Here is a 58,799-nt window from a genome sequence, read left to right as displayed (position 1 = left end):
GTCAGGAGTATTGTAATGATTTTATCATTACAGGGGGTAAATCCCTCCTTGAATACCCTTGGAAAGACCACACTGGTTATGAAGTGCAAGGCTAAAGGACCCATCCCAAGAACTATAGACCTATCACATGTCTATCTATAATCTGAAAACTATTCTCAAGTATTGATATGATTCAATGTCACCTACAAGCTCATGGTTTGCTTTGTTATGAGCAAAAGGGCTATACTTATGGGAGCAGAGGATCAAAGGATCAGTTTGATTGACTGTTTAATCCTAGCACATACTAAGAAATGTTACAAGAATTTATTCGTGAGTTGGATTGAATTCCGCAAAGCTTACAATTCAGTCTCCCATGACTGGATTTTGAAGTGCTTTGATTTGTATGGATTGGGAACAATGGCGGATCCAAGATGGAGCATTTGGGGCAAATGCCCTCCCCCCTCCTTTCCTTTGTGAAGGAACCAAAGCCAACTTCTTTTGATTGAAATAGTAAACCTTGTCAGGTCAAAATCAATTGAAAAATATGCATATTTATTGCAAACTCAACTGAAATCAAAGTCAAAGCAGCTTTTGAAACTGTCATCCAGCACCTTCATGCGTACTAAGTGCCTCTAAAAATAACCATTGTGTTTTTGGTTTTAAAGATATTCATAGCCTTTTAAACAGCTTTTAAGATTTCAAAACCATCCGCAAAGGCCAAAATGGCAAAAATCAACAGTGAGACTCTACTAAGAGGTGATTATCTGCTGCTTCAAAAATATAGTAACTAACTGCTCTCCCCAACCACCTACAACTTAGCCTGTCTGTGCCCCTCCCCTTGCCAACTCCTGGATCCGCCCCTGTGGAACATGTTAGAAGTTGATTTCAGTTGTTAATAGCTCAATGAGTATGTGGAGGACTACTAGTGAGCAAGTACTTGGGAATGTTAACATCTACTGTGGGGGTGATTTGCTACCACCATTGTTGTTTGTACTTTCCTTACTTCCATTGTCTGTTATCCTGAAAGATACTAACAAAGGTTATAATTATGCTGAAGAGGGATCTGCTAATGTTGAATTATTTGTTCTACTTAGATGATGTCAAGTTGTGTGCTAGATCACATGCTGAACTGGAATCCCTGATAACCACAATAGAAAATTTTAGTACCAATATCTGCATGTATTTTGAGTTTGACAAGTGCAGGTCTATGTCTGTTATATGAGGGAAGATGTTTACAGGGCTTGACACTGTTTTGCCAACTGGTATATAACTTGATTTTGAATAAGCTTACAGATATTTAGGGAATCTTGAAGCTGATGGAGTGAAACATGATGCTATGAAAGCTTATTGACTACTGCTTATAAGCCAACAAGTACGTAAGATCCTCCATAGCCATTTAAACAACAAGAATATAATGCAAGCTATAAATTCTTATATGCAATACCTTTGTTGAGAAATTAGATTCAGGCAGAGATATACAAGCTGGATAAAGCTCTTAACTATGTGCAGAGCATTCATTATAGATAGTGACATTGATAGACTTTATGTCCACAGGACCTATGGAGGTAGGGGACTCCTTTCTGTTTCAGACTAAATGGTGGAGAAGTGTACCAACTTGGGATATTATGTGAGCAAGTCAGTGGAGCCACACCTTCAACAGGTTTCATCATGAGAGTGGTTTTCCACTGAGAAACCTCAGTTGCTTAAGTCTCAGTCTGAAGACCGCCACCTGTCTGCATGGAACTGGAAGTTATTATTGTTATTATCAGATTCTATCTGCATCACATGGGAAGCGTGATATATCTGAAATACAAATACTACTGTAAATAGTCGTGTTACATTAAATAATATTGATTATTTTTAGAATGGTAATGGAGTAGTAGCTGGACTAGCCTGGCACTAAGCAGACACTCGCTGGTGGCCCGAAAGTTGCTTGGGAGTGATGGCACTGTCTGGTTAGTTGTGGCTGTTACAGTTGTTACTGTTGTACTTGTAGTAGATGTTTTAAACCTAGAGGAGTTAAATTGTGAGGTAGATCAGTGCGGGCCAGTACATTCGGGACTGCAATGAACAGTGGCGATTCTAGTTAAACGTCACATACCTACAGGGGAGGCCAACCCAGCCAAGTAGGGAACAACATGACTATTGTTGTTTGGCTGTAATATAAAATAGAATTTCAGGATGGTCTGGGGTGCAACCCCCAAAAGCTGCAGAATTCATTTTTGCAATTTGAAGGCTTGAAAACAGCCTAACTAAAATTAAAAAAACAATGCCAATCTATACTGCAATTTTTCCCCAAGATTTAAAAAAAAAAGTCATTTTTCAGCAGGGTGGCCATGGCCCACTTTGTTCCCACACCCCCTCCCCTTAGGATCACCTATGAACTGCAAGACTGCATGGCCCTACATATACCCTGTGAAAGGCTAGACCACTTTTAATGTACGTATTATGCTGGAAGCTTCCACTTGGCTTTTACCACTGGTGACCAGGTTAATCTGCAACTACAGTCAAACTCAAGGTCAAGATAAACTGTCACAGGTCAGTTGGTTAAGATTTTAAGCCACAGGTCACAATAAAACGTCATTCGCTCAAGACTTCGACCATACTCACTGATTCACACTGTGTGTGCCTACGACAACCCCATACTAAAACTGTAAATAGTCTAATTTTCCTCACCAGGGTTGGGTAAAGTAAAGATCTGTAAAACCTGTGTATTATATGGGTATAACAGGATCTACATACATACACTGATTGTGAAGGTGTCTTGATTTTTAGGGTCACATACTGTATGATACTTTGGGACCATTAAGACAGTCCAGTGTTGTAGGCTGGGTGTCCTCATTTTCAAGTGGGGTCAACTTCGCACAACTAAAAATCCTGGATCAATGCATGCCTGTAAATTATCTAGGCAATCATTTCTCTGACTTCGTATGATAAATATCCTTACTGTATACAATTGATGTCAATACCTAAGTGTGAAACGGTAGTCTGGGACCAGTCTAGGGAGAGTGTTTTTCTCAAGCATGTCATGTGAACACTTGGCATCAAAGTTATTGTGCTGGCTGTATTATTGGACCAGCTATTGGCAGAAGAGGTTCCAGGTTTTAAATTTTAGTTTTACTGTGTTTGTACTTTACACTATATAAATTTTGTGAAGAAAAACCAAACCTTTAATTTGTAAAGAACGAAATAGTGACATGCGGCAGTCACCACACCATGCACCTTGCTGCTGACAGTCCTTGTAACCATACGTACGTATAATTGTGGATATTCCTGCAGAGAGGTAGAAGAATCAATTTCTATAGAATATACATTTAGTAGCACTAAAGACCTTATGCAATTCATTCACCAGTTATGTGGGCTCATCCTACATGGTTCACCTACACCTCCTCATTATTGAGTGGCTGTGTCTGCCCTGTGAATAATTAAATAAAGCTACTAGTATTTCACCACTGATACTCTGATTCACATTACTTCACCCACTTTAATGTGTGTATATATAGAGTATGTGAAACATTCTAGTGCGTGCGTGTATGCGTGCTGTGTACACGACACCCTTTTTTCTCTGTTGTGTGCTTGTGTGTTGTGGTAGTGTCACAGTATGTATCGTGTGTGTGGTGGGTGTATATGTGAAATATAGCTAATTAAAAGGCTACACATAATAGCTAGCTGCAGTACTGTTATAGTTTCTGTAACTTCATCTGATATGCTGTGCTAATAGGGATTTGGTAATACCATTGATGATCTTAAGGGCATCACCAAGTACTACATGGAAGTTACTTTCCAAGGTGGGTATAATACATGGTCTGTAGCTTTAGTAATTGCTGTATGTTGATGATGGACATGTAGTCTGATATCGTCCTTGCTTTATACACTGGCAATGGTGGTATGTACATATATATAAGGGAAGATTCAGACTATCATACTGTACGGTGTGGTTCAGTAATTGTTGGCTGAACTTTTACTGGAGCATTTGTATGAACTAAATAAAATTCACATTTGCACTTTATTGAAACTCTCAATATTGAATTCTATGACTGCTAATACTTATACATGTCTGCATTCACTGGTCCGATACAATTATGCTTGTTTGCTTAACTTTGCATAACATTGGCACATTCTAAACAATGGCTATTTTTGTGACGAATATCATGTTTCAATCATGTTTCATATCAGAATGTGCACAGTTACTGATTAATGTCTGTGGATACTTGCATACGTTTTCGTAATGTGTAAACTTTTAGTAGTGCAGGATATCACAGTATGTAGTGTAATAAATATGACTTTCGAACAAGAATCCATAACAGCAAGGCTCTATTACCCAGTGCAATTACTATTAGTTGTTATACAATAAACAGTTTGTTCTCAGCAAGGAGCTTTAATCTGATATGGAGCAAACTTTGGTACCTATTGCGTCAAGCATGTATATGCATGTGCTTGTATATGAAGCATACCCTCCAAACTACGTACATACTGTTAAAGGCATTCTAGTAAGTGCATGGACATACAGCTATAGCATACGTACACTAACACTGTTAAGCTTTTCTCAATATAATTATGTGCTTTTTCATCTTATGTGCAATTGAATTGGGATTTTTTTGAGCCACTGTCCTCTTAAAGCCCTGTACCTTAATGTGTTGCACACCATCCCCCTGAGGCATATGTGGGGCTATTGTTGAGGATTCGACATACCCAAAAGTTGAATGCCCCATAATAGGATTGCCATTACTTTCAAAAAGACTTACCCATTAATGCCGCTGCATTACAATTATATATTACTTCACTTTAAAGGCAACTAGTATTATGTTATAATACATATTAACAAGAATTCATAATATATGTATATATATATACTGAGGAGAGTATCCTACTCTCATATGTCCCTGTAGAAGGGCGTATCATGAAGTTATGACATAACACTTCTGAGTTTGCCAGTTTTTCTTTGTATAATTAATGATGTCATTAGTTTAACATCGATTGAACGCGTGCCTGGCCTGACAACATTGATAGCAACCAAATTAACTCCAACTCCAAGCGTTTCTCACCGAACTACAATCGTTGCTTCATGGGTTAAGACTGCTTCATAGGCATTTCTTGCTAGGTCATTCATGAATATTGCTATCCTGAGTGTTGTGAGTGTGAAATGGTGCTTACGATTCTTGCACTTTTACGGCTACTCATACATCACAAACCGCAACATTCTGTCATTACATCATAACTTCGCGATACAGCCTTCTACAGGGGGTATAAGAGAGTAGGATACTCTCCTCAGTATATATATATCTCCTCAGTATATATATATATTATGAACACTTGATATTAAACAATGTATAAAGGTACTTCATTACATAATAATATTACAGTAACACCCTAGTTTGTTAGTGGTTCATTACAAATATTATTACAGTACATGCCAGTTAAATAACATATTAGTACTTCGTTAGGTAATAATAATTGTTACAGTATCGAGTAGTAATGCCCTAACTTCAGTAACACACATTACATATAACTATCTGTTAGCCTAAAATATCTCTTTAAAAATGTAGCACACTGTATTACTTTGTTACTGCATTAATGCAATGCACCTAACACTGAATAGGGTAAACCTACCCCACCCAGTTGCAACACAAGGATTTGACACAAAAAATATATATTTTGGCGTTTAATAAACAGTTATAAAATGCCTCATGTTGGGGCAACCATTTTGTGCCAGTTCCCATGTAAAGCCCCACTTATTCCCAAGGAGAACTAAGTGAGGCAATAAATCATAGTGACTTGTGCATTGGGCATGGGATAATTTATGTTACAGTATGGTACAATCTTTAGGTGGATTGGAGCAGAATTCAGCATTACCAAGTCATGTGTATACAAGTAAGTCCTGTCTTAATTAGTTTTTAAGATATCTGGTGATCTTCATTTTGTTCAGCCTGGCACTATTTTTGTTAGACTGCATGACCTTTTCTAACCATCACAATCTATCTGCTACCTCTCAGATTGCATAGATATGTAAAAGGGAAACAAGCAAATATATTTTTACATCCCTTCACAAAAATGTGAGTGGCCATATTTTAGGCAACAGTAGGAACAGTTACCAGACATTATCATGAAGAGACTGCAACTTCAAAAGATCCTGGTTGTACAGAATTTAATATGTGCATAAACCGTTTAGCAATTAATTTGTATATACAGAAAATTTGGCAAGGAATTATTTCTCTTATATCATCAATTTGCTAAATAGCTGGTGTAGCTTGTAAACCCAATTTCAGGAGTGGCACTTACTTTGTAGCATGCATTTCAGTCAGTGGCAGAATACATTGTTCTTGGAAGTACTTGAAGAAAAATAAAGAATAATGGGCTACCACCTGGCAAACCTGAGGAGAATTAAGTTGGAAATGACATCAGAAATGTGGGGAAACCAAGGGAAGATCTGTAGTAGTTTATTTTGACAAAGATGGAGTTAATATTGAAAGCTATTATGTTGCTGAGGATAGTCCCACAGACATTTTTTAGTGAAAAATGTTAGGATTTTTTGTGCCAGCAGCATTTGCAAGGTGCTTCACACAATTTCTTATACTGATGCATCACATGTATCTGTCTGGGGTTGTAGCGTGATTCGAAGGGTCCGTGACGTTGGAGCACCGGACTAGAGACTCGCCTCGTGGCACCACATACACGCCATATTGAATTATTGCATCAACCTACATGCGTGCACATGACAAAACCTAAATACACACAAAGTAGCCTAAATAATATCCTAAATACAATTATGCTATAGTGTCTAGTTCTCGACATCCTCTGGGGGGCAGCCTAATCTAGCTGTCCATTCCAACAGACGGGTTCTTGCCTTCCTTGCCGTTGCTCGTTGTGGGCGATCTCTTACTGTATCTTGACTATTTTGGGTTATTGGTTCTGTTGGACTGCTGTGTTTTGATTGATCATCAGGAGGGAGCGAGACTTCCAGAGGATATAGTCTGCTGATTGGTCTGGATGTTACACGGTTACTAGTTCGTACGTTCACTGCTCGAACCAAACCATCATTTCCTTGTATGAAGCTGTCTATAATGCCGAGTCTCCAGTGTAGTCTAGGTCCATCATCATGAATCAAAACTACTTCTCCAACTTTCACATTCTGCATGTTCAGGCCTGATGCCTTGTGGAACTCTCTTAAACTAGTAAGATATTCCTTCTTCCACCTTGTCTGGAAATGTTGTAGCAATCTGGCATGATTGGTTAGCCGTTTCCTCACTCGTGACTCTGATACAACATAGTCTGGGTCCTCTAGATCATCCTCATATGAATGGGGCAAAGATGTCATACGTTTGCCATACAACAAGTGCACTGGGGTTAGAGGCTCAACATCGGTAACATCTGAGGACACATAAGTTAAGGGGCGATCATTAAAGGTGGCCTCTACTTCCACAACAATGGTTTCAAGAATCTGCAAGGTGACAAAGCTTCTGCCCAAGGTCTTCTTAAGTGCCTGTTTGGTTAATCCCACTAATCGTTCCCAAAATCCACCATGCCAGGGTGCTCTTTTAGGAATAAACTGCCAGGTAACACCGTGGCCTTCTAGAGCTTGCTTGAGAGAGGTGGAATTGAGAAGCTGTTCCAACTCGTCAGCTGCTGCCAAGTATGTCGAGGCGTTGTCAGACATCATAGTTCTAGGTAATGATCTTCTACCCACAAACTTCCGAAAGGCCAACATAAAGCTCTCCACTGTCATATCCAGTACCACTTCAAGATGTACTGCTCTCGTGGTGGCACATGTAAAGAGGCAAATATACACTTTTCTCTCACCCTCTCCTTCATGAACGTACATGGCTCCAGTGAAGTCTACACCACAAACAGAGAACGGGGTCGGATCTTCTATTCGAGTCTTCGGAAGTGGTGGTGGATCAGGTAGCCTGTAGGGTTTCCCTGTCAATCTTGCACATGTTACACATCTCCTCAATAACTTCCTCACATATACTCTAATGGCTGGAATCCAGTACAATTGACGGATTGCTGTTACTGTTCTGCTAACTCCTGAATGATGAATTCTCTCATGAGTGGCATACACAATAAGCTTAGTGATGTGGTGTCTGGGCGACAGCAAATAGGGGAACTTTTCCAGCTCACTAACAGGCGCATTATGGATCCTCCCCCCACAGCGTAGATATCCTCTGCTATCTAAAAACAATCTGAGTTGCCGTACAAGTAGAGTACGCTTGCGAGAATTTGATGTCAGATTGGTGATCTCTTCAAAGTATTCCAGTTCTTGGGAGGTTTTGATCCAAATCATGGTGGCATCTGAAAGTTCTTTAGCAGTTATGGGACCAGTCAGCTTATCTTGGGAATGCTTTAGATTGTGACCAAAATGAAGGACAAGTACAGTAACAGATAGCAATTTCGTAAGTCGGCTGTAACGGGAGGCATCAATCACTAGATGAATTCCACAAGTCTCAGCAGGGTTAGTAGGTTTGTTGTTAACTTCTTGAGTGTCATCCATATCAATGTTCTGTAAGTGAAGTACATTGACTGGTGACCATGTGGGCCACTGATCTGCAGAGGTTAACCAGGAAGGGTCGTGAAGCCAGAGTTGAGATGACTTCAGCTGCTTTGCTGAAATACCCCTTGTCAAGAGATCCACTGGATTGTCATCGGTGGGTACATAGGTCCAAACAGAAGCAGGGAATGACTGTGTGATCTCTGCTACACGGTTAGCAATAAATGGCTTGGTTGCAGATGTCTCTTTGATGTCATAGATCCAGTGTAGAGTGATCTGGCTATCACTCCACAAATGTACAGTGGTATCAGGTGCCAGGTATAGAGACTGAATGAGGAACTGGGTTAGTCGGGTGGCAATGACAGCTGCTATTAATTCCAGTTTAGGGAGTGTAATAGACCTTACTGGTGCAACTCGGGATCTGGACATCACCAATGCAGCTTGGTCATTGTGCTGGAGGTAGGCCACTGCACCATATGCACATAAACTAGCATCTGCAAAAACATGGATTTGCTTGGAAGAAACAGGGTAGATGTGTTGTGTGAAATAGCATCTTGGATACACACTAGTTGTTACCTCTTGAATGTCAGTGGCTATGTGCTGCCATTTGTCATGAGTTCCTTGATCAACCGGTTCATCCCAGTCCACTTTCTTTTTCCATAGTGCTTGTAGTAACAGTTTGGCCTTGACTGTGATCGGAGTGATAAGACCCAGTGGATCATAAATCTAGGCTGAATCACGTAGTATCTGTCTTTTGGTTACTAGTGGTGAGGATGTGAGTGAAGAGAATGACTTAGTTATAAATCCGATTGTATCATGTAATGTGTTCCAACGTAAGCCTAGTAGACTAACACATGTGTTGGAGTCGTTGGTTTTCTCACTTTCAGTTGTAGCTCTGAGTTTGTGGCTGTTTGATGACCATGAGCGTAGGTTGAAGTTTGCCTGGTTCATTATAGATCTAGATTGGGCATAGTAGTCCATGAGTTGTTGTTCTGAATCACATCCTGAAATGAGGTTATCAACGTAGAGATTGGATTGCATATCCTTAGCCACTGATGAGGAGAACTTCCTCAGATGTAAGTCAAGCGTAGTGTTCAACATAAACGGTGAGCTGGATGTTCCGAATGGCACCACCTTGAAACGGTAGGTAGTCAGAGTCCCAAATGGATTACTGATATCTGAAACCCACAGAAAACGGGTTGAATCTCTGTCTGAATCGTGGAGTCGGACATGTAAGAATGCCTTCTCTATATCAGTGGCAAAGGCAAATTTGTGATGACGGAATCTTATTATGATGGAACACAGATCATTAAGGAATGGTGGACCTACCAGTAAACAATCGTTCAGACTTGCATGTTCCTTACTCTGACGAGAGCTACAGTCGTAGACTATCCTTATTGGTGTGGTCGTCGACTCTTTCTTAACTGGGTGGTGTGGGAGATAGTGAACATTAGCTGGTTGGTCAGTGGATTGCACCTTCTCTATGAAACCACGTGCTTCCTGTTCAGTGATGATACTGTGGTACAGTTGTAGGAGAGATGGAGTCTGTGTTAGACGAGATATTAACTGCCTGGTTCTTCTCTCACAGGTTGTAAAATTGGAGGGAAGCAGTTGATGAACTGATTTCCATGGAAACTGAGCTGTGTAAGTGCCATCAGTTGCTTGGCTGATACAAGTGGTCTGATAACGGTGAATAAAGGTGGTGTCTATCTGTTCAGATTTAGTTGGAGTAGTGCCAGCTTCTTCTATAGACCAAAATCTTTCAAGGTTAGGTTCTTCACAGGTGGCTACGTGCAGGGTGGCAACATTTAATTGTAAAGTTGGGAAAGACATGGGACCAGAAAGGAGGTATCCCAGTTTGGACTGTTGGGTGGTAGGGCCATTACCTCGAATGATCTTATCTTCCACAAATGTCCAATAGTAGTCCGCTCCTATCAAAATCGATACCTGAAAGTTGTGCTCATTAGTGATGGGATGTGCCAGCATTAATCCACGCAAGTGAGGAAAGTTCTCAACAGATTGCCGTAGAGAGTTCTTCAATGGTGCAGCGATAAATGGTACTATTAGCACAGATACCGGCACTCTGTCTCCTGTGTTGGTTTCAATAAGGACTTGTCCCACTGATGTTGGTTGGGGTGGGGAGTATTCAGCACCAAAGGGTGCTATGGCAATATTCTTAGTCTTAACTCGTGTTAATTTGAGTTGGGCTGCTGTCTTCTCAGTGATAAAAGAACGTTGTGAGCCCTCATCAAAGAGAATGTTACCATGTATCCGTATTCCTTTGCCAACAACAGGGGCAATAGCCGTCTTCAGCAGACTAACAGTCACAAGGGAAGAGGAAGAATTGCTCTTGTTACTATGAGCGTCATGAAGAATTGAAGCGGCATTAGCAGCTACTTGTGAAGACTGAGTAGTTGGTGCAACCTGTAAAGATTGACTAGCTGGTTGTACTTGTGTAAGAGTGCCTTGAGTACTAGGTTTGGGGAGTCACTGTCAATTGGTTTACACAAGCTGGTATGGTGTTTGTGTCTGCAATGTTTGCATCGAAACTTGGAGTTACACTGTGATATTTTGTGATTCCCCAAACAGTTGAAGCATAGGTTGGACTTACGAACTATTTCTAGTCGTTTCTGGTGGTCGGTAACTTCTGAGCAGATAGTAGGTGAATGTTCACCTTTGCAATACACACATTGTGCCTTCTTCTTGGCAGCACCAATTGGTTGGCGTCCTCCCTTAATAGCAGCATGGAAAGATGCTGTAGCATGTGTTCTAGCTGTCGATAGACTGGGTGGGGTGTCAGTGGAATATAATCCACACTCTAATACTCTGATCTCCTTCAGCATGGCAGCCTGTAAATCATCAAGTGTCCATCTAGTTTGATCATGGTCCCTTACTAAATTTTTCCGTACAGGTACAGGAAGCTTTCCAAGGATTATTGGAACCAGTAGTGTGCTGTATGATTCCTTGGATACCCCAAGTGATGCAAGACCTCTGATGTGATTTTCTGTGATGTCGTGGAACAGTTGTAAACTCGATAGGTCATTAGTTGGTCCAGGTAATTCTATAAGTGAATGGGTGTGAGCATTAATAAGTTTCTCCGGCTGACCAAAACGCTGTTTCAGGAGAGTTATTGACTGTGTATAATTCAGCTCGGTCAAAGGAAGACCAGATATCGCTCGTGCTGCATCACCTTGTAACTGAGCTTTGAGGTAATTGAACTTGTGTATGGGGCTCAAGGTTGGATTGGAGTTAACTGCAGCCTCAAAGGAGTCCCAAAATGACTGCCAGTTAAGAGGGTCTCCTGAAAATGTTGGTAACTCTAGCTTGGGGAGACGACTGGAGTTGTATAGTTGAGGACTCACTATTGGTGTGGTAGTATGTGTGGTGACTGTCGTAGATTCTGTCACACTAGAAATCGTTGTAGTGTCATGTGATAGAGGTTCAACCGCAGTTGTGGATTCCTTACTAGCTGATGTAGGAGGTCGTGGGTCAACTGGTGGGGGTGAGGAGACTACTCCACTAGATTGAATTGTGGAAGGAGGTGCCGATGAGGAAGCTGCTTCTGAGCTTTGGGGGTGAGGTCTTGAATGTATGTTTATAAATGTGTCTATAAGGTTCACCTTTTCTAAAATTCTGTCCTGTGTGTCTTCTGTCTCTAGGATTGCCTCTTCAAGAGCATCTGCATCTTGTATGAATTCAGTGATTTGTGTGTCCAGCTGGTGAATGGTATCTCGTTTTTTGATTAGAAGTTCTTGAGTGGTCTTTAAGGAGGAGAGCAGAAACTCATCAACAGTTTCACTGGCCATTAATTTCTCCACTTTCTTAAGCTGGCGAGTTACATGGCTCTTGTAGGCGTTTCTGGACTTTTGTAGATGAGTGATTTGCTCCATTGACTGAGTGGTTCCGGTGATTTCAATTGACGCGCACTGTGTACGAAAGGAAGACAGCAACAACAGTTCTACACGGTAAGAATGCTTGCCTTATCGGGTACCATTATTAGGAATGCCACGGTACCACGACGTTTGCGTTTAGGAGTAGAGGGGCTATCTCAGATCGGTAGACAGGTCGTACACACGTAATCTGCTGGTCGTGGAATGCTTGTCGAGTCACAGCACCATTAATGTCTGGGGTTGTAGCGTGGTTCGAAGGGTCCACGATGTCGGAGCACCGGACTAGAGACTCGCCTCGTGGCACCACATACATGCCATATTGAATTATTGCATCAACCTACATGCATGCGCATGACAAAACCTAAATACACACAAAGTAGCCTAAATAATATCCTAAATACAATTATGCTATAGTGTCTAGTTCTCGACAGTATCTGCTTTGTGTTTGTAGTCATGGTAACAGTGTGTGTAGTCATGGTAATGATGTGTATTTGTAGTTATGGTAATGGTGTGTGTTTGTAGTCATGGTAATGGTATGTGTTTGTAGTCATGGTAATGTTTGAATGCAGCTATAATATGAAGGTATCATTTGAGCTGCCATAACTATGACTTTAGCATTGACGTCACGGAAATTCTATAAAGAACCTATGGTATACAATAGCTAGTTAAAACGTTGAATGTGGTGCATATGCAGTTACCAGTGAACAGGAGTGTCCAGGAATTTAATATTTATCAACGTAGACATATTGGTCAATTTGCCCAATATATTGTCAATTTTTCATGCTATTTCAGTATGATACAGTGTAGTAACTAATTAATGCACTCTGTATGAAAATACTTACACGTCTGCTGTATGTTCTTGTTCCATGTAGTTATGTGCTTGTGATGAGCTGCAAAAAACTATTGAGGTAGCGTATTTCATGGCGAAAGACATATCACTTGTATATAACAGACGATGCATCCAACATTGTATAATGTATACAGCAATGTATTTACTTTTTAAGTATAACTTTACATAATGATGACAAACCCATTGTTTAAAATGTATGGACGTAAGTGGTAAACTATGGACCATACATACAGTTTAACCTGAAGCAACGTCTATAGCTTGCTCAGATGCAGTCTGATTTATGGGTGATCACATGCACGTTGTATAGCTACAATAATTGTTTATATGAATGTGTACTATATGTATAACAAAATCAAAGCATCAATGATTTATGAATTTGCAGGCTATATGGGCACTAATTTTGGTACTACTTATTAGAATTTAATTTATTGTGGAGTAATTTATAAGATTTAAACTAAACATGACTTTCACTGCAATCTTATACTGTGTTTTCACAATTACATCTTCTGGAGAGGGCTAGTTCTAGGTTGATCAGTTCCTGTGGTAGATATAAGTCACATACTACTGTTCACCACAAGAGCAAAACATCCTGCAACACTGCATGCAGTACTTTCCATTTCTTTCTTGATTTCCAGCATTTGGTGATGCCTTAATATTACATGTGGCAAATTTGCTTGTGGTGAAGCTTTTGTCTTCGCATGTCCCCCAGACAGGCAAAAGAAGTACGTAGTTTCTCTCAGGGTATTCCAGCAAGTGCATGGACATGCAGCTGTAATATACAGTAATTTTTATACGTAGTAACTTTCCTATCTACTTCAATATAATTATGTGCTTGTATGTCTTATGTTGATATGCAATTGAATTAGGAATATTGAATTTTTATCTGCAGTCCTGTACCTTTACATGTGCTTACAGAATTAACTTTACATCATGTTATAGTACAATTGTTAGGTAAGTTGGTGCAGAATTTGGGATAGCTGAGTCAGTCAAAGTCACATGTATACACCAGTAAGCACTGTCTTATTTAGCTTAAAGATATCTGGTGACCTTTAATTTTCTCATCCATTTTTCTTAGACTGCATGACATTTGAAAAGGTCTGAAACTGTCAATTATAAAATCTGACATTTTATCTGCTAATAATCCCTCTCAAACTAGCTAGATATTATGTAAATTGGGAAACAAGATATTGGTGAATTTTCCTAAGCATGTCTGTATACTTCTCTGTTGCAAAAGTGTGAACAACCACAATTGTGGAGTGGGCTGGGGTTGCTAAGCAATAGTGCTAAGGAATTACAGACCAGGCATAATAAGGGGTTGGAAAATTAGAAAAATTACGGTATTGGTTGTGGACCACTCTGAATATTAATTTGATCTATGTATTGCCATTTTCATTATATATGACATGTCTACACAGTCAATATACTCTGCATAAAGATGCTTCCATGTCTGGTGTGTGTACCTATGTTCTTGTTCCATATGCATGTATAGTTGAGGTTTTGTGATAAAGATGCAGAGTGTTTGAGACTGTGTCATCTTTCATGTCAAAGAGAATACGACCATAGTATCTCTTACTTGCAGAATGTACCCAACGTATGATATTGATATTTTGTATTACAGTAAATTTTTTACAGTTGATTACAAAATTCATTGCTTTAGTACAATTTATTATCATCAACTTCTTGTACTTTTGTGTACACGTATTGTTATAATGTTATAGAAGTTAGAGGGCAAACAAAATAGTTGTATATGTATAGCTAGTGTCTCCACTGTACACATTAACAGAACCCCGGGGTGCTTTCATTGTTTGCTTGTTATTTCCTAGGGCAGGTCCCACAAGTGTATCCTCAAAATTTGTATGTGTACATGTATATAGGGAAACATGCAGTACACACAGCTAATTTGGGAAAACTATTACTATTGCTTTGTGTAGTATGAAGGTGATACATTGATCTAGTGAAACTTGGAAGGATATAAGACTCCCAACCGCCTTTTGCACATCCGGTCACAATATATTCTCAATAGAACTGTCCACGCAACCTTATATCAAGTCAAGACAAGTGGTCCTGAAATGTACATTTCTCAGTCAGTGTATTATTGTGAAAGGCTGTTATAATATAATGTCATACATGTACAGGTGAATGCACAATTAGATTGTATTATTGGTATTACAAGCATGATATCACATACTCTAATATTGCAATGCAGCAATTATGATTGTACGTAGCTATAGTGCATGCCAGTTTCTCACCTTCAATATTTTAGTCATAGCACATACTATAATCTCAGAGTCTCACATTATATATGCCTGTACTTAGCTATGTGTATATTATATACGGTATGGGATTAACTCTCTTGTTTTGATTGTGAGCTTCATATAATTGTATAATATGGGGATCAAAGCTGCTCACCAGCAAGCATATTTTATTGAGTTGGAATAGTATAAGTGACTGTATGTCCTACATAACTATATAATTTATGTAAGTGTAATATGGTGTACAGTACGTGGATCCTACTTTCTATTATCTGGGTACCTCCTTTGTCTGGACAGCCCAGCTTAAATGTGGCTTGTAGTGTATTGACTATGATGTAGATTAACGTATACAAGGAGAGAGTTGCTGTTTACTTGTTTGGTGGCTTGTTTATTCTACTAGTAATATATAACTACCACTAGTGATAATGTTTTTACAGCCCAGGGACCAGAGTGACCACGAATGCTATGTAGTGACTTCCCCTCTACCCACTAAACTGCATAGTACTTAAGTAACTTAACATTACTTGCATTTAAAATAGTCACTTTAGCATAATAGCATTTTATTCTTGGTTGCGGACATTTCTGAGATACAGATCTAGATGATAGCTAGCCTGGATAAGAAAGGTTCCACTGTATACTGAACAGATCTTGGAACTACAATACAGAACTGTAATATAACCTAACAATACATACGACTACATATGCCTAGTATGCATGAGCAATAATTCGTAATATATGCTGAAATTTCTGGACCACTTGCTGTCTTCTTGAAATTTCATTCTGTATGGATCTGTGAGAAGGCTAAGTCAGTAAATAGAGGAGGAAGTCAGAAACATGTAGCTAAAACTGTGTGGAATGTAAAATCCCAGACCCCTTGATCCCTAGCGACATGCAATCTAGGCATGCCAAAACAGATATTGATAGTGACAGGTCTCTTTATAAGATTGTGTGGATTGCTCTGTTGTGGATGTATATAACCCAGCAGTTCCACATCTAAACAGGCTATATAATGTTGTTTCAGAATTACGCATGCTGATCGTCTGTAAGATCCATACTATTATAAGTACAGAACTCTACTCCCCTACTTGTATTAGCTCTTGGTATTATTTACCACAACACTTCTTATATCCAGACTTTTTAAACAACAAGAATGTTATCAGTATGTGAAAACCACACTTAACAGTAAGTACATTGCCATACAAACTATTACACAATGTTGGATGCATTGTCTCTTCTACTTCTTTCACTATGAAATAAGTTAAGCTTCATCACAGGCACATACCTACACATGGAGCAAGAGCATAAGTACACATATTATAGCAGACGTGAAAGTATATTCATACAGAGTACTTGCTATACTGTATTATACTGTAATGGCAGAAATTTGATGGGTTATGTATTTTGGAAAATTGACCAATATGCCTATCAATTTTGAATTCATGGAACCTCTTGTATGCAGATGTTTGCAATAACTGCATACACTAGCTACTGTATACCATAGGAATTTCTGTGGTGTGAAAGCTCAAGTGATAGTCATGGCAGCTCAAGTGATAGTCATGGCAACTCAAGTGATATCTACATCCAACTGTTACCATGACTACAAACACACTGTTACCATGACTACAAAAATACAGTAGATATATATTATGGGATGCATCAGTAGAAGAATTTGCAAAGCACTTTGAAAATACTGTTGGCACAAAAATCCTAACATATTACACTACTGGCTGCAGTATGGGACCATCCTCTATAGCATATCTTGTAATATTAACTCCATCTTTGTCAGAATAGATACAGGTCTCCCCTGGCCCTTGAATTTCTCCACATATCTGGTGTCAAACTTAATTTTCCTTAGGTTTGCTGATTCAATATGCTAGCAGTAAATTGTTCAGTAATCCAAAATTTAGATGGCAACCTACAATATTCTCTGTTTTTCTTTAAGTACTTCCAAGAACAATGCATTCTGCCACTGACAGAAATGCATGCTAACGTCACTCCTGAAATTGGGTTTAATACACCAGCTATTTGGCAGATTTAAAATTTGATGATATAAGAGAAAATGTCAATATTAATTCCTAGCGAAATTTTCCATGTAACTATACTAAATTAATTACTAAATGGCTTTATACACATTAAAATCTATACAGCCAGAAGTTGCAGTCCCTTCATGATAATGTCTGGCAACTGTTGCCTAGATACATATCTAGCCATGCAATTATGGCCACTCACATTTTTGTAAAAGGATGTACTCAGATATGTGCTATAGAAACATTAGTATAAGGGAGATGACTGGCAGATACATTTTGACTGTTTTAAATTATTTAAAAAGGTCATGCAGTCTAAGAAAAATAGTGCCCAGTTGAACAAAATTAAAGGTCACCAGATACCTTAAAACAAGACAGGACTTACTTGTGTACACGTGTGACTGTTGATAAAGCCGAATTCTGCTCCAATCTACCCAATAATTGTACCACAACATGATGTAATGCAAAATTCTGTAATGTATAATGCACCAGTCAATATATTGCCCCACCTACTCCCATAGGTGGGGCTTTACAGGGATACTGCATGACACATAATTGTTACCCCACCATGAGGCATTATACAACTGTTTATTAAACCATTTAAGCACCCAAATGTTTTTTGCTGCTACAATATGTATGACATCAAATCCCTGTGTTGTAACTGGGGCTTATGGTGGGGATTTGACATGTTAGGTTTGCCAAACTATGACTTTAACGTGAGTCAAATCCCCACCAATAGCCCCATATATCCTCAGGGGGATGGTGAGGCAATACATTAATAGGTGTATAGGTACAGGGCTGATTGAATAGTCTTGTGTGGCCAGACAGCTTTTTTCTCTTTGTCATTGGGTTTTATTGAGAAAAAAGGTCTAGAACACCATGCTCATCTTGATTTGTCACAAGGTCCTGAATGACTGATAGTTGATTTGATCTATGGTAGACTCCAAGGCAGCTTTAGACATCGATGATTTGTAAATACATGTTTGTAATTTATGGATGCAAATAGCTACTATTTGAAATGTATCACGTTTGTTTGGTTAACACCACCCAATTATTGAGGTAGAGTCAAGAGTCAAGACAAGCGTGCATGGGATTTGAACCCTATTTTCTCCCTATCCAATGACACAGAAAAAAGAGTGGTCGGGCCATGCAAGACTACTGATTAAAGTAGGAGAGCAACTAGCACATGAATTGCACATAAGATAAACAAGCACATAATCATATTGAAGAAACTAGGAGAGCTATTGAATATAAAAACTAGTGTATATTATAACTGCATGTCCGTGCACTTGCAGGAAAGTCTTCAGAGAAGTAATATGTATTTCTTACCTGGAGGGCATGTGGAGAAGGCTAAGCCTACCGTACGCAAGGAAATTTTGATGTCAAAATTTTTTGATGAATTTGACGAATCGGTTTAATTTGTAAAATTTAAATTCGTCAATTGTTTATAAACGCCCTTAAAAGTACAGGTTTTGCCTACAATTTCTTGATTTTCGTCAACATTTTATTCATCAAATCTGCTAAAGTCTGAATTCGTCAAATTTTTTTCTTACGTCAAAATTTCCTTGCGTACAGTATCTGCAATGTCATGGTATAGTACCCATAAATTAAGTGATTAGAAATTAAAATAAATTGCTGCTGCAGTTTTTACCATGTAATCAACTTAACATACATAAGCATGACCCTCCTCAAAATGTGAGACTACCGTATGGAGGGAAACTTTTGCGCCAGCAAAAATTAGATAAAATCAGCAAATGACCATAACATTTTTATTTTCCCCATCCAATTTATTTTGCTCACAATGAAAACAGCTACTCTTTGTGGCTTGCTTACTAGCATGTAACCAAGGTTAATTTTAAGTGTGTATACCCTACTGCTGATCTAACCAAGCAGTCAACTCTGCATCACCAGGCCAAGGACCACTAGGCTATCAAACCAGTGCCATTGATCACTGAGCTAAGTAGTACACACGCGGTAGCCTTGAACCTTGGAGTCCAGACAAAGCACAAGTACTACCATATTCAATATTAGAGAATGGGTAGCTACTGTAATTGCTGCATATGTAGTCTTGAATATAGCATACGCCATACATGGCACACCAGGGAAAATTTGGCGAATGAAGCAAAATATCACAGTTGGCAGAATAAAAATTTGGCAAACTGTTAGCAAAGCCCATGTCCCTTTACAAATCGTACCTCTGCCAAAGTTTCCCTAGTAGTGTGAATTGAAATACATGCATGGGACTCACTTATTCACTCCAACATATTTTCTTTTATAGCAGCCTTTCCTATAAAACATAAAATCACTTTATAACAAGCAACAGGTACAGAATGTATGTATCAACACAATATATTTCACTCTACGTATATGAGGCTATAGCTCCTTGACTCTTATTAAAGGAGGAGGCCACATATAAAGCAAATCGTTCATTGTATAATTAAGTGGGTATTGTAATATGTAATGCATGTATGATTAATTGAACACATACGTAGTGCATACATGATTATTTGAACACAAAACTCTAACCAAAAGCCCCTCTGATGTGGATTCTTGCTCTAACCAATGTTCAAAAATTAAGGTACAGCCATATTGATTACACCACATACTCAGGATTTCCTGCGCTACTACAGTTTACACATTATGAAAACATATGCAAGTACAGTACCCTCAAACTGGGTATATATCTATGTATAGTCACATTTCAAGAATCAATAACTGTACACATTCAGATATGAATGTACGAAACATCAATGATAACTTATTTGTCACAAGAATAGCCATTGTTTAGAATGCATTATTCACAATAGTATCAAATCAGTAAAATTAATGTAGAAATCATGAAAGTAATAAGCAGTCTTAGTATTCGCTATTGAGAATTTCAATAAAGTGCAAATTATATTTACTCCATGTTCACAAATTTCTTCAGTCACTGTCCAGCCAACAATTATTGTGTCACACGTTTGTCTGAATCTCCTTATACATAATATACCACCATTGCCAGTGTACAAATGCATGGCTCTATACTCACCTTAACAAGTGTTCGTTGATTTAAGCCTTGATAGTGAAATGTGGCACTTGTCTTGACTTTTAAAAGACATCTATGTGTAACAATAAAATGCATGTGGGCATAATTATCATCAGAGTACAGTGTACATAATTGCACATACCTCCTACAATATACACTGCACGTTAAGTGCAAAATATGCATGGTACATGAAGTTTTACCACCATGTTTATCCTAATGATCCACATGTCCAGACCACAGTTACTATAATAACAGATCATGTACCACACCCACCTTGGAAATTAATTGCCACTCTCAACTATGTACTTGGAAATAGATCATCAGTCATTTCACACACTTATCATCAATTTCCTATTATACAGTGTATCAGATTAAGTTTATTGTTAAAAGGAAACTTAACAGTACTGCGGCTAGCTATCATGTGTAGCCATTTAATTAGCTGTATTTTACACACATACAGTATACACACACGCTACAGGTGTGTTACCATTAAAAAATCAATTACAGGCTTAATTTGGATACATATTCAACTGTTTAGCAGTACAAAGCTGTTAGGTAACTTGCAAGTACAAAAGTGTGCTTACAACTCTATGTACATCAGAGGTACATGCTTTCAGAGTGGAACATAGATGCTCAGGTGCTGTTGGGAATTTGAGTGCTGTTGAATAGGGGAAGCAGCAACATACTAATTGGGACTTGGTGTTACCAGGGAATACACTGTAGTCTCATAAATAAGCCACCAAAGTTTGGCCTCAATATATAATGAGGTGATCTTATTAATGAGATCTATTTGGGACCTTCTAAAAATGGCCACTATAACAAGGTGATATTAAAGAGGTGGCTGCTATGTGAGTTTTTTATGCAGGTTTCCTCAATTTCAAGTGGTCAATTTTATTTATTCCAATGATTAGTATTGCACCCTCAAATAGCACCAAAGTGCAGTACTGTACTACATGCAAATAACATTACTAAGTGTTGGTGGGTGAATTACTAGTAGCATTATTTAATTATTTCCAGGGCAGGCACAACCAGTCAGGCACAACCAGTCAATAATTAGGCAGTGTAGGACGAGCCCACATAACTGGTGATGTAATTGCATAAGGTCCTTAGCGTTACAATGTACATTCTATAGAAATTGATTTTCTACCTCTCTGTAGGAATATATCCACCGTGGATGTGGTTGTTTAATAAACAAGACTGTTAGCAGTATGTTGGTGACTAACACATGTTGTTATTTTGGAATGTTCAGTTCTATATAACGGTGCTCTTTTCCGTCACAAAAGTTTATGGTACAAACACAGTAAAACTCAAATATCTATCGAACCTTATGGAACCTCTTCATCAATGTTTTATACAATAAATAGTCTCAAGCATCACATATTAAATACATTGCATCAAGTCACGTGGACTAGTACTACTGCCAACAGATGGTTAGACAATTAATTTTTTTTTGAGACTTGCTGATTATCTGCCAGGAGGTAGGATAGATTCAAGTATTATAGATTTATTGAGTGGCTGTACCTGACCTGGGAAAGATCAATGCTCATCAAATAAAATGTATGTAAGTATTAGCATAGCAAAGTATCAGTCAATTTGTTTCTTCCAAATCTAGGAAATAAGCTAGCTATGTTGTATTGTAACTTTGATATGTTTGTCAGCTGGTGCTTTAATTCATTGCCTTTTGGTTCATTTTTGTATCGTGGTACCTGACCATTAGTATACAAGGTGGTGGCACACAGGCTGTTGATCTGGGACCTTGATCAAACTCTTGGTCAACAGTTTTTACTGCTGTTAAGGACAAAAATTGAAACCCTTAATTGAATTTTGTCATGATGATCGACTTCAACACTGCAAGTTACAGGTACGATAACATTTAAAGACTTTAATGGCACATTTCGCAGATTCACCAACGTACAGTGTTTGCCTTTGACACTAACTGACTATACCAAAGAGTCTAATACTCTTTGTCTTTAGAGAGAGGTCCAAACATCTAACTGTGAACACTGGGTATCAGCTATTGTGCTGGCCACGCCAATAGCTGGTCCAATAATACAGCCAACACAATAACTTTGATACCAAGTGTTCACATAACATGCTTGAGAAAAACACTCTCGTACTCACTAGAGTGGTCCTGGACTACCATTTCACTATCAAGCATTGACATCAATTGATTCTCACAATTATACAGCTAGTAAGGATTTTTTATCATACGAAGTCAGAGAAATAATTGCCTAGGTAATTTAAAGGATAAATCATTGATCCTGGATTTTTAGTTGGTGACTCCTGAGGCAAATAATAGGGAGAATTTTGTAGTGTAAATTGACCCCACTTAAAATAGGACACCCGGCCTACAACACTGGACTGTCTTAATGGTCTAAAAGTATCATACAGTGACCCTAAAAATCAAGACACCATCACAATCAGTATATTATGTAGATCCTGTCATACCCATGTAATACACAGGTTTACAAATCTTCACTTTACCCAACCCTGGTGGGGAAAATTAGACTATTTACAGTTTTAGTATGGGGTTTTTTGGCACAGTGTGAAACTGTGAAAATGTGAGTGCGGTTGAAGTCTTGAGCGAATGACGTTTTATTGTGACCTGTGGTTACCAATAATTGATCTGTGACAGTATACTTTTGACCATCAGCTTGGCTGCAGTTGCAGGGTCACTCTATCCCTAGCATGCCAGCGAACATGCCAGTGGGTATTACAATAAAGTTATGCAAAGTGGAAAAGTGGTCTGGCCTATCACAGGGCGTGAGGGCTGATAAAAATTAATCATCAGGGCTATTCATCTATGAAAGACCTCAACAATAATTCAAAGACAAAGCCGTTCAGGGCATCCTTGCAGTCCCGAGTGTAGGCCCACACTATAATCCACCTTTACAGCTAGTTGAGATGTGTCGGTGATGCATAGCTTAGGGGGCTTGCATTGCTATATTCTAGCTTATGATTTGGGGCCTATCATAGCTGGCTACCTGCATGGTATATAGCTATACAACTGATTTCAGTATTGTATGCTTGACCCACTTTTAGATTAGTGACATATACTTATATAGGTACCGGGTAGCTTTATAAGTGGCAAACCTTCACTACTTCGATGCTGCAGTCTATCTTTCTACCCAACTCCTCGATGGCCTTGTTGTTTTTGGCACAGACGCTAGTTAATCCTCCATCAAAAGCAGCTTGTAGTTCCGCCCTTTGCTTGGGTGTAAACTGAGTTCTTTTCTTATGAGTAGACCCGTTTCACTTTAGGATATTTAGCTCAAAGATTTTCGCTTAGGTTCCTAGGCTATGGGTAAACACCTCGAACAGGCTCTGCCTTCTGTGTACACCCTCCAGTGCCTAACTGGTAAAGTAGATAATCACAACAATAACATATCTAGTAGTTCAGACTTCAGTATACTTCAACTTGACGACTAAACATACGGTTGCCAAGCGTATCCCCTGAGCTATTTAGTGACTTTCGTTCAACTTACGCTTCCCATGTGATGTAGAATCTGATAATAACAGTAATAACTTCCAGTTACGTATCTGAATAATAATGTGCGAACCGGGTGTCTGGCCACGTGACTAATGTGCATGCACTTCACTGTACAAGCCAAACAATAACAGTGTCAGCTCTTCCTGATGTAAATACTAGACAGATGCAAACAGCATCGTGGGGCGAGCCTGAACATATTTAATGGGAGTATGCATAGCAGCAATAGTGGTCATATACAAATCTGATAACACAACGTAAAGCATAAGCAAGCAAACAAAATTATTATGTAGAAAAATCAATGTTATTGTTGTGTGACTGATTCATTATTTTACATACTAATTCTGCCTTCTCTGCTGCAAGATTGTGTCCCTTTGCCGAGCATATCTTGTTCTGAGTATTCTCTGTTTCTCCTTCGTCTTTCTTCAGCTTCTTCTGGTGTTTCTCGGTCCCTTCTCAATCTGTACAGCTGTCTCCTTCTTCTAAGCCGTTCTTTTGCATTCATTTAGCCAACCTTAGGTGATTTTCATATTCACGCGCTGATACACGTGTTTCATACGCTGTAATCTACGTCGTATATTTCTCCGTGACATGGTCGATGAGACGAACATAATTATATGGAAGTGCTGTAATCTACTTCGTATATTTCTCCGTGACATGGTCGATGAGACGAACATATATGGAAGTGCTGTAATCTACGTCGTATATTTCTCCGTGACATGGTCGATGAGACGAACATATATGGAAGTGCTGTAATCTACATTGTATATTTCTCCGTGGCATGGTCGATGAGACGAACATATATGGAAGTGCTGTGATTTACGCCGTTTATTTCACGGTAAGTCCGTTTATTTCAGGGTCTCTTTCCGATTTCTTCTGTAGTTTTTTGGGCATGGTCGCTGAGACGAAAGTTACGTGGGCGACTCGCTAGTGTGGGGCTCGCTCAGGCTCGCCCAAATTAAGACATTCAGACTCTCAACTTAAAATCTGGGCTATACAAATCAGTAGTCTCGCGGCGCCCTAAAAAGCCTCTTTTTGGGGTCGGGCGCCGGGAGGCTATATGCTCAACCCGAAATATTCCCCCCCTCGAAATATTTAGGCTAGACTATACGGTGTGAAACACCGGTGCTCCTTGCCGGTGCTGATTGCTTAGAGTGTAGCTACAGTATAAGCGCCTTTTTCGATCACTTCCGATGTGATGGAACCCTGTGAGTTATCGCCATATTGTGTGCTGGTAAATTAATTATGTGATTACCGTCCTGGTGTGAGGTTAACTGTAAGACTTATCGTTTCGTTTGTAATGAAAACCAAGGCCACTCCTATAAATTCTTTAATTCCCGTCCACCGCCCGCATCTATTCAGTTACTGTCAGCACTAAAAGATCATAGTTATTCTGTACGGTACAACACGCGTATGGTACGGAAAATCGTACCATCTGAGTATAGGCTATAGCTAACCTGCTTTGCATATAATATCAAGCAGAAGGTTTTTGCACTGCCGTATACCTATTGACTATGCCGGATGGCACTCTGCTTTCATTTCTTTTCGGGGGAAGGGGCTAGTCTCGCTTAGAGGTTTCTGTACTGATTCAGTGAAGATCGAGCTAGCTAGGTATATACCTCTATAGAGCAATCATATTTTGGTCTGATTAGCTATTCTATTCTCTAGAGCTGAGATGTATTTTGCTTTACAGTAATTAGATGCAAACTTACACTAGCTGTTAAAACTGAGGTGCATGGTCATAGCACACTTAACCAGCAGCACACCCTTGGGGTGCAGGCACACTTTCAGGATATAGCTAGTGTGTGAAGCACACAAGACAAGCAGTGTGACCGTATATTGGTGTAGATGGCATCCTATATCATTTAGAGGTAGTAGAATGTATAGAAAAGCATCAATTTTATTGAATTTATGTGCTATAAATAAACTTATTTTGTGCTAAGCCATTACACAGACACACTACAATAAAATGTGTATTTGTGCATAATTATGTGGTATGCTCTAAATGTGCTGTACATAGCATGCACTCCTGTGGTGTATGTGATATGTAGGAGATGATTGTTCACATTTGTCCATTAGTTAGCAAATGTGAACCCATTTGTCCATTAGTTAGCAAATGTGAACCCATTTGTCCATTATAGTTATATAGCAAATGTGAACCATCATCTCCTACACATCATATACTCTGCCAAAGTATGTGATGTGTGTGTGTGTGATATGCACAAAAACACATTTTATTGTAGTGACAGTTCAAGTCGGTGAACAAAGCCGGTATGTTTGTATCAATAAAGTAACCAATTTGCATTAACCAAGAGTAAATTTACTCTTGATTAACATTAACTCATAGAATTTCCATTAGATTAATCCAGTCAACAACAGATAGATGAAAAAGATGATCAATGGGGGCCCATATATATCTTAAGGTAGCCTCAGTCGAGTGAAATTAAACCCACAATCAAATTCCGGGCTTGGTGATATAGGTTTTAGCTATATACATTTTGAAACAATGTTGAAGTATAGATTTGAAAGCAGTAAGTTGCTGACTGACTAATAGTGCATGTTGTGTACTGTTTGTAGATTGTTGAAATTCCAGGAATGTTACGTCAATTGTGAAACTGCAGATGATGTAATATTTTACAATAATACTATGATGAGTGGTCGACTTTGATAATAAAACTGTCACATTCTACCCTTCCACTCCTGAATGCATAAGTGCTTTTTTCTCCACACTGGAAATGCCATTACTTTGAAAGTACATAAGCCGGTATACCAGTACTGTATGTTCTTTAGAGTAGTCGAGTTAATTATCTAGCTGTTGCATAGCAACCACATACATTGAAACCGTATTGTAAATTTTAATTTTTGTTTCAGTCTTCTTCAGGTAGCAAAGAGATTTAACTGTAGAGAAAGCAATATTCCAGTTTGCAAATTAATGTAAATCTGGCTGTAGCGTAGCATTATTATTATATAGCATAATTAATTGCATGTGCAATAAATTCTTTTTAAACTGAATCTGTGCTGTTGAATGAGGCATGCACATTGCCTACCGAGATGAAGTAAGAAAACATAACATGGCAGAGATTTTATGGTGGGTTTATGAGTTCTAATGAATATTTCAGTAACGAATGTATATTATCTAGCATTGTTTAATTGTTAATTGTGTTGTAGCCACTCACTACTTACTATGGATGGGACAATGTGTTTAGCTACTCTTATCTGAATGTATATATACTCTTTAAGGTTAACAACATCCACATTAATTTGTGCTGTAGGTCCTATACCATGCACGGTGACATTGTAATTGCTCTCCTTGCTTATTTACCCAATTGTGTTCTAAATTGTCACTTATATAATTTGAGTATATATGTAAGACCACCTGATAGCTACAAAGTAGCATACACAGTACCATTCATGTGAAGTTCTGCACACAACGTGAGATCATGTACATAAGATTTAAGTACATCAGTAGGACTATAGTAGGAAATGTATGGGCATGGCAAGGCTGAAAATGTGTGCTGATGAATAATTTTATAATTACAGCTAAGCAGATTATTATGTTGTGTTCTAAGTTTACTCAGCTAGAAATGCTTGTAAAGATAGCCCATTGTAGCCAGGTGATGGCAAGGCTAGAAGACACTGAGAAAAGGCATAATACGCATATATGGTACGTACCATACGCGTATGCCTATACCGTACGCGTATGGTACGGAAAATCGCACCGTATGCGTATGGTATGTACCATACGCGTATGGTATGTACCATACGCGTATGGTACATACCATACGCGTACGGTACAAAATACGCTTATGGTATAGAACAATTCCACTTTTTCAGTACACAGGCTCAGGTACAATAGGGTGTCAGCTCTCGTGCCAGTGTGCTATTAAGTCAGCATAAATTCACCTCGGTGGTATTGCTAGATGAAGGCACAATTTAGCATACTTTTGTACCGTATGCAGTTTACTATAATAATGGTTTGAAAATCTGCCGATCACATACTTATAATTGTATGGACCGCCTGAGGTTGATTGTATCACCTTTCAGCAGTAGTAGTAGTATTAGAAAACCTTACAAATAGTGGGGATTTAACAAGCTTTGGGGAGGTTGCCACTGGAATTTATCAAATCTCCTGTATTACTCCATATGACCGAGGGGACTGAGGCATAACAATGATAGGCATAAATGAAGTTAATGCGCATATATTTAAGTTCTCAAGCACATGTGACCATCAGTATGATCCTAAAAGGATCTGAGTGTGCATGGCAATGGTAAATGAAACAATTTACAATGAACAATTAACTAGCTATAACATATTGGCTGAATCCAGCCACTTCTTGCCAATACTGTCCCCTCTGAGGCTAAGATACTCTGGTACGAACCTTCAGAATTGTACATCCTCTGTTTCTGTGTATGTAAGCAATATTGATTGTTTGGTACATTCTTTTGCAGTAAGACTAGTTTGACCCACTGCTTTTAGAGAGCAGGGGCGGATCCAAGAGCTGGCAAGGGTAGGGGCGCTATGGTAGGCCATTTGTTTCAAAATGATTTTTTGGTATGTGCAATGAATTATTTGGTATGTGCAATGAATTATTTGGCATGTGCAATGAATTCTTTGGTATGTGCAATGAATTATTTAATATGTGCAATGAATTATTTAATATGTTATTTTTTTTATTATTATTATTTGTTTACTGTACAGAAACCTCCATATGGAGTAGCGTAACTCACCGGTTATCGACCAGTTAACGTTTCTCGCGTCATAAATCAGCCATACAACGTCGTAGAACAGTGAAAATTTCAACACCACTAGATAAAGTAACGCCTAATACATCTGCTAAATATCATTCCCACAATTAAAACTACGCAAATACAGTGGTGATTATAGCTAAGGGCGTACGTTCATCTATTATCGACCGTCTCTATCTATTATCGACTTACGTGTATATTCCAATTAGCTATTATCGACTTTTTCCAAGAAACTGGTAATAGATCGCTATGAATTTCATGAAGCAATACAACTATGCAAACAGTCTAACCACTATTACAAGAAGGGTCTACACCTAAAAAATGAATCTATTTGAACCTATAGTTCAAGAGTTATGCACACACAAATTAGCTAAATTTATATTTACAGATTCCACATATATACAAGTCATTGTTAACTTGTAAGCACTGGCTGTGCATCCACTTCTTGCACCGTTCATTAGTACACTCAACCCACTCCCTCATCAGCTTCCCAGCACTTGACAAATCATCCTGGTATAACCCAAAGCATACGGCACATTCATTACTAGAAATTTCTTTGTCTTGTACACCATATTGATCTTCGTCTTCTACTTCGGAGTCAGAAGATAGCTCAGCTACCACTGGTGCCTTCTGTGTCTTGTTTGCAGACCTCTTGTGTTTCTGTCCTCTTTGCTTTGCTCTCTCTTCATCCTTCTTTCTTCTCAATTCAACTTTTCTTTTCTTCTTTCTCATGTCGTTTTCTATCTCGCTCCTCTTTTCTCTTTGCTTTCTGTTCCTCTTCTTCCTTTTTCTTCTTTTCCTTTTCAATTAGAAGTGCTAAAGACTCAGCACTTGTGAGCACTCTAGCAGTTGATTTAGATTTGGTGGATGCTTTCGATACTACTCTTCTTTCACCCAAAATTTCCCGAAGCTCTGACACAAACACTCTGGTATTTGCTAGACTAGCTGAAAGACTGTACGTAGGCTGTTCTGGTGATGGCACTACATTTTCCTTGTCTACTGTACTGTCCATAGGCTGTTCTGGTGATGGCACTACATTTTCCTTGTCTACAGTACTGTCATCTTCGGTGCTAGTATTACAGTTCAGTGGTTCAACTTGCTCCCCATTTACCTGTGTCTCTATGGTGGTGCTCGATGACAAGTTCTCTGGAAGTTCATCTGGATGTTGTTGCTGTAGCCATGACACATACATTTGATCGTCATAAATGTTGTAGCCATTATCATACCTTCTTTGAAACAATTCAATTTGCTCCTCACTATATGAAACAGGTGATAGTCCCGGACCACTTTCTTCTAGATTGTGTTCACTAAACCCATCTTGTGAAACACTTGAATGTTCATTGGGCTGTGTCACTGCTGGCATCATTACTGGTGTTGCTTCTGGTATCTTATTAGATATTGAAGAATTATCATATGGCTTGATGGCAGTGGAATTGAATGGATAAACACCCACCTTTCAAAATCCGGATACAATTGTATGTGGTTGTATAGACAAAAACCAAGCCTTGTTGAAAAGTGATGAGAACTGAAATCTGGTGACCACTTTACCAGGGTTGTCGGCCATGTACTCATGACAAACTCTAGACCAATGCTTTTTTAAAGGACCAAAAAAGCTCACATCAAGAGGCTGAGCAACATGAGTGGTATGGGGTGGCAAGCAAAAAAGAATAATTTCATTTTCAGCTGCAAACTTTATAGCCTCCAAAGTAAAATGGGAGGAATGGCCATCTAAAAGTAACAACACAGGTCGAGAAGGTGGAATACTTTTTGTGAACTGTTTACTCAGCCACTCAAAAAACAGCTCGTGGTCTGTCCACCCTTGGGGAGACATTGCGTATTTTGTATCTGGTACCTCACCTCTAGTCCATTCATAGTTCAAGCGTTCCCCCTTAAAAATCACCATTGGTGGTATCATAGTGCCTACAGCATTAGCACAGGCTAAGATTGTTATTTGTGCCTTGTTCCCCGAAGATGGTCCATGAACTTTTTTGATCCCTTTAAGTGCAACACGTTTCAGCTGCTTATGGTCAAGTGGCATGCCCGACTCATCCATATTATAAATGTAACTGGGTTTATCCATCAAGCCATTCACCTCCAAGGTATTCCTTAGCAATGCAAAATAGTGGTCTAGCGCTGACTGGCTTACTGCATTGAACCTGCAATGTGATAGTGGATCTGAGGTTCGTAGGGACAATTCGGAATGTCTTTTCATAAATTTATACCACCATCCTTCTCCATTAAATTTTATCATTTGCAAACCCTCTTTTGCTCTTTTCTTCTCCGTCAACCTCTTCACACAGTCTATTACTTCCCTCTTTGTTTTTCCATTCCCCATTTTGCAGCACTCTACTAGGAAATCAACCAATTCTTGGTCTTCCTCTGGTGTTAGGAAGCCTGGTGGACCAGGCTTCGCTCCATGCTTCACTCGTCCAGAAATTCTGTCCTTTAGTGTAGTTCGTGGCACGTCAAATTGTTCTGCAGCTTTATTCACCCCCATCTCCTTTGAAATAACCGCGTTCATTGCTCTAGTCATAGATTCAGGGTCCCACAGTTTGCGGCGTTTAACAGCGCCAAGATGCTGTACTTCCGATATTTTATTTCTTGTCTTCCATCCTTTCTTAGCGGTAGATGTTCGCTTCCGTTTAGGCATTGGATTACGCCAGACCAGACAGCAACAAAGGTCTCAAAGTTGGTCTCTAGATAACCTTCCCGTATAATTGCGTATTTATTCGTATACTGACTGGTCGATAATAGGTGTGGTATCCTGGTCGATAATAGGTAGTGGTCGATAACCGATGAGTTACGCTATATAGTACAACAGATTAAATTAAGAATAAATTATAGTGATTGTACTTAGCTACAATTAATACATTGTTTAAATGTGTTTAAGGTAGGTGATTCCACAGTACTGCTAGATAGGTTATTCCATAATTTAATTGTAGAGGGGTAATAAGAGTAAAGGTAAGAATCAATTCTGGAGTGTGGCTGCAAAAATCGTTGATCGTGACCTCGTGTTTGGCTTGCTGTTGGGATTAAATAGGTTCCATGAATTATTTGGTATGTGCAATGAATTATTTGATATGTTCAATGAATTATTAATAAATCATTGGCATATTCAAGTGTTTTATTTTGTGAACTATATTTTTGCAAATTATATATTTTGCGTTGGTGTTGGGTATCGTTATCATAATCGGGTTGTTGTTAGTATCAGTGTAGAGCTTATGCAGGGGCGTGGTAATTATTACTAAGCGCCTAGCGCTCACAAATGTAAGACACGACACTGCCATTTGTAGGGGGTACTGTATCAGTTTACAACAGCAACAAGGAATAGTCACTTCCATACCACCAACTGATATGCTTGTGACCGGCATCAAGAAGTTTAGTTACTCGATACCTCGATAAATTGAAGCTGATTTGTTGCGATCAGAAGATCCTAATACTGAAACGCTAGCTATTGAGTGCATGGGCATGAATGTCCAGATGTGATGTATGGAGATGTATAAACTACTTCAAACTGACACCCAGTGTTTATACACACGAGCAACTAAAATCTTATAAAAAGTCTAGAGCCCAGTAGAGGATTTCAATCATGTTGTAAACGGATGGGTGAGTGATAGTGTTTGCACTGTCAGTAGATCCAGTTTTTTTTCATAACATTTTTTTAATTTTCTTGTTTTAATACAGCACTTGTAAACATTTTCAAAGTCTTTCCTTACCCTGAATGTATGGGGTTTCAGTTAAGACCATCATTATTAAATTCCTTGTTTCCCGTCACCGCCTGCATCAATTTTTAGGGCAGCCGCACCAAATTTTAATTATTTTATTATAGATCACGTGAATGCTCTATTTCATGATAAAAGGAGGCACAGAGTGGCTATATAAACATAGCAGAAGGGTGGAAGACCCTCCACTCTTGTTCAGCTAGGTGCATGGGTGTGCAGTCCTGTATGCAGCATGGCAGCCTTCAAGATCGAGATACTCAAATAGAGCAGTCAGAGACTGAGATAACAAGAGTCCAGTGTATAATCAATAATCACCTCCCGCCCACATCAGTTTTTGTTCCATTGGGTGATGGCAAACAAGCAATGTAATTATGATGGCCTACACAGAGTGGCACTTTTTGAAGTGTCCCCTTTTCTGAAATCAGCAAAATAGATTTCACCACACCAAAGCATAAGCGCAAACAAGCTGTCACTGAAGGTTGTAGAGAGCCCACCATAGGTGGCAGAAAGGGGGGGCTAGGGGGCTTAACCTTCCTCAGAATGATATCACGCTGAAGTTATCCTTCTTGGAGTGGGGCTGAAAACCGTGATAGAGATCGAGATACTCTAATAGAGCAGTCACTGTAATAAAGCAGTCACAGTATTAGAGCAGTGTGTAAGGATTTTTATATAGTTTATCAGCTATAAATGTGTAGCTGGTGAGGTGGGCAGCTATTGTCAGCTGACTGTGACCTTTTTTTTTTGTTTTTGGTCTCACCTTACGAAACCAAAGACAATGTAGTGGCTCAGTTCATTTTGACCTGCCCTGGTCAGCCCCCCCCCCCTTATATCAACTACTTCCTCCGCCACTGGAGCCCACTATACAAAAGTAAGAAGTTTAATTCCTAGGTCTACTGATTTTGATTTAGCCACTTTTCATAATGAAATGTTTCAAGGGCTGGAAAAGCAGTTGTGCTGTGATTGATGGCAGAGTATAATGATTTGTATGTCCCACAAACAGAATCTGGGGTTTTATCTAAACCTTTAACAGACCTGCATGATCCAAGAGCAATGGAATTGACATAAAATGACCTTTTTACAAAATATGAGCATATTTATGGGTCTGTATCTTTCACAATTACCAAGCAGTCACGGTGGAGGAGCATACAAGAGATCAGAGTAAATATCATGCTTGGTTTGACCAATGTGCGGGCAGGATAACAGTACCCAAGTTGCATGAAACCTTGCACACTAGCAACCATCTGTTTCTCTGATCAAATTTACATGCTATCCTGAGTTTACATCCTCTGCATGCCACTATGAGTGCAAGCATGAAGATATTGCCAGGGTAGCATATACAGAAAAAATGCAAGCTTGTCATGAAAAATATTATTTATGGTGATCCAATGTGGTCTTATTTTGGATCCAGAATTTCCATTCAAGTGCCTCAGTCTGTTGTGTTATGTTTTAGAAATCAAGTGTCCTTTCTCTTGCAAAAATAAGGCATTCTCCCTGAGGCCATTCTTGATAATTCTTCCTTTTCCTTGGAACATGACAGTAGCACTTTAAGAAGATTACATGCATGTACTATGTTCAACTGCAAATGAAACTATGTCATGTACGATACAGTGATTGTGTAGCTTGGAGGGAAGATGAAATAATTTTACCAGAAGGTAGAGCTGGATTCTGATTTTATTGACTCTGCTATACATGATGTCGAGCCATTTATTAAATTAGCCATATTGTCTCAATTAGTGGAAAAGTGGTTTAGAAAGGAATCAATAATGCCACTACTGGAATCAGGTAGTACAGCTATTAGTGATGCAGATGGTACAAGCTCAATTGTTGTATAAGCGAAGTAGATTCTACTGATTCTCAGGTTGGTTGGTGAGGTGGATGCCACTGCTATAGTTTTAGGAGCAATGATGTCTATGCTTCTTCAAGCTCTTCTAATGACCAGCAAGGGTATATTGTTATTACGGTAAAGGGGAAAGATTATGACGACATGATTTGCTGTGATAGCAGGGACTGTGTGATAAAATGGTTTCATTTTCGTACTTACAAATAACTAGAAAAGATGGCCAAAAGGAAAACATTGTTGTCCAGACTGCCACAAGCTAAGGAGCTCAAGGAATTCAAAGAAGACAAAATATCAGTAATTATTTTACATGTACATTTCAATAACATAAATATCAACAATGCACATTATTTCACATACTAAATATCAAGACACACGATAGTGTGTCGTGCGGCCCAAGAAGCCGGCGCGCCACACCGTGAGTATATTAACAGGAAGAAAGAAAACGCAATTTTCACACCTATGTAGCTCTGTGATCCCTTATCCGATTGGAACCAAATTTGCTGGAGACATGCCGCCCAGTTCGGGGAGTCTACATACCAAATTTGAAGAAAAGCGCTCCAGCCATTTCCGAGATACGAGCGAACAAAATTTCGTTTTAATTTCTTCGTTTTTTTCTTCTTCATTTCGCACACTTCGAAAAATTCGCCATAAAACACGAATGCATGCTCGGATTGGGCTGAAATTTGGCACACTTAAAGGGCTCATTATGGCGGATCTCTGTACCAACTTTGGTAGGAATCTGATGAACATTCACGGAGTTATTACCGATTATTTGCGTAAAATAAGGTCGAAGGTCTGTCACGCCTACAGGGTAAACCCCTTGGAGGAATCAGTTGAAAATTGATATGTAGATGGAGCAACCATCGTAGGAGTGCCTTTTTGTGGTTTGAAAAGAATCGGGATAAAGACCATGGAGATATGACACAAAACCCAACCTATGTCAAAATTACGCGATCGATTTTTATGAATAAAAAAACTATTAGTTTTCGTGTCTACCAGGCAAACCGCTTAGAGCAACGAGCTGAAAATCAGTATGTAGCTGGAATAATCATCATAGAAAGTTCTTGCAGTAGTACAGAAGAATCGGATTACAAATCACTGAGTTATGATTCGAAAGGAAACTACGTGCAGCAAATGCGAGATCGAGATACTCTAATAGAACAGTCACACTAATAAAGCATTCAGCTGCATGTATAATTTACAAAGTTATATTACATTGCAAGTTATTCTGTAGGGAATTCAGCTACAAACAAGTCACCATGTAGTCAGATCAGCTAGAAGAAGGTACCTAATAGAGAGTTCAGCTACAAAGAAGCCATCATGTAGAGAGTTCAGCTCAAATAAATCACCCTGTAGAGAATTCAGCTACAAACAAATTGCCCTGTAGAGAGATCAGCTAGAAGAAGTTACCTTGTAGAGAGTTCAGTTACAAAGAAACAATCATGCAAAGAGTTTAGCTGCAAACAAATCACCCAGTAGAAAGTTCCGCTATGAACAGATAACACTGTAGACGGTTCAGTTAGAAACAAGTCATCCTGTAGATAGATCAGCTAGAAGAAGTCACTTTGTAGAGAGTTCAGTTACAAAGAAACCACCATGTAAGAGAGTTCAGATGCAAACAAATCACCTGTAGAGAGTTCAGCTAGGAACAAGTCACCCTGTACAGAGATCAGCTAGAAACAAGTCACCCTGTAGAGAGTTCAGCTAGAAGAAGTTACATTGTAGAGAGTTCAGCTACAAAGAAACTACCATGTAGAGAGTTCAGCTGCAAACAAATCGCCCTATAGAGAATTCAGCTACAAACAAATCACCCTGTAGAAAGATCAGCTAGAAGAAGTTACCTTGTAGAGAGTTCAGCTACAAACAAGTCACCCTGTAGAGAGTTCAGCTAGAAGAAGTTACATTGTAGAGAGTTCAGCTACAAACAAATCACCCTGTAGAGAGTTCAGCTACAAACAAGTCACCCTGTAGAGAGATCAGCTAGAAGAAGTTACATTGTAGAGAGTTCAGCTACAAAGAAACTACCATGTAGAGAGTTCAGCTAGAAACAAATCACCCTGTAGAGAGTTCAGCTAGAAGAAGTTACATTGTAGAGAGTTCAGCTACAAACAAATCACCCTGTAGAGAGTTCAGCTACAAACAAGTCACCCTGTAGAGAGATCAGCTAGAAGAAGTTACATTGTAGAGAGTTCAGCTACAAAGAAACTACCATGTAGAGAGTTCAGCTACAAACAAGTCACCCTGTAGAAAGATCAGCTAGAAGCAGTTACCTTGTAGAGAGTTCAGCTACAAACAAATCACCCTGTAGAGAGTTCAGCTACAAACAAGTCACCCTGTAGAGAGATCAGCTAGAAGAAGTTATATTGTAGAGAGTTTAGCTACAAAGAAACTACCATGTAGAGAGTTCAGCTACAAACAAGTCACCCTGTGGAGAGTTCAGCTAGAAGAAGTTACATTGTAGAGAGTTCAGCTACAAAGAAACTACCATGTAGAGAGTTCAGCTGCAAACAAATTGCCCTGTAGAGAATTCAGCTACAAACAAATCACCCTGTAGAAAGATCAGCTAGAAGAAGTTACCTTGTAGAGAGTTCAGCTACAAACAAGTCACCCTGTAGAGAGTTCAGCTAGAAGAAGTTACATTGTAGAGAGTTCAGCTACAAAGAAACTACCATGTAGAGAGTTCAGCAGCAAACAAATTGCCCTGTAAAGAATTCAGCTACAGACAAATCACCTTGTAGAAAGATCAGCTAGAAGAAGTTACCTTGTAGAGAGTTCAGCTACAAACAAATCACCCTGTAGAGAGTTCAGCTAGAAGAAGTTACATTGTAGAGAGTTCAGCTACAAAGAAACTACCATGTAGAGAGTTCAGCTGCAAACAAATTTCCCTGTAGAGACAAACAAATCACCCTGTAGAAAGATCAGCTAGAAGACGTTACCTTGTAGAGAGTTCAGCTAGAAACAAATCACCCTGTAGAGAGTTCAGCTAGAAACAAGTCACCCTGTAGAGAGATCAGCTAGAAACAAGTCACCCGTAGAGAGTTCAGCTAGAAGAAGTTACATTGTAGAGAGTTCAGCTACAAAGAAACTACAATGTAGAGAGTTCAGCAGCAAACAAATCGCCCTGTAGAGAATTCAGCTACAAACAAATCACCGTGTAGAAAGATCAGCTAGAAGAAGTTACCTTGTAGAGAGTTCAGCTACAAACAAATCACCCTGTAGAGAGTTCAGCTAGAAACAAGTTACCCTGTAGAGAGTTCAACTAGAAGAAGTTACATTGTAGAGAGTTCAGCTACAAAGAAACTACCATGTAGAGAGTTCAGCTGCAAACAAATCGCCCTGTAGAGAATTCAGCTATAAACAAATCACCCTGTAGAAAGATCAGCTAGAAGAAGTTACCTTGTAGAGAGTTCAGCTACAAACAAGTCACCCTGTAGAGAGTTCAGCTAGAAGAAGTTACATTGTAGAGAGTTCAGCTACAAACAAATCACCCTGTAGAGAGTTCAGCTACAAACAAGTCACCCTGTAGAGAGATCAGCTAGAAGAAGTTACATTGTAGAGAGTTCAGCTACAAAGAAACTACCATGTAGAGAGTTCAGCTGCAAACAAATTTCCCTGTAGAGACAAACAAATCACCCTGTAGAAAGATCAGCTAGAAGAAGTTACCTTGTAGAGAGTTCAGCTACAAACAAGTCACCCTGTAGAGAGTTCAGCTAGAAGAAGTTACATTGTAGAGAGTTCAACTACAAAGAAACTACCATGTAGAGAGTTCAGCAGCAAACAAATTGCCCTGTAAAGAATTCAGCTACAGACAAATCACCTTGTAGATAGATCAGCTAGAAGAAGTTACCTTGTAGAGAGTTCAGCTACAAACAAATCACCCTGTAGAGAGTTCAGCTAGAAGAAGTTACATTGTAGAGAGTTCAGCTACAAAGAAACTACCATGTAGAGAGTTCAGCTGTAAACAAATTTCCCTGTAGAGACAAACAAATCACCCTGTAGAAAGATCAGCTAGAAGACGTTACCTTGTAGAGAGTTCAGCTACAAACAAATCACCCTGTAGAGAGTTCAGCTAGAAACAAGTCACCCTGTAGAGAGATCAGCTAGAAACAAGTCACCCGTAGAGAGTTCAGCTAGAAGAAGTTACATTGTAGAGAGTTCAGCTACAAAGAAACTACAATGTAGAGAGTTCAGCAGCAAACAAATCGCCCTGTAGAGAATTCAGCTACAAACAAATCACCGTGTAGAAAGATCAGCTAGAAGAAGTTACCTTGTAGAGAGTTCAGCTACAAACAAATCACCCTGTAGAGAGTTCAGCTAGAAACAAGTTACCCTGTAGAGAGTTCAACTAGAAGAAGTTACATTGTAGAGAGTTCAGCTACAAAGAAACTACCATGTAGAGAGTTCAGCTGCAAACAAATCGCCTTGTAGAGAATTCAGCTATAAACAAATCACCCTGTAGAAAGATCAGCTAGAAGAAGTTACCTTGTAGAGAGTTCAGCTACAAACAAGTCACCCTGTAGAGAGATCAGCTAGAAGAAGTTACATTGTAGAGAGTTCAGCTACAAAGAAACTACCATGTAGAGAGTTCAGCTAGAAACAAATCACCCTGTAGAGAGTTCAGCTAGAAGAAGTTACATTGTAGAGAGTTCAGCTACAAACAAATCACCCTGTAGAGAGTTCAGCTACAAACAAGTCACCCTGTAGAGAGATCAGCTAGAAGAAGTTACATTGTAGAGAGTTCAGCTACAAAGAAACTACCATGTAGAGAGTTCAGCTAGAAACAAATCACCCTGTAGAGAGTTCAGCTAGAAGAAGTTACATTGTAGAGAGTTCAGCTACAAACAAATCACCCTGTAGAGAGTTCAGCTAGAAACAAGTCACCCTGTAGAGAGATCAGCTAGAAACAAGTCACCCGTAGAGAGTTCAGCTAGAAGAAGTTACATTGTAGAGAGTTCAGCTACAAAGAAACTACCATGTAGAGAGTTCAGCTGCAACCAAATTGCCCTGTAGAGACAAACAAATCACCTTGTAGAAAGATCAGCTAGAAGAAGTTACCTTGTAGAGAGTTCAGCTACAAGCAAATCACCCTGTAGAGAGTTCAGCTACAAACAAGTCATCCGGTAGAGAGATCAGCTAGAAGGACCACCTTGCAGAGAGGTCAGCTACAAAGAAATCATCCTGCTTCACCTTTTTTTCTTCCTGTAGTAAAGAAACAATGACAGGTTAAAAAGCCCTAAAGCCAGCCATAGGCCGGCTTTGAGGTATACAAATACAAAAAGAAGTGAAATCTAATCCAAAACAGCCAAGCTGTAAAAAAAGAGTGTGGCCCTGAGAAAGGCTATGGTGAAAAAAGATGTGAAATCCAAGATGGCGGCCAAGAAATGGCTGTGATGGTAGGTTAATGGTAAAAATTTTAATAACGACAATTCAAGTGAATTTTGTGCCAAGACCAAGCGGCACCAAATTCACTGAGTTGTTGTTATTCAAATTTTTACCATTAACCTACCATCACAGCCATTTCTTGGCCGCCACCTTGGATTTCACATCTTTTTTCACCATAGCCTTTCTCAGGGCCGCACTCTTTTTTTACAGCTTGGCTGTTTTGGATTAGATAAATATTAACAGTGTACATTATATGAAAAAAAAAGTTAAAATGGTACTACCAATCACAACAATTACATAGTGCACCTATTTTATCAATAGGAGATATGCTTTCCTTCATCACCTTTAAGCACATTAATAGAAAGAGTTGATCGCAATATCAAAAACATTTGCCTCATCAGCCCAATGACTCTTTCAACATCCTAACTGGAGACAGCTGGCAAGCAGTGTCAGTTTACCTAGTAAAAGGATGTATCTTGACTTCTGCACAGTGCAGCCTGATCAATTGTGAAGCCACAATCTGCTAAGATGACATCTCCAGGCAACAGTGTTGAAAGCAGAGCACAGTTTTCAGTCAAATGCAGCCTTTTGAGTGATGCCTATTAAAAGTATGTATGTGTTATGCTTCTTATAAGTTTGAGCTCTTGTCATTCCAAATCTTGATGTGGAATATTTAAGCATTACTTCATCAAAGTAATTAAGAGCTGATCAAACATGGCACAGCCAGAAAAATGGCATTCAGGTATATAGCTAGCAAACTGCAAAAGATGGCAGCCCGGTATAAAACTTCACCTGCTTATTGTTGTCTTCTAAACTCTGTCTGTAAGCTGATTGTAACCAATTGACCTTTGTGTTCAGTTAGGCTTCTCTTGTTCTCAGGAGTTCAAGTTCTTCCATGGCCTTATATACTTCTGGAGTAGTTCTTCATTATTTCTTATGTAGTTCATCATAGTCTAATTTAAATATTTCTTAAGCTCGTTGTAATCTGTTCAGTTCATCCAACCTCAATATTTTCTTACTCTAGCTCGTTCACCTTCTCTTGTTTCTTCTTCTATTAACTGTGACAATCTCTCCCTCTCATTTTCTTCACATCTTTTCCTCTCCTCTAATCTTTGCCAGCTGTTCTTTCTTCTTCCAGTTTTCTTGTTCCTTCTGCTGGACTCTGCATTCCTTTGCTTTTACCTTTTGCTATTCAGTTATCAGAGAGTTCTCGGTCTGTTCCACGTATCCCGGGAAGCCGTTCTTTGAAAATCCGCGACTAGCCGGCCGGACTTCCATTTTTGTCTCATCGGACTGTCAACACGTTTGAAGATAGAAGGGATGTACTTCGATGTAAACTGGTTGTTAGCCACTCTTTTTCTCCATTAATGACTACACTGATGTTTACCGGCTATATCACTGTATGCTTCACCTCGTGCTTCACTGGGTAGCTATAGATTCTTTCTGTTGACATGTAGCTAGCACTGCAATCCTTCAATCCAGATATTTTGGAAAGTATAAAAACTCAATCCACTTCCTTTCGCACATAGATTAGAACAATTCACAGCACAACCGACCTAGTTACCACAAGACATCATCAACCAACAAACTATTGACAGCTTCAAACAATTATTATACAATCACTTTTAATTTAATGTACATTAGCACTTATGCCCCAGGCGGGCTCTGCTAATTAAACAATATAATATAATAATAATAATAATAATAATAATAGTTTGGCATCTTTCATCCCCTATGGAAAATGGCGGAGCAGCGCTAACGTGTGTCTTAAATTAGTGAGAGCTAGGCACTTAGAAATAATTACCACGCCCTCTGATAAGCTCTGTAGCGATACTAACAACAACCCGATTATGATAACGATACTTAACACAACCAATGCAAAATATATAATTTGCAAAAATATAGTCCACAAAATAAAACACTCAAATCATTGAATATACCAAATGATTTATTGAATATACCAAATACTTCATTGAACATATCAAATAATTCATTGAATATACCAAATAATTCATTGAATAGCTATACCAAATAATTCATTGAACATATCAAATAATTCATTGAATATACCAAATAATTCATTGCACATACCAAATAATTCACTGAACATACCAAATAATTCATTGAACATATCAAATAATCATTTTGAAACAAATGGCCTACCATAGGGTGCAAACAAGTTCAGATCCACACCGTTAATAAGGGGAAGCCACCTTGGAAGCCATTCTGAGCAGCTATATAGCTAGCTATGTTTACAACACATAGAAGCAAATAAACACCATTCCTCTCAGTATAGTGTTTTACTGTTGAATTTTACCATTTAGGCCCCACATTAGAATGGAAGGAATGGTACTAGACTTATTGCTTTTATCGGAAATCATGCCTCAACTATCAATTACTGAATTAGCAAAGTGGCACAACCCCACTGAGAAATATGATTGGGAAAGGGATAAGGGTGTATGTATGGTGTATGATATAGGGAGCTGAAAATGAAGCGTAATGGCCACACCATAGCGGTTGGCTAACAATAATAATTTTAAATGAACTACAGAGCACACACACATCGCATCAAATACTATCGACACAAAATACATGAGAAAGCTTGGGTAGCAGAGTGGGGGCTAGCAAAATAATAATAATCTTAACAAAGAGCTGCTCAGACCAAACAGCCCTGGGAATAATCTGGTGGCTGCATACATTTTCAAATCACCAGGGAAAACCCTAACTTGCTCCACTCTGCTGTGTATGCAAGATTAAGTTCAAATGTACAATTTACATCTACTTTTTAACTCCAATCTTCTAAGGAAAACTTGGGAGGGTGGGCGGGAGCCAACCTGTATCATACATGTGGCATAGATTGAATTAAAGCACCCTTATATACCCAGCATCACCTGAGGATGTGACACAACCATATACTGTATTCAAGTGGGAACTTATTTTCTGTCTAATTCACTGTGTTCAACCGTCAGTCCGTTACACAGTGTTACAAAAGAAGAACACTAGGAGAAGGGCCTCTGCAATCAATCCAGTCACAATGGAATACTCGGACGATTCCTGTCAAATGTAGGGAATCCATTACGTGTTGCTGCCGTGAATCGACACCTTGCGCTGTCAGCAAAGCTAAATGGGACACAAAGGAGGACACAGGTAAGTCCATGAGGCATGCATTGTATGTACTGTGGTATGCCAAAAGGCACCTGTTGGCTGAAGCAACGTTGAACAGTGAAAAAATCAAGCCAGTAGTTTTAGCTTCTATCAAGTTACGCTTTTCTGAAGGAGTCAGTCAGTCATTCAGTCAGTCAGGCAGTAGAAAAAACTTATAATTAAATATATTATACTAATTAATTATATTTATACTAATACTAATTATATTAATTATATTTTTGTTTTCTGAGGGTCTGCACATTGGGGCAGGTATGCCAGCCTATTGTCAGGCAGAGGTAACTCCAGTACATTCATTAACTTTGATATGTTGGATGGTTTTGTGCCTCACATTATGAACTTCAGGTGCTGCTGCACCCTCTGGCATTGATGCTCATGGTTGATGATGCTCATGGTTGAAAGTATAATGAGGGTTTCACTCCTTTCTGTACTAGGTAAACTGTGTTCTGCCATAGCATTATTGGCTTGTTGATTGAATGTGCATCACTTTTGTTGACCCTATAATTATTCCCCCTGATGGCATTTGCTGACTGATAGCTTTGGACAAGAGATCAAGTGTGTTGTGAAACATTTTGATTTCCAAAGTCATTTTATGTGTAATTGTAATGGACATTCTGCTCACTGCTGGCTTTATACAGTTGTGTGCTGGCCAACCCTTAGGGAGTGAGGGGCTGCTGTCCATGCAATGAACTGAGGGTATATGTTACTAATAGATATTGATATTGCTTTCATTTTCTCTTAAAGGAGCTGTGGTCTTATTCAGGATTTGTGTCCATCTCTGATGAATACTCACCAGCAGGGCCGCCCAGAGAAATTAAGGGGCCCAGGGCAAAGAGTTGAAGTGGGGCCCTTGACCCAAGTTGTAAGGTGAAGACCAAAAAAAAAAAAAAAAAAAAAGTCACAACCTGCTGGCAATGACAATAACTACCCATCACCAACCATATCTACTTATCTATAAGCTTGCTACACTGCTCCTCTGAAGAATACTGTGACTGCTCTATTAGAGTATTTAGATCTGACTGCTCTATTAGAGTATATCGATCTTTTAAACAGGTATTCAGGGCGCCCTTCATGGGGCCTCCTGGGGCCCTTTCAGGCTGGGGCCTGGGGCAAAATGCCCCAGTTGCCCTCCACTGTGGGCGGCCCTGCTCACCAGCACCAGTATGTCTTTAGATTGATGCATGGTGATGTTTGTACTGAGAGGCAGGGCTACTGAAGGTGGCTATTTTGCAATGCCATTTTGCAATGCCATTTTGCCACTGTACCTTTAATTTGAAATTTGACTGTTTGTGTCATTCAGTTGTGGTATGCAGTTGATGTTCCATAAGATTTCTGCTTTTAGAACATGGTGGAACTATGCAAGTATCTTTAATGAGTCCTGGCTTTGGTTGCTTTCTAAATGTAAGCAAAACTTGTGTTGCTGTAATGTTACATCTGATGTAGATCACACTTTAGTCACTGCATGATGTGAAAGGTTTTGCTATTGATAAAATTGATAGCTGGATTTCTGATTATGTTCTTGATGTTATTGTATACTTGCAGGCTACATGAGGTAACTTCCCTTTGTTGAGGAGGGGTAGGTATAAACAGTGGACCCTGGGACCCAAGGCCCCGGGGATCCATTGTGAAATTTTATATACTTCACAGTATGTATACAGTCTATACTTGTACTAGATACCATTGTGAGTCACAGTGGCTAGTCTCGCATTGCCAGACCACTCTTTCTCTGTCACAGTGATCGCGGTGCCTCGTACAATGCCTAGAAATTATAACCGCCCACTACCCTGAGGGGCTAGCTGAAGGGTCTGGACCAGCGTTGAAACCGGGTCGGGTCAACCGGGTCACATTTGCTCCGGGTCATCCGGGTATGAGCCAGATTGGATCACGTGAGAAACGAAATTGTTTGTTTGACGATGGGGAAACTTATAAACGCTATAGAGTAGCTCTTTCATGAGCCACGCCCACTTATCGCATTACAAACATACGCTCAGCCATGCCCATTTATTAGTAAATCCAGTATGTAGCACGAAACTGAGGGTATCTATCATGAGGGGTAGCTATTGTCAGTAGGTGATGACCTTTTTTTTTGGTCTTAGTTGCAATTATAAAGTGGAACCCTTTTTAAAAGTCTGGATCCGCCCCTGTTTACTCAACATGAATTGAATGCTCAAAACGTAATCTTGCTCGCTTGAGACTAGCCGAAACATAGCTCTTATCGCACGCCTCGCCTTTAATTAATCTGGGTCACATCCGGGTCTGCCGGATTGCTATCCGGGTCAGTGGCAGTGGGTCATCCGGGTCAGCAGTAGTGACCCGGTTTCAACGCTGGTCTGGACTGCTTAGCATTGGCCCTCAGCTCAAGGAACTGCATGGTATTAACAGCAAACCTTCACCTTCATGCACTCATGGTGCACCACATGATGCTCGACATGATGCACTAAGTGTAAAGTCTTGTCTTGGTTATTGAGCTGATGATGTAACTTGCAGTGATTGCTTCATTTTACCTGGAATACTTGTTTGCACAATGTTTCTGAACTGTAGTAGCTAGGCATTATAATAGACTAGTATGCTCATTGTGCAGCTAGCTGCAGATCTGTTTTCAGAGGCGCTTATAATTTCTAATTAATATAAACATCGTGTGAGACACAGTGACGGAGAAAGGGTGGATTGGCCATGAAACACGACACATTTTGACTATCTAGTACAGGTATGGAATGTATAAAATTGTGAAGAATATAAAATGCCATGAAAAGTTGGGTCCCTGCGAGTCTCCTGGTCCTTGGTCCCCTGGTCCACTGTTTATACCTACCTGTTGAGGAGCCATAGTTCTTTTGATTGAAATGCTAAACCTTGTCAGGTCAAAATCAGTTTATAATTATAAGATGCATAATAATTATTACTACCATTTATTGCAAACTAACCTGAAACTAAGTCAAACTGTCACCCAGCACTTTTGTGTGCATTAAGACTTCATAATCCCAGAATGGCAAAAATCAACTGTAAGATGCTACTAAGAGGTGAATTTTGCTGCTTCAGCAATTATTACTAGAATATGCTCTCTCTATCCATCTAAAACCTAGCCTGTTTGTGCCCTTCCCCCTGAGAAGCAAATATGTTACTAAAGCATTTGCAGTCATCAGAGACTAGAGCTTGGTTTAAAGATGTTTAGAAAATCGTGGTGTTATCTCATCTCCTACATTACCTACATTTAAACTTAACAGCTGGTAAACTACTCCTGTGATTGATACCTAAATGTCTGTAATGCTAGAATGTGAAGTACCAGTCAAACATGGGATGTGGCTTGTACCGTTTTAGTAATGATTTCATCATCCTCTTTCTACAATAGTTCCAGATTGCTACAGTAATCATGACACTGGCATTTTATAGGACTTAATCACTTGTTAGCATGTGTCAGGATTTGAAACATAATCATCATGAGCTTTATGGCACTTGCTCTGCATATACTTCTTACTGTTGTGGCATTTTATCCAGTCATCCTTGGAGGTTGTGCACAGTTGTACAGTTTCTTCTTTTTCTACATGTACATTAAGTATGATGTGTCACTGATATAGTATATGGCATGACTTGCAGTTAAAACTAGTAGTTGGAATTCATCCCACTTAGCTTTTATAGGAGATGTCACTGCCATGGTGTATCTATTAATTTAAGAAGGTTGAGCCAAATGAGGTAGTCTTTGCTGATAACAGATGGCAATTTGCTTAATCCAAAGGAACATTTTTCTTTTAATAGAATAGGGGTGGGGTGTTCTACCACATCTTTATGCATACAAAGATTAAAAGCAGCCTTGAGGCTTTTGTTTATGGGAAAATTACACCAGCAAATATGATACACAACCTCTAAAATGGTTGAGAAGATACTGTTGTTGTATATTATTTGTGGTTTGAAACAATTTGTTCAATCTTAGCATGGTTACAGAATAATTAGTGAATTACAAAGTCCGTATCTGCTTCACAAACTATCTCTAGCCTCCTTGCAGGTCCCTTGTGGGCAACACAAAATTACTATAACTAGTTGATTGAGGTGTAGTATGTAGTGTTACAAAATAGCTAACATAGTAGCTATGTAAATGGACCACATTTTCTACTTGGTTGATTAATTTTTTATATGGGATTTTAAAGGGTTTTTAAACTTTAATGAACATATTTTATTATGTATAGCTAATAAATAAATTTGAGGAAGTATGGAGACACTTCCCCAAAAATGTAGCTCTGGGATTGGATTTTAGGCTGCAATTTTTGATGCAGGGAAAAGGGAAAAAGTTAATAAATCCACAATTTATCAACTCTGACAAATTAAGTGTTGAGAACCACAGATCTAAACACTCACTATTGATGGTGCTTATTGATTTTTGACAAATCCAGTTTGTCAACTTTTATTTCTGTCAAAATTTATTGTCATACAGTACTTTTAGTTTATAATTATAGCAAGAAACCAAAAGTGTCGAACGGATATATTACCCTGTGATTATTGATTGCATGAAGTAACATGGATATTTCAGTAATTGATCGTTTATATTGCTATTAACGGTTGCTGTATTTAGCCCAATTCAGCCACTAAACCAAGTGAAAACATGATAGCGTTAAAGGGAAATGGCTAATGTTATGTACCTGAAGGGATGGGAGGGGGGGCAAATGTACTGTATTGCTGTGATTCATATTGATTCCCAGGGTACACCTAGACTCTAATTCCTTCGCTAACACGTGGAATATAAATATAACAAGTTTACAGCTAACTGTTTGCTAGTTGTTGTTGCATAGCTATAGTCAGTACATGTTCACCTCCTGGGAAAATACATGTATATGTGCATGTTTGCTTTGTTTCCAAATGAGGACCTGATGAGCCGGGTTACGTGATGCACAAGTTATGTTGGTATTAACCATGATGTGATATCTAAGGGTTAGCTAAATGTAGCTGTCTTTTGGCACACGAGAGTGATGATAGAACTGCTGGAGGTTTCTAATACATTTATACTAGCAGTCAATTGTTAGTTCAGTGGATCCTCACTAATCCAAACAGCTCTGTTCTCAAGTCAAAAGTCTGTTCAGATTAGTGAATTTGTTAGGATTAGTGAACCTATTGATTATATACAGAGCCCAGTTCAAATACTCTAATAGAAAATACACTTATTCCCAAAATGCCCTAATAGAACAGTCATTTCTTCTATTCGAATTAGCAAGTGTTCAGATTACTGGAGTTCAGATTAGTGAGGATCCACTGTATGATAACTATGATAGGTATGGAAGATTTTGACTTAGCATCGTATCACCAAACCTTCTTTTTTGGGTAAGAGTACTAAATCCTTACAATCATTATAATATTAGCTTGTAAGGATTTAGTAATTATATTATAAGGTCAGATTCTTCTGGTTGAATATTGTGACCTAGCAACCAAGCAGCTATAATTACTATGAGTACTAATTGTCATAGAGGTGAGCTAAATAGTTGTGTCTGAAGACTCTGAACAAGGTTTACTATGGCCAGAGGCACTTAGCTGTAAAATAGCAGTAGAGTGTGTCAGGACTGGTGATGATGGCCATAGGTGGTGGAAAGGGGGGGGGGTCTAGGGGGCTGAAGCCTTCCTCAGAATGATATCACACTGAAATGATCCTTGGAGTGGGGCTGAAAACTGTGATAAAGACTGAGATACTCTAATAGAGCAGTCACTCTAATAAAGCAGTCACAGTATTAGAGTAGTGTGTAGTGAGCTATGTAAGGATTTTTATGTAGTTTATCAACTATAAATGCGTAGCTGGTGAGGTGGGCAGCTATTGTAAGCTGGCTGTGACCTTTGTTTTTTTTTTGGTCTCACCTTACCAAACCAGAGACAATGTAGTGCCTCATTTCCATAAATCTGGGTCAGCTCAGCCCCCCCTCATATCAACTACTTCCTCCGCCCCTGATGATGGAAGTTTGGATACTTGACATGGAACTAACGATCACAACCAAAACGTCTGAGGCTTCAGGTACAGTAAACAGGGGAAAATTAAATAACGTGATTACCTATTGACTGACTGCATGTTACTTGCTGCGCATATGTTGTTACTCCAAATTATGCTCTTTTTCTAGATAATGCTCTCCTTCAGCTAACAGGTGTGTGTGGTGTTTGCTCCCACCATCATCTATGTTTAAAAGTACTCATTTAAAAGTACTTATTAGTTACCAACACAATCAAACACCAATTATTTGGGTACTTGTGGAATCACTTTGCTAACAATTTTTATTCTGATGGAACCTGCACATGTCACATTCTGTGGGCCCATTCTACTGCTGTTCCAGTGAACCATTCCCACTAATTTTAATAATTTCTAGTGATGTGACTGTAATTAATTACCTCTGGATGCCAGCTCCAGTTGCTGGCATGTCTTCAGCATGCATACCATTTGACTGTGATTTACAAACAGATGCTGTAAAGCTAATAAATAAACAAGTACAAATATTCTAGCTGAAATCAAGGGAGCACTTAAGTGAAGTGCAAGTACATTTCACTGTACCAATTTTTTACTATTATTTGTAAAAAAACTACAAGTCTAATTCATCCAGTTTTAATCCATGGAACTGTTATGGTACATAACATTAGTTACTTGTTTAAAATTTTCATCTGTTATATACAACCCTGTTATTATGCTATCTCATTTACTACATTTACAACTATTGTTATAAAAGTTATGTGCTTATTTTAATAGCAACTACTTGTATCAGGATTGTAGCTATTTACATAGTGTTAATGTCTGGTAAGTATTATAACTACTACAAGTTGATTACTGTTGTGGTGTACATTACAGCAGCAGTGAGTGGTCAAGTGTGTACAGCTCCTGATACTGTTGGATCAGTGTTTCAGACTGGGGCAGCTGTTATTGATCAAGGTCAAACATACATACTAACTGGATATACAGTTCAGTGTGAAGGAATTGTGACTACCTGGGAGTTCTGTTATCAGTTACTAGGTGTACCATCAGTGACATTTAATCCTGGTATTTGGGAGAGGACTGGAGGCACTACTTATTCACTCATCCAATCAAACACAGTCACATTTACTCCTAATGGTACTAGTATATTTTCATGTCAGAACTACACCCTCCCAGTAACAGAACAGTTCACTGCACCATCAGGATCAGTTGTGGGATTGTATTCTAGCATTAATGTACTGTTATTACATACTACTGATAACAGTCAAATAACAACTTATCAAGTTACTGGTAATCAAAACAGTGTTGTTGGTAGAAGTACTAATGATGTTAACTACAACATTGCTATTAGAGTACACCTTGGTAAGTTACTTGACCTTGTTGTTAAATCCTGTGTGTATATTTTACGTACTTATATGTATTATACCGTATGTCCCTGGTTAAATGCTGCTCTTTCAATAGTAACTGCAATTGAGTAGTGTCACATCAGTTTGAAAAACATTGTTTGAAAGTTATCTGTAAATAGTTGCTCCTAACCAACAAATAGAAATTGAAATCTTAATTCTAGCTGAATGTGCTTTCCATGCTACCTGCATGTTTTCTGTGCATGAAGATGAATTCACATACCAAGCTTGAAGCTGATCCGATGTATGCTTATAATGTAATGTAAGATTGTTTACATAAAAAGCTTAATTTTCTGTCAAGGCTACAGAGCAAACTGCTTATGGGAACCGTCTTACGTTGTGCAGTACTTTTGTGGTTTAAAACAAGTGAAACAGGTAAGATTATGGAGCTGAGATACCATAAGACCATGGCAATATAAGTGCATCAAAAAAAGCTATCAAGGGTTCAAACCAGGGACCTCCACACCTAACATCAAACCTTTCACCACTGAGCTGTTTGCCTCACTTAATTTCCACCTTAAAATTGGAGGTTCTAGATTTAATCTATCTAATACTTCATAGATCTACCAATGGATATCTATGTGCATTGCATTAAAAGCCCTCTAAAATGTGTGTTATATTAGAGTAATATAAGGCCGTGCAAATTTATATGGTTCTGGTCTTACAAATTCCCCAAAATTATCCAGGTGACCAGGTTTGTTTGTTTTTTTTGCAACTTTTTGATGTGGTACACTACATTTGACAAAGAAGTACATGGAATTATAGAGTTAGGTAAGAAGTTAGTGCATCTTTATAAGAAAAGAGTGCGTACAAGCCATGAAAACTTTTGCAGATATTAAATATTATAAATTATTGTATGGTGGTTGTGCAATTCACCACTCACCACCTTATGTCATCAAACAAAAACTTATAAAAATTTCTATGGGACCTTTTTACGGATAACTTCAACTCTGATCAATCCTGTTCATTTCATCTCTTATGTGTCCATGCTACCGATGCTCAAGGCAACCAGTCTCTACCAATTTTTTCCCGCTTTAATTATTGACACTGATCTGCAAACTAGTAATAAGTACATAGTTACTCTACATAGTTAAGTAAAAAGTAATTGTAATGTAGTTAATTAATGTATAGCTGTACATTTCTGGCTGTGGGCACAGGTTGCCCACAGGCCTTTGATGTAGGTTCTCCTGCATCAAAAAGCATTATAAATTAATAAATAAATAATAAATTCATTCAGCAAAAAAAAATATATAATATAATTAATTTCTCATGGCCTATTATCTATATATAAAGCTAAAATGTCGTCTGTCCATCTGATCATCCTGGAATCCAACAATCTTTCGCCACCCAATGCACGTATTGAAGTGAGGTTTGTGCCAAACAGAGTGCTCATCATCTAAGAATTATATCATTTTTAAATGAAGCTTCTAACTGTAGTCATTCGTCGTTTACAGCATGTTAGTAGAGCAAACTTGCATGCAAACTGCAAGTAAACACAAGCGTGTATAGCACATTTGAGAGGTATAGGACAGGCACGGTCAAGCCAATTGGATACATGTTGGTTTATCTGTCCTGTGTGCTCTTTTAGAATAAGTGCCTTCTCAATCATACAAACTATACATAACAAAAAGTTAACCTAGGTGCCAGAAAGCATGCACATGTGTGTTATTTTATTTTACTCAAGCCATGCAGTGCTTGCAGTAATGCTTCTGCAAATAGTGACGGCCTTAGCCAATTAATATACAAATTTATTTCTTTTTACTATTAGAAACTGAAGCCACACATATTACATGTGCCTGCATGGTAGGACAAGTAGTACTATAGCACCATATAGTTTGTACATGTTTACCTTACATGCAGTTAGTTAACCAACCATATTCACATCAGTGCAGGAAAAGTTACATCACCATGCATATCACATAGCTTTAGGGCTGATATTAAATGCTTCATTTCCCTAATCCATTGAATTATGTTATTGTGGTTGGTATGGAATCTAAAATTGTCCTGCATGTAGGACAGGTACCAATTCTAGTTAACAATAAGATATGCAATTGTAACTTTTGTTTTCGATAGCCATCATCGTGTCCGCAGATGAAACGAAATGTGGGTCCTAAAGCTGGCCTATGGCTGGCTTTGGAGCCATATAAAATACAAAAGGAAATGAAATCCAACTAAACTGTGAAAAGGATGTGGCCTTCAAAGCACCTGGGTTAATGTGGTCAAAAATGTTTCATTGATGTATCTTTGATTTTACAGCTTTTTTAAAATAGTGAAGGCACACCTTTCCCCACATATTGGCTGTTTTTGTGATATATAGAATCCACTAATTTCTAGGCCTAACCATGCAACAAACTTTGTGTAAACAATGTCAGAGTATTTTCCGTGCTATTACAATAGCACTGGTGTAGCAACAGAATGTGACTGTGTGCTTTGACTTTACTGTCCACTTAGTGAGGTCTATTGCCTACACTTCAATTTGGTAGCAATTTTGACTGAATATTTTGAAAAGGTACGTATCTTTGAGTACACGACTGCTAAGAGTAGCTGATGCTGTATTAGAGAATCTCAATCTTATAAAGTGGAGGGGTAAGCCCCCTTTCAAAAGGACTGTAGCCCTCATAGCTTCTCTGTTGCTACACCTATGGATCTATAGTATTGCACTAATTACCATACAAAAGAGCCTGTAGATACAGCTATGAAGAGCTGATGTACAAAATAGTATTGTTTGCTTTAGTGTAGCTCTCCAAATGTGTTGTTGATAACTGCACTTTGAAAATCCTTCAAATGGTAATTTGTCAGGTAACTGCTCTTGAGTTTTTTCTGACAACTCCTTTTCAATTCATTTGCGGCTACTATTTATGTATCTTTACGAACAAAATTTATAACCAAATAGGGGTCATTACACTGGAATGAAGGGAGTTAATCCCAACTTTAGCCACATTAGTTTTTCACTGTGAATAAGGAATTAAAAGTCTAATATATTATTGATGATTTCTTGTTTTAGTACTTTGTTTAAAATTATTTTAAACCAGGTTATAAAAGTTCAATTTCCTTATTTATACACAGATGCTCCTTGTATCATCTATGTACCATCCTAATAGGTACACGTATTGACTCCATAGTTTTCTACATATAGACTATGTGTACAGTACCCTATATGGTATTAACATGCATGGATGTAGCAGTGATAAATATCATGAAAATTGTAAGTTTCCATTAAAACACTCATCATGTACATATGACAAATTTCACTGCAGCTCATGCTATTTCCTGTACAAATGTAGATTATCTGAAGTATGTGTATATGTAAAATCAGTAATGATTTGTTGTCACTGTGTAATCATGCACTCTCTTAGTTCCATCTTTCAGTTCAACTCCGGCTATGACTACCACTTTGTCAACAACAATGTCTACCATTTTGACACCAATTATGTCTACCACTTCAACACCATTTATGGCTACCACTTCAATACCAGTTATGGCTACCACTTCAACACCAGTTATGACTACCACTTCAACATCAATTATGGCTACCACTTCATCACCAGTTATGACTACCACTTCAACATCAATTATGACTACCACTTCATCACCAGTGATGGCTACCACTTCAACACCAGTTATGGCTATCACTTCAACACCAGTTATGGCTACCACTTCAACACCAGTTATGGCTACCACTTCATTACCAGTTATGACTACCACTTCATCACCAGTTATGGCTACCACTTCAACATCAATTATGACTACCACTTCAACACCAGTTATGGCTACCACTTCAACACCAGTTATGGCTATCACTTCAACACCAGTTATGGCTACCACTTCAACACCAGTTATGGCTACCACTTCATTACCAGTTATGACTACCACTTCATCACCAGTTATGGCTACCACTTCAACATCAATTATGACTACCACTTCAACACCAGTTATGGCTACCACTTCAACACCAGATATGACTACTACATCAACACCAGTTATGGCTATCACTTCAACACCAGTTATGGCTACCACTTCAACACCAGTTATGGCTACCACTTCATTACCAGTTATGACTACCACTTCATCACCAGTTATGGCTACCACTTCAACATCAATTATGACTACCACTTCAACACCAGTTATGGCTATCACTTCAACACCAGTTATGGCTACCACTTCAACACCAGTTATGGCTACCACTTCATTACCAGTTATGACTACCACTTCATCACCAGTTATGGCTACCACTTCAACATCAATTATGACTACCACTTCAACACCAGTTATGGCTACCACTTCAACACCAGATATGACTACTACTTCAACACCAGTTATGACTACCACTTCAACACCAGTTATGACTACCACTTCTACACCAGTTATGGCTACCACTTTGTCATCAGTTATGGTTAACACTTCAACAGCAGGTGGTGCTGTTTCTCAATCAAATTCATGTAAGACACTGTCACGTTGGTTTTATTACAACTGTAAACACCTTATGAACAAGTTAAGCTTTAGATGGACTAAAGGCTTATAAACTTGCTCCATTAATGGTTCATCATGTATTACAATAGTCTAAGTAACATTGTGGTATTTCCTGACAGATGTGCATGTTCTTGTCTTTATAGTGTGATGTGGAACATATGTTACATTTAGAAATACGTTGCAAAAGCTGTGACTAGATTTGGAAATTCAGTCTTAATGTCATGTGTACAAATCTACACTTTGCTAAGCACATATGTATCTGTAAACTGTTTCACGGAATTGGTTGTGTAATTCAGGATACTGACTAATGTTTCTAATCACTGTAAGGCTGATTGGTAGCTTTATTTTCATCATAAATATTTGAGTTGGAAAATGTGGCATTAAGGCTGATTTTTCAAAATCCAGTCACAATTTCTCTTAACAACTTTGTGGATTAGAGACTCACTTCACCTAAATAAGGATAAGGATTTTGGTACCAACAAAACCTGATAAAACACATTTTCAGGAAAATCTCTGTATTGCAATACAAAATAATATAAAGAAATTCATCAATTATCCAATTTTCTTTTTTTAAATCAATTGTCTCAGGCTAGCACAGTATAATTTATTGCATTCTTGACTATCGTTCACTTAACTATGTGATATATATTCCCTTAATTCACAGAAAAATTTGGAATTTTCAACTAGAGTAGGAACCATAGCACATCGATACAAAGTACTGAAACAAGCTGGAGTAGTGCACGATATTAAATCACAGTAAAACAATAAGAAGTATTATATCCCTACTTGAGCACAGTAGGGATATACACTTCTTATTGTTTTACTGTGATTTAATATCGTGCACTACTCCAGCTTGTTTCAGTACTTTTTATCGATGTGCTATGGTCCCTACTCTAGTTGAAAATTCCAAAATTTCTGTGTACTTGTTTGTTAATTTTTTTTTGTAAATAATTATTATGACTGGTGAACCCACACATACCGCGTCTGAAATGGTGCTGCGCCCCATCTATTGGAGTAGTGCACGATATTAAATCACAGTAAAACAATAAGAAGTATTATATCCCTACTTGAGCACAGTAGGGATATACACTTCTTATTGTTTTACTGTGATTTAATATCGTGCACTACTCCAGCTTGTTTCAGTACTTTTTATCGATGTGCTATGGTCCCTACTCTAGTTGAAAATTCCAAAATTTCTGTGTACTTGTTTGTTATTTTTTTTTTGTAAATAATTATTATGACTGGTGAACCCACACATACCACGTCTGAAATGGTGCTGCGCCCCATCTATATCAATTATCGTTTGAAGCTGTTATTGAGTTACGCTTGTCTGAAGGCATCAGTCAGTCAGTAGAAAATTCCGTTAAATAAAGTATTTTTAAAATTCTGTTGCAACTTGTTGAAAGCATTTCGGGTCGATCTGAAAGCTTGTTTGGGCTTAGCTCTACCTAACTATTACTGCCTCATTGTCATTGGGGAAAATTGAGGCTGGTTTTTGGGTGATGTTATTTTGTGGACCATGCGTACTCCTTTGTGGTCCCTACTATACAGTACTATTGTACTGTGTGATACCTAACCAATGCTGCCTCATCGTCATCAGGGAAAATTGAGGCTGGTTTTTGGGTGATGTTATTTTGTGGGCCAAGCCTACTCCTTTGTGGTCCCTACTATTCAATACGATTTACAGTACTATCGTACTGTATGATATCAAAAATTCATTTGCATTCTTATCAATTATCTGAAAGTTTAGGAATTTGTATATATATAGTTGCTTTAGATGGTACGTAGAACTTGCTTTGATGTATGGAGGTCTCTTATTTATGAAGAGACATGATAGCAGGTGTCTTATTGGTAAGACAGCTGGGCTTGATAGGACACCTTGTTTACAACCACCTTAAGATCCATAGTACTGCAATTAGCCTCTTGTGGAAAATTAATAATAATTATTTAACACATCAGTAAACACAAGCGAAGTGATGCATTTGTAATGAAGAAATTGCTTTCAGGTAATTCTTTACACCTGTTTTCTGTAGCTCTTTAAGGAATATAACCATCGTAGTAGCTAAAGGAGCATATTTGTAGCTTTTGCTCTGCAGACCTAGACAGCTACGTTGACATTGGCTCTACAAATTTGCTGCAATTATCACACATCTGTGAAGCCTCGAATATATATTAATCGAGATTACTAACTGTTATCATGCTTCTCATGACCTCTCTAATCTTTGAAGAAGGGTCTTGCTGAAATACCCTTTGTAGTTACCATAGGAGCTTTCTGTACTAACTCACTGCTTCTACACCATTGTTGAAGACACTTAGACACTCGTAATATGGCATCTTCAAGGATTTAAAAACCTGAAGTGATGTCAATAATTATGTTGGCTGTACCTTGTTAATTTTTTATGTCATCTCAGCCCTTAAAGACATCTACTACAAGTGTATAAGTGCTTTACATGTTCTAAAGTAGCATGTCATTTATAAAGCAATTTTCTTGAATGCTTTCAAGTCTTTTAGAGTAACATCTAATTTTAAAACAGCTTCACATGTGTGTTGTATACCCTATAGAAATACTATACTAATGCAGCAGCGAGTTACTAGTTGGTCACGATTGTACAGTTTGTCAGTAACAGAATTCTTGACTTATAGTCAGCAAATGATATGCATTGTGATTTTTGTCCTAACATCACATACCATATGTATAATACATTTTGAGATGGAAAAAATTCCTAGATCACCTTTCAGCTACAAATATTTAGCTATGATAACTGCCTAGCTACAAACATTTTCTTCTGAATCTTTCCACAGTTGCTCATCTACGAATGTTTTCTGCCTTAAAACTTTTTACATGTATGGTATATTTTAGTACCATGAGGTTAAAAACTATTCTATTAAATTTGACCTACCATTGTTACTGTGTTGTGCCAATAATTGGCTTTTAGGCTTTGTTGTTTGCACTTGTGTAGCTAAATGAATTGTAATGTGTTTTTTTTGTATTTGTACAGCCTCAAGTACTGGACTGATCATTGGAATTGCAGTCATGTGTACTCTACTATTGATAGTCACTCTTATACTACTAATAGTAGTTGTGTTGTATTGTAGAAAGAAATCAGCTACTTATAGTACAACTAGAGGCAGTATAGCTACTAGTACTAAAGCAGTGACTGGTGGAGTTGCAATCATTCCTAACCCAGCTTATGATGTAATTGATCAGTCAAACAGAAACACATTAAACATGCATGATGACCTCAAGTATGAGGTTGTAGTTGATTGTAATCCATCATATGGAACAACCCCAGAGATAAAGAAAAAGAAAGAAGATTATGATTATGTTGTGTGTACAGAGGAGATGATTAAAACAGACACTAATCCATCATATGTACCAATATCAGTAGGGGATAATGTATTGGATGATAATCCTTCTTATCAAACTGTGTAGTTGAATGATGTAAACTTTGTACACTTGTAAATGCTGTAACTTCTTTTATGTATTTGTATTTTTGTATGACTCAGTTGTTGAGAGTTTTTGTCACACACGTGCAAAACATATTACACATAGTTTTTATTACATATCCCAATTAATTTATTGCTAATTCAAATTAAATAAAGACCAGCAGGCACTGTGGCTCCAGGTACACATGTAAAATTGCCGGAATGTGTATAATAGTTAAGACGGTGTTCACATGATCACAAGGAGTATACTATCTGTTTTAAAGTGTCACAAACTGTAAAATGCAACGTTACTAATGAGAGTTTTTCCCTGCATTTCGATGCAGTGTATGGCAGTTGGATACTCTCTCTTCCATTATTTACTCTTGCTACTGCTTATAAGCCAACAAGTACGTAAGATCCTCCATAGCCATTTAAACAACAAGAATATAATGCAAACTATAAATTCTTATATGCAATACCTTTGTTGAGAAATTAGATTCAGGCAGAGATATACAAGCTGGATAAAGCTCTTAACCATGTTTATAGAACTTTGCGTGGGCGAGATCAAAGGGAAAAGTGTACACTCTCAGCCTCAGCCGGCCAACTGTTTCATCGACCACAAAGAGTGCTTTATTCACAATAAAACACTCTTTGTGGGCAATAAAGCACAGTTGCCCACGTGCCTTAGTGTAGGCTAATGGCCTACGGGGCTCGCGCCAGTACGACTAAT

At 38.5% G+C, this 58,799-nt stretch overlaps 1 protein-coding gene and 2 long non-coding RNA genes across 5 annotated transcripts; 2 read left to right on the top strand and 1 right to left on the bottom strand.

Annotated features, from left to right (window-relative positions):
• The first annotated feature begins 1,708 nt into the window (after positions 1–1,708).
• LOC136251379 (uncharacterized) lies at positions 1,709–13,485 on the top strand. Of its 2 annotated transcripts, XR_010699063.1 has the most exons (4): positions 1,709–1,934; positions 3,701–3,767; positions 5,806–5,850; positions 13,227–13,485. It is a non-coding gene; the product is annotated as an uncharacterized lncRNA (long non-coding RNA). The 2 variants fall into 2 exon arrangements; XR_010699061.1 differs by lacking the exon at positions 5,806–5,850.
• A 3,088-nt stretch (positions 13,486–16,573) lies between these two features.
• LOC136251380 (uncharacterized) lies at positions 16,574–20,847 on the bottom strand. 2 transcript variants are annotated; one of them, XR_010699064.1, is made up of 4 exons: positions 20,779–20,847; positions 20,509–20,578; positions 19,729–19,767; positions 16,574–16,738 (listed from the first exon to the last, which is right to left on the bottom strand). It is a non-coding gene; the product is annotated as an uncharacterized lncRNA (long non-coding RNA). The 2 variants fall into 2 exon arrangements; XR_010699065.1 differs by having other exon boundaries at positions 20,706–20,799.
• A 4,246-nt stretch (positions 20,848–25,093) lies between these two features.
• On the top strand, positions 25,094–58,208 carry LOC136251625 (mucin-5AC-like). Its single transcript, XM_066044082.1, has 5 exons — positions 25,094–25,200; positions 49,548–49,595; positions 49,647–50,132; positions 53,530–54,612; positions 57,643–58,208. Exons 1-5 carry the CDS (start codon positions 25,191–25,193, stop codon positions 58,074–58,076), a joined length of 2,061 nt encoding a protein of 686 aa, XP_065900154.1. The 5' UTR covers positions 25,094–25,190; the 3' UTR covers positions 58,077–58,208.
• The last annotated feature ends 591 nt before the right edge of the window (positions 58,209–58,799 follow it).

The sequence above is a fragment of the Dysidea avara genome, chromosome 3 (genome assembly GCF_963678975.1).
Source record: "Dysidea avara chromosome 3, odDysAvar1.4, whole genome shotgun sequence".
Taxonomy (NCBI): domain Eukaryota; kingdom Metazoa; phylum Porifera; class Demospongiae; order Dictyoceratida; family Dysideidae; genus Dysidea; species Dysidea avara.
The sequence above is the reverse complement of the archived record's forward strand: the minus strand, read 5'-3'. Positions and strand labels throughout refer to the sequence as shown.

Bases quoted from the DNA above. Each gene is read 5' to 3' on its own strand.
- LOC136251625 (XM_066044082.1), top strand. The intron at 49,596-49,646 runs GTAAGTATTATA...TGTACATTACAG, and splicing joins TTACATAGTGTTAATGTCTG to CAGCAGTGAGTGGTCAAGTG. The intron at 50,133-53,529 runs GTAAGTTACTTG...GCACTCTCTTAG, and splicing joins TGCTATTAGAGTACACCTTG to TTCCATCTTTCAGTTCAACT.